A 72,089-nucleotide genomic window follows, 5' to 3' on the forward strand; every position below is an offset into this window, starting at 1 on the left:
AACTTTTCTGATCATGCGGCCAGAATTTCTTTTTCTCTTTTTTTTTGGGGCAGAAAGGAGGGGTTTGGGGTGAAGAATAATTAACACTGCTGATGAGTCATCTACCTGAAAAGAGATCTTATTAGGATAATCGAGCGAGAAAGAAAACTAGCAACTTACCCATAACCAAGAGTGGCCCTACTGATCAGCCCAAGAAGCAAAGAACCTTGAAAAAGCATACTAGGAACCTGCACCAAGTCACTTGCAACAGCTGGATTTGATGAAAGTAGAAGACCAACAACAAACATAGAAAAGGACAACACAGCACCAGCAAATGGGCCTGCCAGAGAAATGTCAACTTTTGCCTTCTGATCAGGGAGAATGGATTTGAACTGCATCAGCCAAAAAAAGAAAACGAATATTATAATAAAACAAAATGAATAATTTGCTGGCTGCAATGTCATCACAATTAGATAATCAACCAATCACTTTTCTTCAACATGAAGGGTACACTGATGATTAAGGTTTTACAGCCAGAAATAATTCACTATCATCTGCTTAGGATCAATTTAAACCAGTCCATTACTTAGGAGAGGACACCATCTTTTTCCAGTTGCAACAAGAAAAATAAACAAATATCTGTAGCAAATTGGTCATGAGCAATATAGATACTGATAAGTGAAATGAAAAACAGAGCCATTCAGAATAGCCAAAATAACATGTTGAAATTATACTCGACATCCAGGAAATAACTGCAGTCAATTTCTTATTCAAGAATCAAGTTTACACAAGAAACACATTAGAAGACAATTCTAATCAAGTTTATTCTTCTCTTGGAGGTAGACATTATGTTCTCTAGGACACAAGCCAAGTACAACAAAAGATTGAGTAAGTAAAGGGCCTCCTTTCTGTTCAATAGACTTGGTTCATAAAAGATTTTTAAGTTATTGTAGTACACAAATGGACATGTTTGCTAAGAAGGAAAACAGCTGTAAGGAATGGCCATCTAGTTTCCGATCCCCACGCTTTTAATTTGTTAAGTTAACTGATAATCATTTAATTCCTGTGGAAGGTCCAAAATCATTGCCCATGAATTCGGGGAGTTTGAAAACTCCTGAAAAAGAATAAAATACAAAAATTGACTGGGGATTTCGTCTTCCAGTACAGAGTGGAAAGTTATGGTATGATACTTTTGCAGTTTGGTCTTGATTGTATTTCAGAGTGATGGAGCTGCCACGATTGGTGGAGAGTTTTGCAATTGGTTCAACTTTTGTTGATTGTAATACAAAAGACGATAAGTGCAACAGTTAGAACATTTATAGTTAGCTTGTTGAAAGAGGTCTTCAGCCAGCAGCAGCCATAGGCAGGTCACGAATGATGGCAGCGGCAGCAACAACGGCAATTCTAAGGTTAGCTGGCTAAAACTAGAACTGAAGGAAGTAGAAGAAAAAGAAAAATTTTCAGCAGAACTATGAGATGAATCCTAAAATTTTTCACAGCCAGAAGCTGCCTTGTCTATCTATTTTGCAGCATTGCTCTTCATTTATTTATTTATTTTTTATTTTACAAACTCAGGACACTATCTGGTAGATCCAAAGCAAGTACATAGATAATAAATCCATAGAAGATAAAACTGTGGTTTGTTCAGAATCCTCGAACCTTGAAGCAGAAAAAATTATATGAAATCTCGGAGAGTTACATTAAAAAGTTCATCTTCACAACTAATTATGTTCCAAAGTGTAGAAATGGATGGCTAGATATGCTTGCCTGAGTGATTGCCCCAAAGCTCCCCAAAGTAATGTTTGGGATGAAGTACGGAATGCTTAGTTTCACTTTCTTAGGAAAGGCAGCAAGAAAATGTCCAACTTCCTGCAGGAATAAACTCCTTCAAGTTGAAATTAGTTCAAACAGAAAAGAATGAAAAAAGGGGCAGCAAAATAAGGAACCGGATGAAAATTTTAGCATATAAAGTATTTTCTACACCAGCACTTATATGAATTTCCCCAATAAGTGACAAACGCCATGTCCATTCAGTAAACATGTAAAAGCTGCATGTCAGTGGTCATGTATTGGAGGCAAGGGAGTTTGCAAGAGGAAACTAACTGGTCAGAGCAAAAACAAAAATGCTTACGTGAAACAGCTGAACTCCCAGTACACCATATGCTAGGGGCAAAGCAGAATCTACAAATGGCAATAAAAGCTGCATATCTGGTGGTTCAACGGCATTTGGATCCGTGAAATACTTGGCTATCTCTGGAGGAAGCCGATTTATCTGCTTTTAAAGATCAGCATTAGCTTGACTAGAACTATAAATGAATCTTTTGCCAGATGCAACTACCAGAAATGTGAATATTAATAAACAAAACAAATATCCATGAGGTAATGTTACTAAGCCAGGACAATGAGTTATTAACCATACCTGAGATGCAATTCCTAATTCCACAGAGGAACCGATGGTAAGGAGAAACAACAGAAGAGCAATTACATACTGCCAGAGAGTTGTTGGGCCTGGTTCTGAAACCTCTTTCCGCAGCATACTAAAGCTAACTCGGGGGCCACCACGTGGATCTGGTCCTTCTGAATTAGGTTCCTCCACCATAAACAGGTTGTACTTATCACCCATTACCTCAGATAGTTGATTTTGAAGTTTGGCAAAAACTTCTTCCCTTTTGCACCTTAGATTTCCAAGGAAGAGAATGCCCTCTCCAAGGTCACCAAATGGCTCTTCTTTTGTCACCCAGAAGGTTGAATAACCAAACAACTTTTCCTTAATTATCTTTACATCCATTGGATCAACTCTCTCTGGCCCTAGGAGTTCCATCAATTTAAAAGAGTCTACTTGGAAGTTATTATAACCTGATCCAACTGGAGAAATAGTTGGTTGCTGCAGAATAAAATTTGAAACTAAGATATTAGCATTGTAAATCACATTGCTTTGTTAGTTATGTAAGGTAAGATCTAGCAGATTTAATCTAATCAGGTTGTATACAAGAACATTACCATCTCCATTCTCTCTCTCTCTCCCACACATACAAATGCATGTGCAAGTGCAATAAGTCATGTCACTATAAATCAAATAATTTCTCTTCAATATTTTGTTTCCTGTACCAAAATATCCTGTGTTACTTATACAGAAGCAGCATAATATCATGCCCATAGTAGCAAATAGGTTAGAACCTGTCACTCTCATGTTTAATTTCTCCTGTACTTGCCATGTCAAACTCAGATTACCAAAATGAAGTACTGTTTCTTGTTAAGATTACTTAGTTGCAGAGTCACTTAATGTGTAAAGTCCAACTTGACTTCATCCTAGGTGGTAGCAAATTCATGCAAGTGAATTTCAACTGAAGTTCATGGTACCAAAATAGATTAGGTAAGTAAATGTGGAGTTTGGCTTTGTTAGAGGAATTAAGCTTCACTGATAAAGAGATTAGATCCAATAAACATTCCGACAAGGTTTCAATATTTTTGCATCATCGGTATTTGAACAGGATGCTGTTCATCAGGCTTGGAAACAAGTTCAAAAGGAGTCTTGAGCTTTGTTGTTTCCTGAAATTGATTTTATTATTTGTCAGATGCTTAATCAACTAATTGAGAAGTCAAATGTCTAAATCTTTCTCACACTACAAAACTGAAACTCCAATAGTCATCAAGTAATACATTTTCAGGAACAAGCTTAAGTGAAGCAAACTGTCAACTCCAAGTTTACAACAAGTTACTAATCTAGAATATTACAAGCTTAAGTGAAGTACATTGCATGTACTGTCAACTCTCTTCTGAGCTCATTATTTGAATACAAACCCACATTTTAAGCTCATATACTATTAAGCAAAGCCAACTGTTAACAGCTAGAAGCTAGCTGGAGTTTGGAATAAAGGCAAGCAGTAAAATGTAAAAAACAAAAGAAGGTAATAAATCTTTACCAAAAATTCAACTCCAGACAGACATTATTCAGCTTTCAGAGATTGAATGCACAGCCATTTCTAAGAAGTGATTTCTTATTTTAACCAGAATGCAAATCCTGAGTTCTGAATTACTTTATCTCCTTCCTTTTGGTTGTTAAAATTATTTTCATCCTGAGATTCAAGAAACTGTGTATCATTGAGATTTTTCCAACTAGAGGAGAATAGTACACGCCAAGAGGCTTCAAGGAAGAAAGAGTAACCTGAGAGATATTATAAAATCTATTTAAGCTGCAACGTGAGCATTTCTAGATTTACTGCAAATTAAAAAAAATTAAAGCTACAATATATGTTGCTTTGATTGTTGAAGTTCTTCTTTATTCTTTCTGGGCAGCAGTATTTTGCTAATTTGTTGAAAATCACTAAAAACTCCAGAATTATGTAAGCAGTTGCTAATTTGTTGAAAATCACTAAAAACTCCAGAATTATGTAAGCAGATTATTTCCCGAAGATCAAGGCTCTATTCTAGTAGTTTAGTGTTTATGTAAGTTACAATAGGTTTAGTAGGCAGTTTTGCACCTTTTTCTTCCCATTTCTCAAGGCTCTCTTCAACTTTATGAAAATGCTGCCTTCTGAACTTTACGTATTACATTCAACAGCTATTGGGGTCTTAAATCTACCAAAATCTAAGTTGGACACTCTTGACTTCCCCTCCTACTTCTCTTCTACTTCTGTCACTGGATAGCCTATAGGTAATGTTAACCCAAAAAAAAATTAATAAAAAAAAACTATTTCTCGGGAATTCTGCTGCTTATTTGGGGGAGAGTTTTCTTCATGCTTGTTTGTAGGGATATCCAATTGGCAGAGATGCAGGCTTAGTTTTTATTAAGCCTTTTAAAGCTCATACCACCGCACAAAGTCAAAAATATTAAGTTCAATACAGGTCATGCAGCATATTGTCCTCAATCAGAATATAGGACATACTGTTACACCTGTCAAACATTTTTCTTTTATTCTAGTCCACAATCCATTCCATGCTTTAGTTTCATTCGTAAAGGAAACTAAAGTTTCCACTTGAATGTTTTCTATTTCATCTGTTCAATTATTAAAGTGGTATCATTAGCTGGGAACCGTGACATTCCTCAAGTAATATAAACCAACAATGCTAAAGAGTTTCTGCTCTATAACAGGGGGCTTATCTAGAAAACTGATGGAAAATTTCCAAAGGGGTGCAGTTATACCCCTAATCCATAAAAGGCATAACTTTAGACTATTTATTATGGAGATTTCTGTTATGAACTGCAGTCGAGTGGACTGCATCTCACATCAAAGGTGCAAATGGGCACCACCTCTATTATGAGACGCGGTCCACTTAACCGCAATCCATAACGAAATGTCTCTTTATTACGAAGGATATTTGTAGAAGCTTCATTACAATATGTACACTATGTCGTGTATGCCTATCAGTACATTTTGTACATTTTGAGTGTACGCGTATCGGTGCATTTTGAGTCCATCTTAGTGCCGAATTCAGCATTTGCCCAATAGCATCCATCTAACTTCCACCCCACCATACCACCAGAGTTCCAAGAATGGGTACTATTCAGCATTGTGGTGAGTAAGGCACTTCAAGAATTTCTCTTATACACAAGTCCGTACAAATGCCTTCAAAAAATTGAGCCCTCTTTAATTAGAACCCCAAGCTAGCCTACCCTTTACATTAATTTTTCCAATAAGTAAATTCAATTCATATGGCAGCCTACCCTTTTCACTAACTTTCCCTTAAGCTAAATTCAATTCAAACTGCACAAAATGAGTCCGAACCATTTCTCCTTTTTTTTTTTTTCAAAAACAAAAGCACTTGCAATAAGACAAGAAAAGCTAGTAAGTTTACCCTGGAAGAAACAGAGCCCGGAAAATCTTCAGAATCAAGATCTTCACCACCACCACTTCTTCTCTCTTCAGTGTCCTCTTTTGCAGCCGTTGCCAAACTAGAACTATCCTTATCTTCTCCCTCTCCACTGCCGCTATTATCATCATTGTTACTATAAGATGCCCTAATCATCATCAACTTCCCAAAATACCTACTTGAAATTCGCCGCCTTTTTCTGATAATTTCTCGGCACAACACATCACAGCTTCCAGCACTACCGTTTACCAATGAAATTCGGTTCCTGTAGGCATACTCCATCGAGGGATTCTTCAAAGGGCACCTGAAAATGATGGTGCTGAAGCTAGAGCTATAGCCAGCTAGAGTTCCCATCTCTATTTTGCACAAATTCCGGGGCGTTTCTGTGTGAAATGGAGCGGTCTAAGAACAGGTCGAAAGAATGGAGCCAAGAGGCATAGTCTGGGCGGTTAATATCCGTTCTGTGCTTCGGCAGATTCATGGGAGACAACAAAAGATAGAGATATAAATAACTTTCGTATTTTCAATTTTAGAAAAATTTGCAAATTTAGTCCCTAAAGTGTTTTAGCATTCTCCAAAAATAGTCCCAAGTTTTTTCACAGTTGCATTCAACTCAATCCATACTAATTGAAACTTGAAAGTAGAAATAGAAAGGCGGTCTTCTGTCCCAAAGCAAAACCTATTTAGAGAGACTGAGAATCAAATTTTCGATAAATTTCCAAATCGCTAAATTCCTAAACCTCACACATAAATCCTCAAATTTCTAAATATAGTAATCTAAATCTCATTTTTCACCGCATCTTCATTGATAATCTAGTCCAGTTATCATTTCCATGGTAACTTAATGCCCTTATCTTCGAATACAACTCGAAGGCGTGGCACATCTTGGCTCTAGCACACATAAGTCTAACATCATCAATTTAAAATTCATTGATGGCCATGAGACTCTCTTGTTGCAATTGTAGATGTATTGTACACCAATTATAGTTATTGAAGTTTTACTTAAAAAAAATATTGTTTCAGCTAAAGTGTTCAATAAGTATAATTATAATTTAGTTTATTAAGAAGCAAGTTTGATTATAAAGTATCATAGTGGACTTCATTTAGTGCTCGTGACAATGCACAAATACTTTTATGATTTATAAGAAACTATTTTAACAAATGTCAATGTATCTATATATCGAGAAAATCACACCAACTGTTAAATTTTTGATACTGTCTTTATAGATCATCTTTGATTATTTTCATATAATTTTAAGTTACTTTAAAAAGATTATCTTCGTATACGTAGCAAATCTTCTTAAACCACTAAGCAAGGATGAATGTGTACAAAGTCCTTAATAATGCACTTGAAAATGTCTACTTATTCAGCCTCTATGATGATCCACACGAACTTCCTTATTTTTAAACCTCATCGGTAGATATTGCTCAAAGTAGAAAAATGCTAGCTTATTACTAGATCCTAACACACAAGTTGTCAAGGAAGAAGATGAAGAAATCCTAAGGTTGAGAAACCCAAGAATTGGCTAACATGCGAAACGGGAGAGGATTGTTTGTTTCTCTCTCTTAGATGCCAATTTTACTTTTCTCTCTCTCTCTCTCTCTTGATTTTCACAAATTATCACACAACTCATTTGTTATTGTGTTGTCTTACAAGATTAAACTATGAGTGTATTTATAACTAAATAAGTTACTTAAATCTATATGAAAATTGGTCAACTAGTTTTCAAATAGATTTAGCTTCCATCTTCTAGTACAACTCTTATCTTCCAAGACTTAATCTTATTTGCACTATAAGTCCCTCAAGGTTCATTTATCATAACTTATAATTTATATAAATTAAACTATAAGTTATTAAAACTTATCATTCAAGTCCCCAATTGAATTTGTTTTAATCTAACTAATGAAGTTTTTAATGCGTGTGGCCGTTTAGATTCTCATATTCGTTGGCATTAAGCATAAAATATAATACTTTTTTTTTTTTGGAGTTGCAATGTTTTTTTTTGGCAAACCTCGTTCACAGGTGAGGGGCGACACTACTTCATTTTATTGAAATAAAAAATAAAAAATAAAAGTACAAAGAACTTGAGGTGGCCAAACCTAATCTCAACAGCACGAAATAAAAAACCAACAATTCTAAGATTTCTCGAGAGCATGACGCCTAACAAAAGGTATCAAAAGCCTATCTAACTGCAATGCTAACCTAACTTTAAGAGGAAGAGAATTGACTGAATTAAAAACGCTATCGAATCCCAAGTTCAATGAAGCCAATGCATCAAACACAGAATTTGCTTCTCTAAAGATATGAGACAACAAAACTCACAAACCATGCAATAAAGACCTAATATTCCACAACACATTACACAAAGGCCATTTACCTAGCATCCTAGATTTAACTAAGTGTACAAGAACCTATGAATCACCTCCACTTCGAAATCTTCGACACCTTTTTCGTGACAAAATTGCAATCCCCATACTAAAGACAAGGCCTCAACCGTCAGCAGATCCACCTCCCCAAATTCCTTATAAAATGCAAAGACTAGCTTCTCTTCATGAGTCTGTAAGAGACCTCCCTCATATGCCCATATAGATACCACACTAGCATTAGTGTTCAACTTAAAAAAAGTTATGTGATGACTTATTCCACACAACCACATCAAGCTGAATCTCCTTGGTAGTATGATAAATCAACCAACTCTAAGGATGATCAAGGTAACCTTTAAAATGTATCAAACAAAAACATTTAGTTGCCCCCAACTGCATAATAAAATGATCCATTGAAAAATAACATGAGAGGCAAAAAAGGAATACCCTTAAATATGTGCCTGGTTACAACCCTTCCATATAAATCACAAATTACGCAAAGGAGTCACTATCCGAATATGATTCATTGATACAAAGTTGTGTAAGACGAACCATTCAAACAACATGGATGAAATCCCTCTAGCTCTCAACTCTAACAAACCAAATTGTCATCCAAAAAATTGCCATACTTCCAAAGCTAAAGGGCCAGTTATGAATGAATGCTCAATTGTCTCAGCTTGCGCATTACAACAGCAGCACCTTGATGCTAAAACTATCCCCTTTCTTTGTAGTAAATCATCAAAAGGAACCCAATGACGAATCAATCGGCAAACAAAGAAAGAAACCTTCAAGGGAACTAGTGAAGTCCACACAAGCTTATCAACCAATGAAACATTGTGTTTTTGCCAAACCATCTCCCAAGCTAACACCTTGAGAACTCACTTGTAGAAGAAGGGGACCAAATCATTTGATCTCGCTCCTCAGGGAAGAAAGGAACCTTCAATATACACTCAACATGGGAAGGTGACAACCATTGATGAAACTGCTGCTCATTCCAACCATTAGACACATAGAATTCTCCTACAAAAGCATGAGGTTTATCAAAAATATCTGTAATCCATGCTAAAGGTTTATCAAAACACCACGTATTATGCCAAAAATCAACCAAACATTCCCTTAGCAACCAACGAATTTGGCTTTCAGCAAAGTCACAAATCTCTTCCAACCTTCTCCATGATGTCGGAGGTCTATCAATCACAACCAAAGATGGATGGATCCTTTTGATATGTTTTTGATGCATGAAATTCGACCAAATAGATTCATTCCTCTGCCATCTCTACCACAATTTACATGAAAATGCTTTTAGGGTATCAATAAAAAATCGAAAACCTAACCTTCCTTCTTGAATGGGATTACACAATTTTTTTCGAGTAGGCCAATGCATTCGCTTAACTTTACTATTCTAATCCCATAGAAAAGCATTGCATATTCTTTCCAAAGCAACCAAAATAGCCTTTAGTAAATGCACCATTTGTAATAAATAAAAAGGTATAGAGCTCAGCACATGCCGAATGAGTATAATCTTACCACATATACTAAGTAATTTCGAACTCTAATGAAAAAGACATTTTCTCAACATAGTGAGGAGACCATAAAAACAATACATCCTAACCTCCCTCTTACCAAAGGAATCCCCAAGTAATTCATTGGAAAGGGTTGTTCCCTAAATCGAAGGTTGGACGAAACCAAAGAGAGCTGCCCTTCTGAATCTCTCGAAGAACATGCAAAGGAGCTCTTACTAGCATTAACTTTTGGCTTGAAAAGGATTGGTACAAAGAGAAAATCCCAAACAATCTTCTGAATATCAAGTAAAAATAACTGTATCATCTACAAAAGCCAAGTATGGAACTTGAGATACAGCAGATATAAATATCATTGGTCATTTTCCAAAAAAATTTAATGAAGACCCCAACTTAGGAACTTAGCAACAAAAAGAAAAATAGCCAGTGATAATGGATCACCTTGTCTAACACTTCAATAGATTTGAAAAAAACTGATGGCTTCCTATTAATCAACACAGAGAACCATGAATTCATAAATGTCCGAAAAAAATAAATCAACCTCCAATTTAGAAAAATCAAAACTCCGTAACATAAACAATAAAAAATGCCATTTGACACGATGATAAGCCTTCTTCATGTCAAGTTTAAGAATCAAATTTGGACCAGTCAAATGCCTATCCAAATCTAAAATCAATTCTTGAGCCAACAACATGTTAATAACAATTCGCCTACCTGGAACACAATCTGTCTACCACAAAGAAATTAGTGAATGAAATAATTTATTGATCCTATTTGCCAAAATTTTTGAAATAATTTTCGAACATATATTGCAAAGATTGATGGGTCTGAAATCCTTCGATTGATGAGCACCCTCCACCTTTGGGAGAAGGACCAAAAGAGAGCTAGATCAACATCTAGGCTGTTCTACACTTAGAAAAAACTCTTGAACTATTAACAACAAGTTATCTTTAATAATCTCTCAACAAGACTGATAAAAACCTACACCAAATCCATCAGAACCTAGAGCACTATCAACATCCATTGGGAATACCGCCAACCGAAACTCTTTCAAAGTCGAAAGCTCTTTTAACATATCATTATCCTCATCACACACAACGGGAACTTCAAAAGAAAGCTGCGGATTAACCACCTGATGTTTTGAAAAAAATAACTTAGAATAAAATTCAACTTAGAAGATTTAAAAAGATCCACAAATTTCAATCAAAAGTCAGAAATATCCTTAATGCATGAAATAAAATTATTATTTCGTATTTGTTTCAATAATCCATAGGAGTAGGCTATGTTGGCATTACTTTCTTTCAACCATTTAATTCCCACCTTTTGACATCAAAAAGCACACTCAACAGCAAGTTTACTAGAATGTAAAGCTTGAGTTTCATGAAGAAGAATCTTGGACTGCTCATCCTAATTCATATCAAATTCCACTTCTCTCTACTTAAATGTCTTCTCTGCAACTTTAACTCTCAAAAAATATTACTAAATAATTCTCGATTTCAAATTCTCATCCTCTTTTGAACCACCATAAGTTTTCTAAAAAAATCAAACATCTCAATCTCAGATACAGGTTTCTTCCATTCATTTGAAACCATCTCTAAAATTGAGAATGATTATGCTAGACATTGAGAAAATGAAAAGAAGAAAGATGCAGCCCTCTTGAACCACACTTGACAAAAAAAGAGAATGATCTGAATGATCTCTTGCCAAGTGTAGAACTTTAGTGATCAGATGATATTCCATCCATCATGCATTAATTAAAACTCTATCCAACCTTTATCAAACAGTGTCATTAATTCAAATAAAAGGTTGGCCTTCGAACTCTACTGCTGATAAACCACAATTAAACATCAAATTCCTCCATATTACGAGTATTTGCTGGAGAACCGACAACTGGTTCCTCTCCCAATGATATAACATTAAAATCTCCAACAACCATCTAGGATTGATTTATATTCAAACTTAGAGATTCCATTACCTCCTACAAAATTCTATGTTCAACCCTAGTACATTTTGCATATACTTCGAAAAATATAAATGATGCACCAGAATGAAAAGAAGTAGATGTGTGAATCAATTGCTCTGCGTATTCAGTAAAATTCAAAACCATATCATCAAACCATAAAAATCAAATTTTCCCTTGAGTAAAAGAAATAGCTCGATCAAAGTGAAGATGCTAACGAACTATCTCCAACTGAGTATATTAGACATAGATTCTATAACAACCAACAACCGAATAGAATTCTTCATACAAAATTTATGCAAATAAAGTAAAGATTCAACACAGGAAGCTCCGCAAATATTTCAAACAATAATGTTAATTGGATTTAACATGAGAACGCTATGAATACATAGTTTGAGAAAATGGAACCTGAGAATACACTCGTGATTTAGAAGAATGTCTAGAACATCTCTTAACTTTACTTGGCTCCTCCACAATGAGTTTATTTATCAGAGCACTATTTTTCGCATCCAAAAGAGCTAATCGAGGACAATCGTCATCCAAAAAATTAGAATATTTCAACTTTATTTTAAAATTTCATTGAAACTCCTTCATTTGTTGTAAACAATCTGTCTAACTATGCAAGTTATTTGCTGATTTTGTCCAAAAAACTTGATGACTTAACAAAGAAAACTAGTTCAAATCCCCCGAACTATCCAGCAAATTTTTCAACAAGGCAAATGTATTAGTAACATCCACTATTGAATCATCATATGTATCCAAATTTGTAAAAGAACCATCAATATCTTGATTTGAGATTACAACAAACCCTGCCTCCAGTGAAATTGTTGACGATACACTTGAAATTCCTAAAGTTTCAGAGTTAACTACATGTTTATGCAATTGCGTACCTTCCAAAGATCCTATATTCTCCTGATTTGAATGAGACGACTCTGCCAGATTAATTCCAACTGTCTTTGAATAACATGCTAGAAGTCTTTTTTCCAAGGACATATAATTCTCCTTAACTGAGCTTGGTAAATCAAGTTTATTTAAAATTAGAAAGTCTTTTTAGATCACAAATTACCAATGCTTCCAACGTATTGTCAATAGGTTGCTGAATATGATCATCATCCATCACCTTTTATTTCCACTTATCCGATTGTAATTTAGGAATATAAATTGGTTAATTTTTTACCACTGCTTGTTTGGACCATTTCACCATAACTAATTTCAAAGAAAGGTTCTTTTTAAACAATCCACTTCTTGATGGCCTACATATTCACAGAAAGGACAAAAAAGGAAGGCCTGATTTCAAACTCCACTTGCTGCCAAAATCTAAAGTCAACATCACCAATCGATACCCATTTGACAGGAGCAGTTGAGATATCAACCTCAACAAAACTCGAGCAATTGAAGGCCTATGCAAGTCTCTTATTGCCGCATCTATCTTTAATAAATGTCCCAACGTGAAAGCCAATTTTGTTAATTGCTTCTTACCCAAAAAGGAATAAGAAGTTTAGAAAAGGTAATCCATACACGAACGATGGAAAGCTCTTGATTAGCTTTAAAATCTATAAATCACTTTTAAACAATCATAGGAGAACTCTGGGTAAACCAAATTCTACACACAAAAATTCTCGTATAGTTTTCTTCAAGAAATGACCGAATCAAAATATAAGTTGCATCCAATAATCCCACCGAGCAATCGCCTTTAAAATCTAAAGACATAAAAAACTTGTGTATTGCATCCATAGGAGGATTGTTAAAGGCAAAACGACCAACCAAAGCATTGCAAAAAGGCTCACAAGCATCAACATCATTCACAAAATTGTTGATTCCCACCAATAAAAGGATCTGGAGGCTTAAGAGCCACCATGAAGAATGAAACCATATGAACGAAAAAATTCTTGAAAAACCCTAGGAGAGAGAAAGTGAGGACTCGAAACGAGTTGCAATGCTATTAATTCAAATCAAAACTAAAAGTATAATACTTAATAAAGGGTATCGGTATTGAGCTACCTTTTGAAGAAAAAGAAATGACGGAAAATGTAACAAATAGGCAAGATTTTAGAGATTTTGTTCTATCGGGGAGACAAGGATCATAAACAAACATAGCACGGCCAACGGTAAACACTAATAATTTTAAGATTAACCATCACTCATTCAAATGGTTCAACAATCTCAATTTGGAGGTAATGTCATAGAGGATCCAAATACACACTTAATCATATTTTTGGAGATATATGATACAATTAAAATAAATAAAATTAGTGAAGATGTTATAAAACTAAGGCTCTATTTGGATTGATCATTTTTTCAAAAATAAGTTTTTCAAATACAATGCTACAGTAATACATAATAACTCAAAAAATATCTCATCCATACAATATATCAAATATTTCAAAAAATTTTATGGTAAAATTTTTTTCATATACACTGTTACAGTTAAATTTTTCAAAAATAACTCAAAAATAGCTAATCCAAATGGAGCCAAGATTGTTCCCATTTTCTTTGAGAGATAAAATTAAAATTTGGCTGCATTCTTATACTCCTAATACTTTGACCACTTGAGATGATTTATCTAGAGTATTTTTGAATAAATACTTTTCACCGAGTAAAACGGCTAAGTTTAGAGTGGACATTACTAGTTTTAGCCAATAAGATGGTGAATTATTATTTGAAGTGTGAGAAAGGTTTAGGGATTTGCTATGGATATATCCATACTATGGATTTTTCGATTGGTTCATTGTACAAATTTTCTATAATGATTTATCTTTCTCTACTAAAACTACTATTGGTGTAGCCACAGGTGGAGGTTTTATGGGTAATTCACCTCAAAAAATGCAAAACTTGATAGAAGAGATGACGGCAAACAACTACCAATGGAGAAATGAGCGAAATAATTCTAGGTGCTAAGCAGGTATGATCGAATGGACACTCTAAACATGTTAAGTGCCTAAATGAATAACGTGGTAAAATTACTAACTAGACAAATCGGGGTTGGTCCGAGTTCTTCATCTAATGTATATGTTACATGTTCTACATGTGGGGGTGAACATGACACTAATGCATGTGTTGATTTTGAGCAAATTCAATTTGTTAATAATTACAATTGAAATGCTCAAAACAATCCCTACTCAAACACATACAATTTGGAATGGAGAAATCATCCAAATTTTGGATGGAAGGATCAAAGCAATCCTTAAAGACTGACTAATCCACTAGAATTCCAACCAAGATAACCACAGACGAACACTAAATCAGGTTGAAAAATTGCGGTGAAAAAACTGACTAAATTTCAGAGAGATTTGAATGAATAGAGGGGAAATTAGACTAATTAACTTGGATGTATAGAAATGTAGAGGCCCAAATAGGTCAAATTGCTAATTCGATTAACAATAAAAATCAAGGAGAATTACCGATTAAAATGGAGGTAAATCCGATGGAGCATGTTAAAGCCATTACTCTTCATAGTGATAAATAATTAGAAGATCTTCCGATGATTGAAAGTAAAAAGAAAAGTGAAAGTGAGGAAAAGGAAAATGAGAAGATGAACCAAATGCTAAGTGTGGGGAAGGATAGTAAAAAAGGCAAAGTGAAAATCAACCCTTATCTTCCACTACCATTCCAATACCTCCGGCGGTTCCATTCTCTCGAAAGTTCAAACTAAATAAATTTGATAAAGATTTTGAAAATTTTTAAACAATTGCATATTAATACCCTTTTGCCGACACTATTATGCAAATTCCTTCATATGTGAAATTTCTCAAAGAGATCATGACTAAAAAGAGGAAATTGGAAGACTGCGAAACAATAGTATTAACGAAAGAGTGCAGTGCATTATACAAAACAAACTACCGCCAAAATTGAAAGGTTCGGGGAGTTTTTTCTATACCATGCACTATCAGTAACATTGAATTTTTCAAAATATTATATGATTTTGGTGCGAATGTATCATTAATTCTCTTAATGGCGCCTAGACAATTAGGTTTACATAAGTTAAAACGCACTAATATTTCTTTGCAATTAGCTGATAGGTCGATTAGATATCTATTGGAAGTATTGGAGAATGTATTGATCAAAGTGCAACAATTTATCATTCCCGTGAATTTTGTGATATTTGATATGGAAGAAAATATGTCTATGCCAATCATTATTGGTAGATCATTTTTACCAACTGCAGGTATTATTATTGATGTTAAAAATGACAAATTTAAGTTTCAAGTAGGTCAAGAAGTGGTAAAATTTAATTTGAATAAAATGAAAAAAATTCTCATTGTTTACCGATCATATTTGTTCTATTGGCACCATTGATAAGCTAACTCAAGGGTTGAACTGAGTCAACTTTGATTTCGACCCTCTTGAATTTTGTTTAATGAGTTTAGAAATGTTAGAGAAAGATTGTGAAAAAATTGAAAAATTGACCAAGTATTTGGATTTTCAAACATCTTATAAAAGAAGTAATATTTATGAAAATTTTGGTCAAGGAAGAGGGCTCCCACCACTTTCGGAGATTGAATCTCCAAAATTAGATACCAATCCACTTCCAAATCATCTAAGATATGAGTTCTTGGAGAAAATAGCACTCTACGGGTAATTGTAAGTGCTCACCTAAATGAGAAACAATGTACGAAATTGTTAAGAGTTCTAAGAAAGCATAAGAAGGCAATTGCGCGGGCAATTTCAGACATCAAAGGCATAAGTTCTTCTATATGTATGCATCGCATTCTATTAGAAAATAATTGCAAATTGGTGGCGGAAATGCAAAGAAAACTCAATCAAAATATGAAATAGGTGGTAAGAAAAGAAATTCTCAAATGGCTCGATACAGGTATAATTTTTCCTATCTCTGATAGTATTTGAATTAGCCCTATTCATGTAGTCCCTAAAAAAGGTGAAATCATCATAATTATGGACAAAAATGATGAAATGATTCCATCGCGACTTGTGATCGGGTGGAGAGTCTATATTGATTATCGAAAATTAAATGCAATTACTAGACAAGACCACTTTTCCTTATTCTTTCTTGATCAATTATTGGAGTGAATAATCGGTTATGAATTTCACCGTTGTCTTGATTGCTGTTTAGACTATAACCAAATAGTTATAACTCCAGAGGATCAAGAAAAAATCACATTTCCTTGTCCTTATGGCACATTTACTTTTAGAAAGACGCCCCTACTACATTCCAATATTGCATGATGGCCATATTTTCTGATTATATTGAGAAAATTATGGAAATATTCATGAATAATTTTTCGGTATTTGATTCATCTTTTGATCATTGTCTTCATAATTTAGATTTAATTTTGCAGAGGTATGAGGAGACAAATCTTGTGTTAAATTTGGAGAAATGCCATTTTATGGTAGGGAAGGAATTATCTTAGGGTACAAAATTTTTGCTAAGGGAATTGAGGTGGACAAAACAAAAATAGAAGTTATTAAATGAATGCCACCTCCAAGTAATATCAAGGGGATAAGAAACTTTCTTGGACATACTGAATTTTTACTTTGTACTAAAAGTTTCGATTTACATTTTCACATGTAATTAATAATAAGATAACTTCTCTACCATAAAAATTAGTATAATTTTTATAGATTATTCACTATCATCTCATAGTTCATACTATACATATTCACTGTTGATTTGAGCCACTCATTTACAAAAAATAATTAAATAGCGTTAAAATATAGTAATTTACAGTCAAGATACTATGATAACTTTGAGTCTAACAATCACTTAGACTCTTGTCACTTAGAGAATAATCATTTTGTATTTAAAATAATTTTTTTATATGGATAAATCTATTGAATTTGATTATCTTATTAAGTACTCATATACTAGTTTAGATGTCAAATATCATATCAGATGAGAGCTAATATTTCTTATATAAAGACCCAACTTAGTATATATTAGTTTATCTGTATTAAAATAATATCCTATCTTGTTAGTACTATGACTAGAGATATTTAAAAATAAGCCCTAGCAATAATTAATTGAATCTGATCATCAAGATCTTTATGATTTAATAATTAGATTTATTCTAAGAACTTTATTATTCAAATGTAAAACATAAACAATTGGAATGATAAAGATGTCATTTAGTTGATTGACTTTAGGAGAGATATACTAACAGATAACCTTTTCTATATATAGGAGACTCTAGCAAAAAATTTGGAACAATTTAGATGCTTAACTTAGTTCATTTTACACTTGTAAAACCTACTTACTTAGTAGCTAATTTAGGAGCTTTCTTAATTTTGAAATACTATTGCAAATTTAGTTTGAAAAGAAGTTAGAGAAAGGCGGGCAAGGAGTTCTTTCTCTATTTTGGAACTCAAGTCTCTTTAATGCTTTTCTTTCCTTATTTTGTTTACTTGAACTATATGTTTCGTTTGAATGAAATTATGATATTTTCTTTCAAATATTTGACGTCTAATTAAGTTTTTCATTTCTAGGGCTAGGATGGACTCATTCGCATATATCTTGATTTATGTTATGATTTTTGTTGGTTGATGAAATTCTTTGTCAAATTCATTTCTTATTTTTAAAATTCATGTTTGCAATTAAGGGGCTACTAATTGTAAACCATCTAAAATATTGAATGATGCATCTAAAGTTGAAATTTAATATTAGTTAGTAAAAACATGAACCCTAGACAAACTCATGAAAGTAGAGGTATATCTTTATGGCAAAAACAAGTAATTTTACACATCATAACTAGGAAATGAAAAACTTGTTTATGTACTGTTTAAGGATTATTAAGCATCTACCAAAGAAAAATTATGTGCTATTAAATTAAAAAGGGTGAAAAAGATTGAAGAGTGATGATTGGATTTAGAGAAGAATAATTGCATTATATGTAGATTACATTTTAAGTTTTGTGGCATATAGTAATCTAATATAAATATAAGTAGTGCAGGAAGAGAGCGTAGGCTACATTTATTATGTCATCTATAACCATGTAGTATTACTTTTAAAGTAAAAGAGATTTCTTTTGCAAAAGTTGGCAAGGATAATTATGATTTTTTTAGAAAGGATTTCATTGACTATTATTTATGTCGTTTATGATTTATTAGTTAAATTATGGTACATGATAGTGAAAAAAATTTAGTGGATATACTTAATATCTTACTATTGTGCTATTTGGTATTTCTCATCAAAACTAATTTTGTATTTAGAATTTGTTATTACATTGAATACAATATGAAAAAATGCGAAAATAAAAACTTTTAGATAATAGGGAATGTATAATATAAATTATACTTGTTTGTAAGAATAGTAGTGATCCAATAAATTACTATTCTACATTGTGAGATTATAAATCAACAAGAAATTTTGAGAGACATTTGGGTTTTGCTATCAGACCTTTTCGCTATCATCACTCACATTGTAAGAGAAGTCAATAGCTCCGCAAATAGGTTGGCGACAATGCGATCGTCTTCGGATCTATTTTGCACTTCTCTTCAATAGCAACCGAGACCTATTAGAGCCGTGATTTGACTGGATTCTAGAGAGTTTTCTTTCTTGCGTATTCAAGTTGTCCGGAGATAGTTTTCCTGTTTCCGGGTCTCGATAAATTGGAGTAGGCTTTCATGAACTATGTATTTTGGTCTTGTTTAGCAATAAAAGCCCTTTTCTCAATAAAAAAAAATCACTATTCTACATTATTAGATTAAAAAATCATCACTTTAAAATCTATCATTTATCAAGTGGGTTGGAAATTGGATCTATATTTATAATACGTGAATTGTTTCATTTCAATAGTAAAACCTATAACGAAACAAAAAAAAGTAATGAAATAAGTATTTGGACAAGTTTAATTATATAACTTTATGAATTTGTTTTGTTTAGATTATAGCCCAAAAATATTTCCAAAAAGGTTTTTTGGAAGTTGATTTTTCATGTACTCGAAGTACTTGCTTTTTTGCTCTCTTTGCTACTTGAGTTTTATTTGTGAGTTAAACATAAGCAATTCTAAAAGATGAGAAAATAGCATATTATTGAGTTGAACATAAGCAATCTCTATACAAATGGGAAGAAAACTGATTTTTTGAGTAAAAAAATAATATTTAATAATAAATAAAGTTCTCTTTTCATTTTGGAGTACTAGGAATTTAGATTCAACCATTATTCTAAGAACAAAATTGTCATATTTCAACAAGAAAATTCACAAATCGGCAAGATAAGTCTCCAAATGACCAAGGAGAAATTTGAGAAAGAATAAAAGACATGAAATATACTTGCACAAAATTTAAGGCTCTAATAAGAAAAAGTATAGAACAATATAAGACCATGCAAAAGCAAAGAATTATGTATAAGAACCTTTCAATGAACTTATCATTCAGTCCTTCTTAGATCTAACAAAACACAGAAATGATTCATATAGATAATACTTAATGGAACTCCATAATTTAATGAAATGAAAAGTAACACCTCATTAAAAAAAAAAGGACAAAGGATGCCACTTTTTTCTCAAGCTACATATATACATAAAGTCTCACCTATCCTGTAGCAGCGATATTTTAAAAGTCAAATAGAACTATTTGGTACACATCTTAAAATACCACACCTAATTTCATAGAGATATAAGCAATACACCTCCAAAAAAAAAATAATGGAAAGCACCATTGTGTATCTTACTAGGTGACAAAAATTTTTGAGTATTTTTTAAATATAACTAAAGTAAGCAAATGTAACTTTATCCTATGGCAGTTCACAATTTGATCTCTTGGATTGAGAATTTGATCTAGAATATCCAGATTTTTCTGAAGACATATATTCATCTGATTTACTGACTACTTTCCGATCATTGCAATTCTGATTCTAATAGCATACTTGTGGAGGTTTTATAATTCTGGTTAATAAAAACATTTGTGATAGATTTATTGTCTATCTCCGGTCCTGATTAATTAATCTTTCAATACCAAGATAGCCATCTCTGTAAGAATTAAACAACATGTTATTGCTATCATTCACAGTGTTTTAAAAGGCGAGTCTACCCAGACGGGGCAAAAGCCCTAAGGCACGAGGCGTAAGCCCCACGAATTTTATTTTTTAAATATATATATGATATATATATCATAAAAGATCATTTAAAGATATAAATAACTATAATAAAATTAGATAAAATTAAGAAAATTTACACAAATAAAGAATTATTGTTGTAGTAGAATAACTAACATTACAAAAAGTTCAATTTTAAAAACAAACTAGTCACAACTCAGCAGTCACCTCATTATCAAGTACTAAAATTACAAACATATAAATTCAAGTAAACACACAATTCAAATGTTAATTGTTTCAATAAACACACTTAACTTGTATCAAAAATAAATACCAAGTTAACAATCATATTGCTTATAATACATAACAAGGAACAACACCAATAATTAGAAACAAACTGACAAATAAAATGATACTATTCATCAAAGTCAATATCATCCATGTCTTCATCTTCATCTAACACTAGGTGATTTTCTTCCAATTGTTGACAGAGGTTCCGAAATTTCTATCATATCTTCATTTTCTTCAACAGGATCCAATCTACAGGTAATGGTCTCTTTTCCTTTACCTTTGCTTTTGCCTAACCATATATTATATTTCAAATAAATTCATATTAAATTAACTCACTGTCTCAATATAATAGATAGTAAATTAGTAATAAATCTGAATATTAAAAAGTTAAAAAATTACTTGATGAAGTTGGACTTTCATCACGGTTTATTTTGTCTATTCTATGGCATCAACTGAGATAAAGCATTGTTAGAATTGTCAACTGGGGATGTTTTCTCATAAATCTCATTAATTGGCACAGTTCTGACAGCATCAACTCTAAATAAATCACCATCGTCATTACCATGTTTATGTCTACCTCATCCTAAAGCATTCATGATTGTTGAAACAGATGCATCAGAATTAGGATATGGAGGAATATTAAAACAAAGAATAGATGATTCAAAAGAAGAATTAGTCAGATTTCATTCAGGAACATGGTCTGATCCTCAGAAAAATTATTCAACAATTAAAAAAGAAATTTTATCCATAGTTTTATGCATATCAAAATTTCAAGATGATTTATACAATAAGAAATTTTTAATTAGAATAGACTGTAAATCTGCAAAAGAGATTTTGCAAAAAGATGTTCAAAATATAGTTTCAAAACAAATATTTGCGAGATGGCAAGCTATTTTATCTGTGTTCGATTTCGAAATTGAATTTATTAAAGGAGAAAATAATTCTTTACCAGATTTTCTTACTCGAGAATTTTTACAAGGACATGGATCGTGAATATACAAATTACCTGAGAACTCAAAGAGATTCTCCTAAATTACAAAACAATAATGGATCGTGAATATCTTCATTTTCTTCAACAGGATCCAATCTACAGGTAATGGTCTCTTTTCCTTTACCTTTGCTTTTGCCTAACCATATATTATATTTTAAATAAATTCATATTAAATTAACTCACTGTCTCAATATAATAGATAGTAAATTAGTAATAAATCTGAATATTAAAAAGTTAAAAAATTACTTGATGAAGTTGGACTTTCATCACGGTTTATTTTGTCTATTCTATGGCATCAACTGAGATAAAGCATTGTTAGAATTGTCAACTGGGGATGTTTTCTCATAAATCTCATTAATTGGCACAGTTCTGACAGCATCAACTCTAAATAAATCACCATCATCAAGCCAATCAACTTCTTCTGGAAAAATAGGATCTTCTTTTTCAGTTATCCATTCATCATCAGAATCAACTTCATCAACCAAAATGGGATCAAAATTCTACTTTCTTCTTTATCACTTCTCACATGATACCTTTGAAATATGCTCATGAATTTTTGCGTCAATTTAACTCACTTATCTACAACAAAACTCATGGAATCCTTTAATAATGGAAGCCTATATTGTTTTCCACGCAAAAGGATGTTAAATAAAGCATCCTAAAAGCAGTTACTCCATAGTTTAAATTCAAGTTCATATTCTTTTTGAACTGTTCCGTAACTCTTTTAAGTATGATGATTCTAACAATTCTTATTAATAAATTAAGGACAAGAATTCCATTGTTTAACACGATCAGAACCTAACATCAGAGTGAAAGTGATATAGATAGAGTGATATGAGAGAAGCATCTACCAGTGGCATTCCATAAATCTTCAAGTTTGACCAGCTACAAGTTTGCAGATCAAACACCTTCACTGCAAATAACAATACACATATCACATAGAAGTAGTTTTCCATAAAATTATTTCATTTTACAAATAGGGAAGAGAAGTCAATAGTTCCCCACAAAGTTCGTTCATTTAGCAATCAGGAAAGGAATGCCCTAGTTTCCCACATTGGTCCTTTGTTTAATAACTAGGGAAGGAATGTTAAAATGACCAAACACTGAAATATCAAAAATTTATATTTTAAATATCATTGCATCTACGAAATGTACAGTCCCTCACAAACTATTTGAACTTAGGCTCTCGTGAGTTTTCGTTCAGAAAGCATTAAAAGATTCATTTGCGCAAAACTCAAATAGACATCAAGCATAAATCTATATCACCTTTAAGTTGATGACTTTGAATTAACATTAGGAGAAAAAAGTAGCCACCAAAAAAAGGGGAGCAGAGAGGAAGGTGGTTAATTTTCACTCGAACACATATGAAATATAATCTTCATTTATAATTTGTGATCAAATCCGCAGCTTTCTTACCTCTTCATGTCTCCAGTTTTATATGTGTATTGTAAGGAAACCAGAAACTAAGCTTAAATCTAACACCTCACACCAATTCACTGTTTTATGACCCAAACAAAAGCCCCCAGAATAGCACTTCAGATAATGCACAAAATGGAAAAAGTGATGATAATAAAATAAAGGCTACCTATATCCAGACACAATCAATGTGCCCATTAAACCATAATCTTCATCATCATGTAGAGATAATTTGCATCTCTATTTTCCATAATTTAGAAAAACAGAATCCAGAAGATATGCAAGTTTCTTTTTCCCCCCACCCCTCCTCAACCCAATGATCATAATTTGCAAGAGAACTTTTTTCCATAAAACATTCACACAATTCTCCAGAATCAAAGAACTAAAGTTGGAAAATTTTGGTAAAATGCATCAATACCAAATTTTGAATACACAGAAAAATCGACACCGACAATCATAGAGAAAGATGTAATTCCTAGAAGCAAACCTTGCATGATTCCCAAGGGATCTTTCACATGGCGACCTACTGCCAAAAGCTTATTTCCTTCCCATGCTATCTGAAAAGACAGCACAACTTGGTGGCATAAGCTATGAGACACGCGTGTTAATAAGCCATCACATAATAATATGAGTTAACGACAAGGAAGCATGAGCTAAGCTCTATGTGTGTGATAATTGCTCGAACACATAAACAATTGAAGACAAACTTTGCCTGCATCTTATGAAAGCCAAAGTAAACAAATCTGAATACTAACTTCAGCGACTACTTTAACTTCAAACCTTGTCCAAGTCCAACTTTTTAAATCCAAGACCTGAATTATCTGACACAGTGAGGTGACTGGTGAATGTAACTGAGAGAGTGGCTGAACCCGAGATTTTCATTCAGTATGGGCACACATTAAAGGATTTTGTTTTGATTTATCAGATATAGATGGGAGAATAATAGCTTTTTTTAAAAATTTATGATGAATAGATGGGGAGAATAATAACATTCATGAACCATGTAATAACTAGAAACTAGTTACAAAAATATTTAAGAAGTACAACAATGGTACGCAATAAACCGTTTATTGTCCGACAACAACTGATTAAGATGCAAAATTTTGGTATTCAAAAAACTCACTAGCTAATTGAACTTCATAAAATACTGGGCTTAAAATCTAGCAATCATTTTGTCATTTACTTTTTGACAAGAATTGTTTCCAATTACTTATAGGTACAAATGACAATTAACGTGTAGCAAATTATTTTGAGTAAAAACATTTTCCTTTACTCAGCATGGGTATGTTTATCATTTAGCAGGACAAAAATAAATATTTTTGAAAATACAGTGCCTAAATTTGTAATTTTAGTTTCTCCAGTCGGGGCATGTGCCCATTTGGACAATACTTAGATCTACCCTTGATCTGAGATCTCATAACCATTTAGAAGATCACTCTAAAGAACTCATTACCATTTAGAGCTCACGACAATAAACAAAACACCGTAAAAAAGAGCTCCTCAAGATTAATTTCCATTTCCAGTGAGAACCATATAAATAATGCATATTTCTCATATCTGGAGACCATCTAGATGACGTCCATTATGAACTCCACCATTTATGTACATTTTCTCATCAATAACAGCAGCCCCATGCTGTAAATGCAACATAACTTCCTTCAGCATATAGAAGCAACGTACCATGTAAACTGTAATGAACAATGACCAATAATTAATAACACCTTATATCAGCCTCTCGGACTAGGACCAGATACTGGAGGTGCAAACCATTGGTCAGACAAAGAAGCTGTAGCAAAGCCTTCTAGCAATCCTAAATTCATAGTACTTGATGAATTTCTATTTTCAATAGGAATAGTCTTTTTATCAGGACCTCCGCTATCAGTGCCTGACTTCAATTTCCCGCTTTGCTGAATCAAATTAAGAGCAGATTAATTAAAAACAAAAGAAGCGTAATAGAGAAGGACAGAAGTGAAAGAAGGAAAACCATATCATAGTGTACTAATAATTCCAAGACTCTCCCATCCAAGAATCCTCTTTCATTCATCATGAGCGAGGCTAGAAGAAGAGAGTAATGCACATTCTTGAGATAGGATATGTGATTTTCAAACAACTTGTCCCATAACCAGTGGTATAATATAAGAAGCGCCAAAAAATCAAATTCAAAAATTTTAAAAAAAGGTAAGGTTGACCATTATTGTCTACCATTTACTGGAAAAGTATAGACTAGAACCTCATTTATTGGCATTGTTAAAAATAAAACGAGATAAGAAGCATTAGAAAAGAGAATTGACTCAAATAAGAAAACATACAGAAGACATTTATCATACCAGACAAAGATGAGGGGCAAATCATTCTGACACACTTAAATTCTGAGCATCTAACCCAACTTTTGCAATTTGTTAAACCAAATAAGTAAGGAACTCATTAAAAAACAAGAAACCTAACAAAGGATTAAAAAAGATGCAAGGAAACATCTAAACTTGACTAACAAAAACCAAAAAAAGAAAAATTGTAAGCCTGAAAATTAAATACGGTCAAGTGATTTACTAGTAACAAAAAATATGAGAATCTTATTTACAGGCATAGAAGAAAGAATAAGCTAAAAAACAAGAAAGGCGCATCAAAGAAGAGAATGAACCAAACTGTGGGATACTAACTAAACCAAGGCCTTCAGATAAAAGTTCATTTTTGGAAGATGTTCACTGCATCCCAGGCAAAGATCTTCCATGCTCAGGTGCCGATCCAACTATAGCATTTTTTCGAAACCAACAACTCTGGGTCAACGAAAGTAGACAACAAAAGACAAAAAGTGTAAGTGATCTCTGCAAAAGAAAAAAAGGAATAAAATTAATTACAACTATTTGTTCCCTCTCATGCCTGTGCTTATGAGCCCAATCTGGATCTTTTTCCTGTCCGTAAAATGATATTCTGTGAATAAATTTGCTGCAGGTGAACTCATAATGAAAAGTAGTATTAGCATCGACAAACCTCCAATGTCATGAAAAAGTGATCCAGTGCCTGATGCGGAGGCATGCTCAATAGCCAACTCCAACTTCATCATAAAAAGCATGTTAGAAACCAAAAACAAATCTTAGGGAAGTAAAAACATATCAATTTCCAACAGTTTTACTTCACTTATCTCAATAAATTCACTAAATAATTGCCTAATTAACTTCAAAAAATTAATTAATCCAACCTGATTCTTATCCCATTTATACTTTTTGATTAACAAACAAAACAAATTAACATTATACATAGAAATATACCAACGTTGATTACCTAGAACACTTACCGGCGCCACACTTTGTAATTGGTTGTACTCGTAGGCTCTGGCAAGTTACATGATCCCATTATCGCCTGTAAAAGATGTAAAAATTAATGGAATAAATAACAAAAAATAGCAAAATAAACAAGTTAAAGTGAATAATTGTAATGATTAAGTATCCTTCCTGTTTATTGTAGGCACAGAGTGTTACCGAAAATTCTTCTGAATATTTCCCCATATTTCTCTTAATGTGGTCAACAGCCATTTCAAGCAGCTGATATACCGAAATTTGATATTTCTGGAGCACATCATCGCCTGGATAATGTGTCACCAGGTAATTGTGTTTGCGGCCAGGGTCAGCCATTATTCTCCTTTGTCACACTAATCAAATGTCAATGATACATTTAACATGGCCCAAAATTCCAACAGAAGTGCAAATGCAAATTACAAAAATCAAACAAAGGAAATGCAAACATAGGAAACAAGTGATATAGAAGCATAAAATCTGCAAATGCAATCTCAGAGGTGGCTGTCGTCAAATCATCAAACAGTGCAAATTTCTAATTTTCTACGTTCCCCAAAACTTAAAAAAAAAAAACTATAACCTGGGCTTCTTAACCTACCACAAAAGCAACTAAATTAGTTATAGGCGTGAACAAATAGTAAACCAAATATTGCTTGTATTACGAGGAAATAACTATAAGGAGTCGAGGTTCCAAGTTTTCCAGTGTAATTTCATATCAGAAATGCTATAAAAATGATAATAATCTAGTACAACTAAATCATAAAGTGGCAAAGTATAAGGAAAGAAATAAATCTAGAAATTGTTCTCAAAGCACTTTAACAATATGCTGATCCAGGACTCAGAATAGCTAAAGTTATCTACGAGATAAAAACTATCAATCACCTAACAAGTAAACAGATTTTCAACAACTAAATTTGTTGCTAACTTCAACATTTAAGAATATTAAATGTATTTTCTACATTATGACAGACAGTCGAGCAAGGAATTTTCATCTTAAATGTTCGAAATACATTTGAAACTTGGGCAAATAAAGCTGCTCAAAAGTAATTGAAAATTTGAACTTATAGCCCAATCTAATTGACTAGTACGAAACGAAAAAAATTGACTTATATATCATTCCTTGGGACCAGGACCTCCTAACAACTAAAGCATGAAAAGAATCTAAGAATTCAAGTTGTAAAGAATGGATTTGATCAAAGATGGCAGTGATATTTAAAATAAACAAATCACATAAAACAAACTATTAATCACATCTCAACATGAAAATGAAGAGCAAGTATAACATTCCCTCCAGTGGCCACCCAAAAGCAAAGCAATCATTGTTGCAGTCAATTTTATGCTAATGCACCGAAAACCATGTAGTAGATTTTTTTTCCCATCCTTGGCAGCTTACACATCTCAAAGAGTTATGCTTGCGAACATTTTTTTTTTGTTGCATTTACGCCATTAACAAATGAAAAAAAATATCTGTATGATTTTTTGTTACCAATACTGAATAGAACTGGGATATGATTATTTAAAAACAAAGTACTGAAATGTGCTAATCAAAACCATTATGGACAACCAAATATTCAGGAAATGTGATAGAAAGGAAAATGAACAGTAACGATATCTAAATAGACCAACAAGAGAGTCAGAGAACTAAAACCCAACCTAGTTGAAAGCCTATTCAAGCACAAATTTGAAGTAAATAAGCACAAATCCAATCAATTATCATGTACAAAGGGAAAAACTAACAAAATCACCCAATATCGCCATGCCAAAGGTGAAGCGATTTTGGAGAGTTGTACAAGCTATAAACCAAAATGTCCAACCAATTACCTTCAGCTCTACGCTCACCTTCTTATGACATGCAAAAATCTGTCCACAGCTCCGCCCTACCAACCTCACCAAGGGCATGTTTTTGTTAGCTAAATTACTAAGCTACTTCTAAGCAGTAAGCTCGTAGATGCATGGAGAGTGGGAACTAGCTACCCTGCCATTATTTTTCTTCATATATGTTTTTCCTAAAATACACACAACTCCATCCCACAATCTAAGACATCACTTTGCACAATGACCACACCAGCACAGTTTAACCAAAGAAAGAGACCGCTTGCCATAGCCCTCAACCAAGAAATGGCAAACAACAATGTATATTGAACCATCATCATACACTTAAATGGAAAACAGCCAAATCAAAAAATCAAAACCCACATACTTGTGAAGTGTTTCACCCAAAACCCATCTCTCATTAGTGATCATAAGCAGTGAAAAGAATAAGGCAGTGGATTTTACGTGGAAATTACAAGCAATAGACTAACTTCACCAGGAAAGAGGACTTCCACACGTGCTTTACAGTCAGAAAAAGCAGAAGAACCCTTGAGATACTTCAGGACAGTTGAAAGCGAAAAATGGCAGCGTCAAGGATTACCGGTTCAACCTATTTGGGCAATCACAACCAGAGAGCATGAATTACTATTAACGGAAGAAACTATTCAGCCAACTAGAATGCTACTAACAACAATACAACTGCAACAAAACCCTAGTAAGATAACCAACCAGGAGAGCAATTAGAAGTCAAATTTTAAACGATAATATCACATTAACATCCATCAAGACTTTGATTAGTAACTCGGAAGGAGGTAAAAAGATCCTGGAACTTGATCAAGATCTCATATCGTCATCATCAATTGATCGATAGTTGTCATAAAACAGAAAATTGGGAGTGGGGTTATTTTTAATTTTGGGGATTAGGCGCTTTACCGCCTAGCATGGTACTATCATCTTATACTCTAAGATAAATAAGATAAACAAAAGGCCATAATTCTTGTAGCAATCCCTGACACGTGGAACTTTGTGTGAATTTTGAGCTTTTTTTTTTATGGATTTGGTATTGCTTTAAATGTGTTCAATGACCCAAATTAGATTACATTTACCATTTCTTTATAAGGTTGAATTATTTTTAGTGTATGTTTGGTTCCCCGTGGAATTGGAGTTTAGAATTCCATGGTTCCAATTCTTTAGCTATAGAATCGAATTGCAATTTCATATTGATCGAATTCCATGGTTCCAATTCTTTAGCTAGACCAAAGAATTTCAATTCCAATTTCGCGGCTAGATTCTCATTAGGGTCAACACACGGACTTTAAATGGGTAAAAACTCAAAAACGGGTCTACAATAAAGCTGGATTAAAAAAAATTAAGGCTGGCTTCTTTCTCTCTCTTCATAAGGAAATTGCCATCTGCTCTAATGTTCTCTGCTGCCGCCGCCTCCTTCTTGTCCCAACACCTTTGCCGTAACCCTTCGAAGCCTTTCCTCCCTCTTTTCCTCCCTCTGCTGCAACATCAAATGGGTGAAATTTACAGATTGATTTATATTTTGGTCTCCTTTCTTTCGTTTCCTGTCTATATTGAATTGTGCCTCCCGCTTTTACCTTTGCTGCTGCTTCCATTGCCATCACCACCGTCGCCGTTGCATCCTTTCGGATATACATGAATTAATAATTTAAAAAATATATAGTTATCAATATAATCTGATTAGGGTGATATATTTGAGTAAGGTCAATTTGATTTCTTTTCTTATTTGGTTTTTTTTGTATTAGTTAGAAATTAGTTTACAAATATATTTTTTTCTCATTTTTGTTAGAAATTGTAAGTTTTGATAGATTTTTTGGGGTAAACCCAACTCAGATTCGGATCCGGAACATGGATAGAAGACCCGGATCGGATCTGGATCCGATATAGTATGCTGGGTCCGGAATAATGAATTTCGACCCGGACCCGACTTGTTGACAGGCCTACTTATGCTGAGCATTCAAATTTAGCCATCTCCAATATTTTCATTCCCTCTTCTTTTTTCACATCCAACCTTGTCTAGAAAATCAGAAATAAAAGGAAAAAGAAAAGCTTTAATTGATATATCAATTAAAAATTTTTAGAGTTAAAAAACACATGCTAACAGAGGTATAGTCACTTACTCTCTTAATTGAGAGTATTATATAACTATATATCATAGCTCTTGAATTGGCAAAAGAAATCTGCAATTTCTAACTTAATCTTTTCTGTTATTAGAGCAATTTTAAAAAAGTAGTGAGAGAATTTTCCTAACCATATAAAGTTCATAGTATGTTACATCCATATAAAGTTATTCACTAAAGAAGCAAAACTCGATAGCAATGACCATTGTTAATCCTACTATAATCTAGCCATTCACAAGTATTTGACAGCAATGACCCTTGTTACTGGATATTCAAAGAATGTTGAAATTTCAGTGGCTGCATTTTCCATATGGTGAGTAAAAGATACAGAACATGTTATCATTGAAAGCAAAAACAAAAAAGAAAGGGAAAACTTAAGTTCATTTGAGTACCTATAAATTTAGCTCTTACAGCCAACAAATATGGCTAGGAAACACCAAAGAATCTCTCTTTCTCACTCACAAAAATCTAATAAAATGTGCTAAAAAACAAATATGATAAAATGGACTTTCACACAGCAACAACAAAGGCATCAAGAAGCAAATAACCCTTTTGCTTTTATAGCACTTTCAACTTGTACAAAAAAAGGGAGAAAATTACCTCAATAGTATGTTGATGATCTTTGGATTTAGAATTTGTGAGGAATTTGGTGAATTGTAAACTTGTGATCTTGTTGAAGGCACAAAAATGAAGGTATGAAATTATTGATGGTGTTGAATGGAGAAATTGGAGATTTTTAGAGAGGAGGAATAGGGTTTTAGAATTGGGAAATTTTGTTTCGTTGTAAAGAGGAAGGAACCAGAGGAATTAAATTTTTTTATGATATCTAGTAATAGCAAATAATAGTTAATTCATTTTTTCTTTTTTTTTTTTAAGAAAATTTGTGAGGTGTATGCTTTTAACGCCTCACTTCAGAGGCGTGCCCAAATGTTCGGGCGTACACCCTGATATCTTGGGTGTATGCCCCATAACACTTTCGCCTTATGTGACTACCCAGGGGTAGTATTGGAATGCCCCACCTCGGAGCTCACCCCGAGAACACCTTTCAAAACACAAATCATTTGTACTAAAAATCTAGTGAACTTTATAAAATTAATATGCCATATTATAAAATAAGTACAGCATCAAAATGAGAAGTACATTTGAGTTAAATAATTAGGTAAATATTCGTAAAGATCAACAATTTAAAAGTCAGCAATTTGGTTGAAAAAAGAAAGGGGCCATTAAATCGTTTCTTTAACATATATTGAGTAAAAAGCAAACTTACTTTGAAAATTCCTAAAATTCAAATTACTAAATTAGAATGATAAATAGGATTTAACAAAGCTTACAAGAAATAATATCTATAAAACAACAGCCACCACATTAAAAATGACTTATTAGCATAGTAATTAAAACCAACTCGAACATCAACCCGGCAAAAGGACCGGGTTGACGGGTCAGTGGTTGAACCGTCGGGTCACAATATATAATAAAATATATATAATATAATTAAATAAACATGTAAATTATAATATATGTGCAGAAATTCTTAAATCTTAACAATTATAACCTGTTCGTAGTTCATACTTTATAGTTCATTTCACACACATAATCCATAACCATATGTGATCCACAATTCATGAATTCAAACTAAAATCAGTAAATTACACACAAATATAAATGATAAATCTAAGTATCAAACCATAAAACATAAGTCATAAACTACCAATTCAATACAACCAAGCACAAAGTCATAAACATAAACAACACCACAATTATCACTTGAGTAGTTCACTCCATCTATTATTTATGCCCATGGTTCCCAACTTCTGCCAAATTCAGTACCACCAAGTTCGTTTACATCACAGCCGGTGTTAAGATCATTTATTTCAACATTCTCTTCATTATTGGTCTCATCTTCATCTCCAGTGTCCAAATCATCCAAATTTAGAGTTTCATCTACATAAGTACAAAAATCAATGAATCATTCACTAAATTTAGATAATATTTAGCCAAAAACGAAAAACAAAGAATAAGCAAGCATATGACTCAAATAGAATAACTCACCACTTTGTCGGCTGATAGCAAATGTAGCTATTTCATTCCTAAAACTTTCTAATTCAGCTGAAGTTAACTGTGAAGGTTCATCATCCAAAATCCAAGTTTCATTGGCGCTGAAGTCCTCAAAATCAATAGGATCATAATTTCTACCCCTTGCATTTCTAATAATACAAAACATTAAAACTAGTTAAATAACAAATGTCATCATATTAAAACAAAAATCAGATTGCAAAATGTAATCTACCTTTGATTTAATCTTAAATTGTAGTGTACATAAACCAAATCATTTAGTCTTTGATGTTCCAATCTATTTCTCTTCTTTGAGTGGATATGCTCAAATAAATTCCAATTCCTTTCACAGCCAGAAGCACTGCAAGTTTGGCTTAGAACACGTATAGCTAGTTTTTGCAAATTAGGTGCAGTGCTACCATAACATGTCCACCATTCATCTATTGCAATAAATAAAGAAAAAAAAGTCTGATTATAGTATTTTACAATTAAAATCAAATCATCAATAAAAATGAAGTTAATTTTTGGGTACCTGGAAGCATGACATCATGATCTTGTATAGCAGAAACTCTACCAAAATCACCTTCAGCTTTACAAAATAATCTCATCTCTCCGATCAAATTACTCATCAAATCAGGATTTGCATAAGAATATCTCTCAATCACATCCAAAAGTCCTGATGTTGCGTGCCTATGCTTTTCCAAATCAGAGAATTATATTGATAAGCAGGATTAAGCCAATAACCGACAGCATGAAGATTTTTGTGAAGCTGACTATCCCATCTTAAATCAATTATTCTTAAGAAAGGATCAATAGTTTTCTTTTTTCTTGAGAATCTTCTCAATAGCTCTTCTCTGGCTCTATGCATGGCAACATACAAGTATCCCATAGCAGCCTTTCATCACTACCAACAATTCTTAGAACTCAAATAAGAGGCTCAGTTAATTGAACTATTGCAGCACATTCTTTCCAAAACATAGAATCTAGCATAAGATCCACAAATTTTTTTGCTTTACTCTCCTTAGCATATGCTGAAAGAGTCCATTCTTTTGAAGTCACCATATCTATTAAAGCATCTTTTTGCACTAAAATACTTTGCAATGCAATAAAATTAGTAGCAAAACATGTAGGAGCAGGCCGAATAATTTCTTTTCCACCAGTGTGCTTTCTCATCAAATACAATGGATAACAATGATTATAAATGTATTTTGTTATTTTTGAAGCATGTTCAACCACTTTACTAACCTCATCTAATTTGCCCACATCATGCAACATCAAATTTAGGCAATGAGCAGCACATGAAGACCAATAAAGTGTTGGAAATTCCCTTTCTAATAATCTTCCAGCAGCAACATAATTGGCAGCATTGTCAGTGACGAAGTGTACCACATTTTTCACCCCAACAAATAAAACCACTTCTCTAAACAGCTTATACAACATCTCTGCAGTCTTAGAAGCATCCGAGGCATCAACTGATTTCAAAAAAATAGTTCCTCTAGGGCAATAAGCTAGAAAGTTGATGAGAGTTCTCCTCTGTTGGTCAGTCTATCCATCAGCCATAATAGTACATCCAGTTTCTTTCCAAGTTGTATGAAAGCTATTAACAAAATTCTTAACTTGCTTAACATTTTTGTCAATAAATAGCCACGCAAGTCATAGAAATTAGGCGCTTTGTAATCAGCTCCAAAAGAACAAGCAGCATCAAACATTGTTTGATAATATGCAGAGGTTGATGCATTAAAGGGGATGGAAGCATCAATCATCCACTTCGCAACTGCCAAGTCAACCTTCTCTTTAGCTTCTTTGCTTTGCATCACACTTTTGATGGATGGTTGACCTCCTGGAGTAACTCTTGGCATAAAAAAAGACCCTATTGTTTTTCCTTTTTTGTGATGTTGAAGAACTTTTTTTCCTTTTGAAACTTCAGTAGTGGGAGGTGGTTGAATCTCTTGAATATCTTCTGTATCTTGCATGTATACCTCCTCTTCATGTTGTCTTAGATCTTGACCATATAAATCACTTCCCCTTGAGCGTTCTTTCAAGCTTCTTTTCTTACTTTCCACTTTCAAGTTTTCTAGCATTTCAAATCTAATCTGTTCATCAACCTTCGGACAAGGTGTTGTCTCCCCTTTTACGCCTACAAGGTGCTGCTTGAATCGATTGATACCATCTCCTCGAATTCTTTTTCCACAATGAATGCATACTAAGCACTTAACTTTTTTGTTGGACACAGAATCTTCTCTACAATGAGACCATGCAGGGTCCGTCTTTCCCCTTGTTAGAGGTTGATTTTGAAAATTTGATGTACTAGGTGTGGGTTTTGTATTTGGTGTTTGAGACGGTGTTGCTCAAATAGAGTCCATTACAAATATCTGAAAAGTAATAAAACATATCTTTTATTTTAAAAAAAATTAGCTGCAGGCAAAAACTGTAAGAGCTAGAGTTAACTAATGCAAAAAAAAAAAATTAGCCACAGAGCTAGAGCAAAAATTAGCCACAGTTAACTAATGGTTTTGGGGTAGGCAGGAGGAATACTACCACTCCTTTTGAGTTTTGTGGCTGAGTATAGACTATTGTATATTGAACTTAAGAAAACTCCTAGTATCATGCTTCATGGCTTCATTTTGTTTCTTTATGGTTTCATGCATTTTTGGCACCATTTGTTTTCTTATTCATCTGCATTTAACCATGTAGATAGGAATTTATAGCATATAATAAATGGTTTTTGGGGTAGGCAGGAGGCATTGGTGGAAACCATAATTGAGGTATGGCATAACCTTTGCTTACGCTCTCCAACGTATGTCTTGCTTGCTCATGATTGAGGTCTGACATATTTTAGCCACTAAATCCAATAAAGTAAGCCTGCTCCTGAATATGCCACTAAATTTTGTTGGACACAAGGATCGGTGGTTTAAGAGTTCTTGATTATGAATTAAGAGCACAGTAGATTCCCACATATTCGTTTTATTTTTGCTTTCTGCTGTCTAGCATCTAAACTGGTGCTTCCTATAACCATTCCTTGTTCTTAAATCTTAATGCGCTTCATGTACAGAAGCCCGCACTATGAACAGAAACAAAGCTTTTTAAACTACAACCATTCTCAGACATCCATAACAACAGAAAGAGACAAGCAATTAGGGACATCCATAACAACAGAAAGATTCATTCATAACTAAATTTATTAAGCTTTTAGCCATTCTAAATGAAAAACGAAGAAACCAAGTGATGCTGGACTGCTGGAGTATTACTTACTTGCTTCATTGGTGCCGTGGTGTGTGCCCAGCTGCAAGGCTTCACTGGCTTACCGACAACAAAGCTTCAAGGCTTCAATGGCAACTTCGGTGGCAGCGGTAGCTTCAAGCGGAATTCTGGAGTTCCACTTGGAACTTCGAACTTCCAATTGCTTGCCTCAGATTCTCACAGCAACTAGCAAAGCAAAGGAAAGAAAAATTGATCAAAGCTGCTGACAAAACAATGGAAAATGATCGGAGCAGCAACTAATCTTTGCGTTAAACCTTCGTTGTCACTTCTCAGAGAAACAAAGAAGGTACGAATCCCTAAATCCCTAAATCCTCAATAATGGCCGAATGCCCGAATCCCTCTTCAATTTTCCTGATTTTTCTCTTCTAATTGGCTAAAAGCCTAAAAATGTAGCGAAAAAAGGATAATGCCCAGTTGTGAATGGTCAAAATAAAAAATTTGGGTAAAACGGTAACTTCAAAAAAATTGCCAAAACTCACTGGGTTTATCAATAACTGCCGGTTCTAGCGATTCCTTGGTTAAACCGTTTAGGTCAAATAGGTCCAAGCGGGTTCCTTGCAACTCTGATCTAATTAGAAAATTGGCCCGGTTTCATGGACGGGTCACCGGTTCGACCGCCGGGCCGGGTCGGGTTCAATAATTGTGCTTATTAGTCAATATGCTGAACTAAATAAATCATATATGAAATCAAATTTGTGAGAGTTCTAAGATTATTTGCACTTAAAATTTTTCATCTCTTGTCCAAATCAAGCATTGTTCATAAATAATTCGAACATATAGAGGCCATCCATATTTGTCTATAAAAATTGTTTAGCAACTATAGTTAGAAAGATCCAATTTCTCAAACGAACCACTTTTTGTTCATTATTCAAGCAACAAGAAAAAATAAATTTATAGGTGACTAGCAAACATAAGATTATAAACAAATTGTATCTTAGAAGTAACTTCCAAGGATTTGTGTCATAGTTCATTGCTTGGATCCTTTACGATGAGAACCAAGAACACCAAATCAAAAAACTTACACTTGGGTCTATACATTGTCCTGATGTATAAGAGCATTTTTTTAATCAAATTCGATTGCTACAAGTTTCATCAAAAAACTCATCTATCAACTGAAACCTTTCATTTGTCTTTTTTTTTCCTTTCATACTAATAAAACCACAATATACACTTCAAACTAGTAAGTAACAAAGAAAATCACAAGTTAAAAGTCCACGTACACAGTCCAATCCATCCCAAATCAAACATCTAATGAACAAATACAATAACAAAAATTGACAAATACACTTAGCCAAAAATCTTATATTTTCTAATACATATCACTACATATTTAGCAAAGAGTAGAAACTAACTTGTAGATGAAACCAATTCTTGTTTGAAACTCTTTCTTCTTTACTAAAAATGTCAATTAAAAAAGCAATAAAATTATTAATAACAGTATACCTTCTTTACTTATTCATTCTTATTATTATGTATAAAAAATCAAATTTAAAAAAAATAGAAAAGAAATTTTCTTACCAAACAAAGCATGTATAGGCGAAAAAAGGCACTCCTCTTTGTCTACTACATTTTTCTGCCCAAACAAAAGATTTTCAAACAAAACAATAAACCTCATATTGATACGTCCTTTATTTGTTTTCCTACTAAATCTAACAACCTAAATGACTACCAACTCCCCTCCCATCATATCAAATTCCTCAATATAAATTTTGGAATGGCAGTTTTTATGCAAAAATTGGATGGCTACAAAATCAAATCCAGTATAAATCAAGCAAATCAAATAGCGGGTCATTTTTTTGGGCAGAAACCCCTGAATTTTGAGCCAAAATAAAGCATCTAATATTTGTGACAATTAGTAAGTGAGAAAAGCATTCTATAGTAGGAACTAAAAAGAATTTTGTGGAATTGTCAATTAAAGAGGAAGAGGGTTTCGCTGCTCGTGTCTTCTACTTTTTTGGCTATTGTGAAGAAGAGTACTGATTCATTAACTCTTTTTTCTACCAATCTATGACAAAATTCAAATGTAATTATTACAGCATCACCCTTCAATAGTTATGCACTGTTTGTAATCCATGTTAACACTTTTAAGGGCAAAGTTGGATTTTTAACCCAAAGACGAAAATAACCTCAAATAGTAGGCAACTATTTTGAAAAAGAATGAAATTTTGAAGGATTTAATTGGCAAAAGGAACATTTGCTTAGCATTATTAGTTAGATTATTATATTATTATTATCTCTCTATCAGATCTTAGCTTGTTCATTCATTCACACACACGCAAACCACAAGGGATAGGAGGACAAAGAAAACCTTCGGTAACCGTCCAAGCCTTTTTGTCTATGTCAAAAATTTCTCTCAAAAATTGCTTCTAAAATTTGGTTTTCTGCTTAATGAACAAATTGTGGTATCTTTCACTATTGATGAATGATCTAGAATAGTAATTTTTATTGCTAACTACAAGATTAGAGTCTTAATTTTTCTGTCCTCAGAATGAGAAAATGTTGGGTATGATTAGAGGTTTGAAATCCAAAATGAACATAAATCAATAGGTTCCTTTTTTGGAGCCAATTTTAGTTTATGAAGTAGATTATAATTTTAGTAACTTTGTTCATTGAATTAATTATAGCCATTCACTATGGTAATTGGGTTAAGATGATCCTATTACACTTTTATGTTGTTGGAGATGTATTAAAATTTTATTTTATGGTCAAAATATCAGTACAGTAATAATAAATCCTACTATGTTAATGATGAAAAAATCAAAGAAAAGTTGAAATTAAAAGAATGGTGAAATTATGTAAGTGCCAAAATTTTCTTTATTATTTGTTATTTGTTGCTTAGAACAAATATAATGTTAGATCAAGGTCAAAGAAAGTTTTGGTTTTATTTTAATTATTCAATACAACACTATTTTTTTATTTCAAAAAGCAATTTCATAGGTACATAGTGTTAATTAAATGAATCAACCAACTACCATTAGAGAGAAGATTTAAATAAACCATTGTGTGGATAAATACTCTTTTATAAATTTGATGAAACCTAATTGCTGGAAGAGATTATAGCGTGTTTTTTTTTAAAACTTTAAGAATTACTTGACAACATTTTGAACATGTACAATATGCTTATAATATATGTTCAACAGGGAGAAATGCAATTTTGGTCCCAAGTGTTTGGCTTGTGTGCCAAATTAGTCCCCAATGTTTCCATCACCAAAAATCTAATCCTTAAAATTTGTTAATTTAGGATTTTTTTTAGGACAACTAAATAACCAATGAAAAATAATCATAACTAATGATCAGCTAATTGGCGTTAGTCAAAAGTTTTGAATTTGTATTTCTAGTCGCTAATGTTTGAAGTTTTGATCATTATAGTCCCTTGAAATTTAAGTAGTTATGTGTAGGGCTTTTAAGATGAAATAATATGTGAATTAATATAGGAAAAATACGATCCTTAAGTTCTATAAAATTTCATAAAATATTTTATACTGGCATATCATGATTGTAGTGCAAATAGCATGTGACGCCCCCCACTTCTCCCAAGGGCGAACCTAAGGGTATCCGCGGGACGCCTGCCTAACTCTCGCCAGGACTCAAGACAAATCAAATCGAACTTAACGATACATACCAAATACTACGAGTCAAAATAAAGAAAAGTCGCTTCCTTAACTAAATATTTAAATCTTACATCATGTTCACAAAAGATACATCAAGTTCCAAAATGCAACCATTAAAAGTCGACTACACATTTACAGCCCCGATTCCAATCAAAAGTATAATCTAGTCGGCTTTACCAAAATCTTCCAATCCAACCTGTTAAGGAAAACAAACTAATAGAATGAGCCAATACTCAGTGAGGCCAAGAAAACACACATGCAAACACATAATCCAAGTAGCGACAACAATTACATTGTAGGTAAGGCTATCAAATTCGAATAATTCACATTTCGAATAGGAAAAATAAACAGAAACAATTCAAGGATACTGTAGCTCTCAGGAGCTAAATTCCACATAGTCGAGTCGAAGTCTTGATCACATCTCACGTTGACACTCCGTCAACCACATAAGTATCAAATCCGTAGATACACCACTTTTCTTCGAATCCCGTCACCGTTACACCCCCTTACCGGGCCCGCTCATCAAAATTTTTGATAATACTCGAGTATATCATGGCAATACTGCACGAGTAATGCCGAGCAAGATCTCTCCAATAGATCATGCTCTACGAATATCTCATGGTTTGCTAAGCTTATCGACCAAGCCCATGCTGGCTCGATTCGCAAAGTTAGCCAACGAGTTTTGGGCGTCCCCCGAATATGAATACGAATACGAATACGAATATAAGTCGATGAGCAACGCTCAAATCGACGATTCCAAATAGGAATCACAAATACGGATCACATATACGAATCACAAGTACAAATCACATCCACATTACCATGTACAAGTTGGATACGAATTCACATAGCAAAATTCGAATATAATTTCATTTGAAAGAGAACGAGTGCGATAAAGTACACCCTCGTCTCAAAATTTCAAATTTACATAACGGATAAGAAACAGATAACCACTTAACAACAAGTTCATGCACTTGACACTCACAGTGATTCAAGTAGCGAGTTCAAATGATGGTTTAGGCGTCTCCCGTGAGATCCTCTGGAAGGTCCTCTTGAGCGCCTGAGCATTTAATAGTGAATTATCATTCACACATCCTAATTATCAAGGAAGATTGTGCACTAGTACAATCTGGGGAAATTTCATGAAAATGAATCTCAATTACTAGTAAATCGAGGTTCAAGTGGAGTTTCTTAATGTACAAGAGCAATCGAGTTTTGTTATCTTGGAAATCAAGCATAAACGTTCAAGTATTATCGAAGGAATAAGGAATACTTGAAAAACTCCATTTCCTTGAAATTCAGAAAATTTCAGTTTTGATACGATATTTTGAAAAAAAAGTATCTCAGATTCCACATGTCGAAAATTAGAAAACTTGGTACCGTTGGAAACCTCTTCCAAAGTACTAAAAGTTCTTAGAAGACACTTTTCCATGAATCTAAGTGGAAGGTGTTCAAAAATGAGCTTAAAGTTGCTGTTCCAAATCACCCAGGATTGAGCCGGGGTTGGTTTTTCGTTAACTTTGAAAATTCAGCAGAATTCACTCGTTGCAAACCAGCCCTTGAAATTTGTAGCTCAATTAGAGGTACAAGTAAGGTTTAGGGCAGAACAAGCGGATTGAGAATTGGAGTTTCGAGCACCAAGATATGGTAGCTCAAAGTTGGGTATATTTCAAGACTGTTAACAAATTTCCAGATTTGGTTCCGACTTTGGACCTTTAGTTAAGTGTCGAAACGGACTTGGATTGATACCAAATTTTGCAGTATAATACTCCTATATGAAGGGTATCTCTTTATCAAATTTCGTGGAAAAATACCTTCGGAAAGGTGGTTAACCAATCAACCAAAGTTTGGAAAAATCCTTAAGGCAATCTGTCCAAATCTAAGGTTTCAAAAACGAGGCAGTCGCCGTATTTTAATCATAACTCCCTCAATTTTACTCGGAATTGGGAATGGTTGATAGTGTTAGAAAATACATTCACAGGGTTAAAATTGCACAGAAGAAATCGTTACAAGTTTCAGCATGCAACTGGTTCGAAATTAAGCCTAAAGTTGCAGCATCATCAAATCATTTCGGCAGAACGGAGAAACAGGACAGCCGACTTCAGATGAATGGTATGGCTCACACACATGAAACCAGAATGTGCACTATACACCGTTGGAAACATGGGAACGTCTAGTTTCAAATGCCGCTAACGGCACTTGATTTCGATGTCAGAGTACGGAGTTATGGACAAAACACGAACACTGGTCTGGTTACGACGGCAACCGTTTTCCCAGATTACTAGCTTTGGAAATAAATTCGTTTGACCCACCAAAACTCAGTATTTTTCAATGAAAATTTGTACACAACTGCTACAACATGTAAACAACATAATTAGGCCATTAAATCCTCAGTTTCTGCATTAAAATGACCGAACAGAGCAGGGGTAAAATGGGAACTTTTTGTTTCAAGAGTTCAATAACGTTTCTGGTAACAAAGCACCTTTAATCTACTTCCTTAAGCTCTAATTCAGCAACAAAACCATCATCAAACATCATCACAGCCATCAACCCAAAGTGGGAGTTCATAGAGCCCACGTTTAACAATTTTCCCAACAATACAAGCTACTAAAGTGACGATTCTAGCTCAAATGCATAAATCAAACTCCAAAAGACAAGTTTAAGGTGATTGATTACTACCTACTTTGATGGCTAGTTAGGACAGAAGTTTCGGCCCCTTTGAAGCTTGAAGAACCGTGAAAGCTCCTCCATTTTCCAGCTAAATATGTTGTCCAAGACTTAGGCTAAGTGGTGCTAAATTTTTAGAAGATTTGGTGGTGATTTGCATGAGTTTTGGAAGAAGAAATGTTGAAGGTTTCGGTTGTCCCTTTTGCTGCTGCTATCCGGCCATGAAGCTTTGCAGAAATGAAATGAGATTGCTGGTTCCTTTGTGTACATAAGACGCTTGACGTCTAATATATTAAATACGTCAAATCAATTACAACTAGTGCCCTACACGCGCGTTTTGTGTTCGATTTCTCTTACGTTTGTTGCACTAGTGCACTAAACCTCTAGGGCACTTACATTCATATAAATATTATTCATTCTTAATTGTCCCAAAATAATGTCCAAAGTCCCTCAATTAAGCGCGCACGTGCAAACACGTATTTCTAATTTAGGCGTAATAAAATTGAAACCTTTGAGAAATTCTTATAACGATCGTACCACTAACTATCACTTCAATATTTAAACCTAAAATTGCCTATTTTAGGACCATTGTATATGTCTTAAATTTTTGAGCTTATTGTACTCCTAATTGGCTAAAGTTTTCAGACACGTTTTCACTTTTTCACTAAACAAGCTTCTAAGAAAATAATTTTTTGAAACGAGACACTTAAAAAATATAACGAAACTATAAAACCATATATTTAGGTCTAATAAGGATAGAAAATAATATTCGGGCAAAAATCCAAATAGATAATTAATTGAGCCAAAATTAGGGGTTTAAAAATAATAATTTTACGAGTCCTCACGTGAATTGAGTATTAATTCCTCAATTATCCTTTCTTAATCTATTATTGATCGTTCTTAATTCTCCAATATTAATACACTCTCGATTCAAATATAGTTTCGAAAAACGTGCACTCGTTGTTCCGAACTAAACGAGTTTTCGAAGAGTGAATTTTTTCCAACAAAACGCTTTTAAAAATATAAAAGAGGCGTCGTTCCATATAAATGGATTTTAAATGATCGAAATAAATAATTTGGAGAAAAATGAGTAAATAAATATTTAAACAAACTACTAATATTCGATAAAATAAAATAAAAAATTTCGGGTCCTCACATAGCATATCTTTGTTAATAAATTATAATTGGATGATGATATACCGATAATAAATAAAATTACTACTACAAAAATTATTACATATCTTTTGCATATAGGCTTCAATTTTAGCCGTTGTACTTAGAAAAATTAGTAAAAGTAAGTATCAATTTGAAGTGATTTTAGGAATTAAAAAAAAAACTATCTTTTTTTGTCGTCTTTCCTACCAATTAAAAGCTAACATTCCAATATTGTAATTATAATGCATTTACTTAATATCTATGTATGTTGATAATCATTTAATGAATTATATAATATGTATAAAATGTCAATTTCAATTCAAACTCAATTGATAACCTATTAAAATGCCAAAATTAAAAAAATTAATATAATTTTAAAAAGTATATATTTCATTTATTTAAAGGGGTTTTAATTAAGTATTTTAATTATCATTAAAATTAAAAATAATAAAACTTATTATAAATTCATTATTAATAATGAGAAACAATAACATATACACACACATAAAATGCCAAATCTGAGACTATGTAAAAGGAAAAAAAAAATATGATATATTATTAGCATGAATGTATGAAATAAAAATAAACAAAAAAGAAGAAAAAGGTTTAGTTAGTATTCTTATTACCCATTGAATACTATTCCATTCTAATTTGTATCTCAATCCATGTTAAACTCTTAATATCACTATTTAAAATTTAGAAAATTATAATGATTTCAAAATCAAAATATTGGGGACTAAAAGTGTAGAGTCAAAATTGTTGACTAATGGCAATTTGATGTTGACTGTTAGTTATTGTTTCGTTTCTGTTAATTGTCCTAAACCTGCCTAAGATCATAAATTTTGGGGACTAAATTTATTTTAATCGAAACATTCAGGACCAATTTATACACAATCCAAATATTAGGGATCAAAATTGTAATTCTCCCTATTCAATATTTTACATCAGTAATATTATCTGTCCTTTCTATTCACGAGCATAATCTATGGCCATATGCACAACAAAATTTACTATTCCTTTTCAAAATTCGAGAAAAGTACCCAAGGAACTATTGTTGATGGTTCATTCAACTACTTCTATGGAATATTTGCTATTGATTTTATTAAAATATGATCAATGTCCTTTTTCCCTCATTGATTTTATTGTTTTCTTTCAATAGAATCTAATTTAGATTGAAATTTATAAAAAATCTAGTAATTAGAATGATAAAAATATGAGAGCAAAACAATTGAAAGTGGACAATTCCCCTTCACTCTTACTCAAGTTTTTAAAAATTGTATAAATTTATAAAATTTGAGTAAATCTTATATGCGTTGATAGTGTATACACTATGATGTTAGATCTATGACAGATGTGCAAAAATTAAATTTTAAATTCAAAATTTGCACTACTATCATTCATCCAAGATTAATAGTATATATAATGTCAATGTATGCAGTATTAATCCTTATAATTTTGTAATATTCTTATGGGTAAATTATCTTTTATCGCCCTATGGTTTGGTGTTTTACCATATAACCCCTCTATGATTTAAAAACCTATATATAGCATTCTCATGATTTGGATTAAAATGTCATCATTAATTTTTCCATTAAAATTAACAATTAATAGTAAAAAATCAAAATCAAACTAATAAATTGACAAATTTACCCTTTCATTGCTTATTTTTCTTCTAAAATTAAAAAAGAATAAATTGAAATAAAAATAGATAAATAAGAACTAGAAAATATTATTAAAGATTTGGTTTAAAAACCTAAAATGATATTTGTAATAAAAAATATTTGGTAACTTTTGTTTCTTATTTATTTGTTTTATATTTCCCTTCCTTTTTTTGTTTCTTATTTATTTTTTTTATTTCCCTTCCAACTCTTTTGTATTGGAGAAAATTGAGATTTTGTAGCCTAGTATAGGTTTTCAAAATCATCTTTTCTCTTCCAAAAGAAAGAGAGAAAGAAAAAGGAAAAAAGAAAAATAGAAAAAAGTAGTGAAAGGTTTAATTTATCAATTTATTAATTTAACTTTGACTTTTTACAGTTAATCGTTAGTTTTAACAGAAAAATTAACGGTAACACTTTAACTCAAATCATGAGGAGCTTATGGGGTAAAACACCAAATAACAGGAGGGTAAAAGGTAATTTGCCCTATTCTTAATTTTTCCACCCACTTACTTTTAATTTTTGTGAAATTCTTTGAGTATCAATACTGTTTTCTTTTAACTTTACAAAACTCATTCTTTTATCATCATGTCTCCCTTAAATTTTATGAAATTTCTCCTTTATCCATATTGAGCACACTAAATGAGAAAAATTTTTATGATAATTAACCTTATTAAATGTATTGATTTATTCTGAATTAAACACAGATGTCACTATAATGAAAATCCAAAAAGTTTTGGTTTTTTTAAACTAACTATATAGTATGATTCTTGATAAATCCAAGGTTAAATTTTAAAATACAAAGGTAATATAACAAATTGTAAGAAACTTATCACTCTCAGTTGCACCTACTATCACCATTGTAAAATTACGATATCCCTTAGCGGTCAAAAAGATAAAACTCAATTAATCAAGATTTTTCACTAATAAAGGTAGGAAGTCAAGGATCATAGGAATTTTTTGTTGTTATTTTACTTAGTTTTGTTACATGTTTTCTAGTATAAGTTTATCTACTTGCACTTGGTCCGTCTAATAATAGAAAAATTTGACAAACATTAGTAATTGATTAATCTTTCCTATGAGATCGACCTTGAAACTCTCTATACTTGCATATGACCTATCCATTTGCAGAAGGAGAATTTAAGTATTAAAATTTAATTTTACACTAGCAGTTAAGAATGCTTATTCATAAAACTTCTTGAAAATTAAATATGAAAAATTATTTCAACAATAGAATAACAAGCACAACAAAATCCCAAGGCTAACCTTTAGATTTGAAGGCATCATCTACATAAGTAATAAAAAAGTCAAGAGTTTGGTAGTTTTGCACGTGTTTTCGTTGTCCTCCCGTGACCCTCCTTCTTATCTGTTTGGTGATTGCGGGATACTTTTCTAAGTCTAACCCTAGGTCAAACTCAAAAGACGCCGCCTCTCGTCTTATCTTCCTTTTCTTCTCTTTTTTTCCTTATCTATTTCCTCTGTCCATTCCGCTAATGCTCTCTGTCTCTTTCTCCTCAAACTTTCTCTCCATTCCTTTCTCTTCCTCTCTCTCTCTCCCCCTCTCATCTACTTTCGACCACTAAATTTTCCTAATAAGTGCTGGCCGGAATATCTGAGAATAGGGTTAGAATAATGTTGACCTAATGCATTGTAATTCCTTCATCTTCTCTTTTTGTAATAAAAAAACAATGTAAAATTTACATTTTATTTGTTTGCTCCTTTTTTCTATTTTTTGTAGGTGGAATATCAATATAACGCACTATTTGGGTGGTTTTGGCTTTTCGGTTCTTTTACTATTTCTCTATCTACATGCAAAGATGCCTTAGTTTTTTTTTTTTTTGATTTTTTGCTTTGGTGTTCTGAAATATCTTGAAATTCTAGAGCTTGAAGAGCTAGTCATTTAGTGATTTTTTTGTATCTTGGCTAGTTGTTTTTTTTATTTTTTAGGGGATTTTTCTTTTTTCTCCTCTTCCTGTTTCTCTACATCCGAAGATGCCTTTGTTTTTTTTTTTTTTTTTTGTGATGTTTTGCTTTGGTGTTTCAAAATATCTTGAAATTTTAGGGCTTGAAAAGCTGATGATTTAGTGATTTTTCTCCCTTTGGCTTGCCTTTCTTTTTAGTGCTTTGGTGGTTCTAGGACTTGAAGAATCAGTCATTTGCAATTAATTAGTAGATTCCATGAAAAATAGGTTCTGATTGATAAGGATGCAATCTTCATTGCAGTTTTTTATTTTGTTTTGCTTTGTTGAAGGAATAGAATTTGGACTGTGAAAAATGATATGAATTATACTGGTTGCTATGGTCTTGTGTATAGTTTGCATTGTGGGTTTGATCTTTTTTTATTTGTTTTCAATAGTTAAGTCCCTGGCTTTTGTTATGAGTTAGATCCACATTTCCTCTTTAATTTTCGCTTTAAACTGAACTCCATTTTACATCTTTAAGAATAGGATGGACATACCTAAATTTTTATTTATTTGAAATTTCGATCTTTGAGAAGTTGTCTCATTCTCTTAAGAGTATTAACATTTGCAACATCCCTACTATTCTAAATTTTACTGTTGCCAAAACATTTTTGCATATGATGTTTGAAACAATGTAAGATTAGTATTCTAAGTTGTATGAATCTGATCGTTGTGGATGCTTCATTTGTAATAGTTGGCTATATCGGATTAAGCCATCTGTGACACATGAGCCATTTAAACCGAGAGTTTTGATTCATGGAAAGCTTGTAAGTGAATTTAACCAGTCAAACTACACCAATTCAATTATGATGGAAACCAATGGAGATTCCTGAAGCACCAACAGATTTCATTAATGATCTGTTCACTATATGTGGGGCTGGTAGTTCATATCTCCGACATGGTTATACTATTCACATGTAATTGATTCTCCTAACCTGATATGCTATGTTAAGTGGTCCAATTGGGTTCCAATAATTAGTATATCTCTTTGGATTGGTGTGGCACATAAAATTGGAACTATTGAATCCTGTCAAATTACTTATTTTAGGTAGATGATGTTATGTACAATTTGTTCTCTAATAGTTTCTTTGGTATTCCTGTATTATAGGTATATTGCTAATAAATCTATGGATAATTGTGTATTCTACAGTATTGATGGTGACTTCCTAATTGTTCCTCAGAAGGAAGGAAGTGACAATTTAACTCTCTCTCATGTATATAATTCGATATTCAATAGGTGTGCTATCTTTTAAGAAATTGCTTATATAATTGTCGGTGATTTATGATCATCTCATTTGCAATACATGAGTGTTAGTTTAACATGAATGCCTGTTAAAGGGTATTGCAGAATGCATCCTTTGGCATTAACTTAGTTATAAACCTGCCTGTTCACTAGAATAACAAGTAAGAGTAATTATATTTCTTTACCAATTGTCTAATAGATGATAATGTTTCCAAGTACATCATGCCCGTCTACATTTTGCATCAGTGAAGCTCTTCTTTTCATCAGGGGAGCATCTGTTTTTGCCTAATAATATTCTGGTTAGATATAATTGCTGCTTGATGGATTTATTCTTAACATTTTTTTCATTCATACTGCAGGTTTTTATAAAAATTAATTTTCATGCATGCTAAAGGTTGGGATAACTTCCTGAAAAGCAATGTATAGCTAAAAAAAGTTATATTCCATGTTAAAAAGTTACAAGAAAATCACCTGAATTAAGCCTCCAAATTTCTCCTACAATCTATAGATAGTTCTGATAAATATGCATAAATGCCAAAGTAGTTTCATTGCCTGAGCAATTACCCAACCCACTCCAACTTAACTTTTATTTGTGTGTAGTAATCTTTTGGGAAGGTGGTCCAAATAGACAAATCGTAATGGTTTCAGCAGTTTTGTCAAGTTGCATAGTTGAATCATGAAACCTCAATCATCCCCTTTAATTCTGCCTCTTAAATGCCTTTTAATTAGATTATAATAATTTTCACTTTCATATTTCCTGCTGATAAACTTTTTTGTTGTAAATGTTGTTCATTCATTTATATTATACATGTTGTCTATGTAAAGCTATGGATTACAATTGAATGTGGTAGATTGCAAGTAATTCCCAGTGAGATAGTCATTATACCTCAAGGGTTTCGCAAAACAACAAGCTGGTATTATTTTGCGTTTTCTCACTTTATTAACTCTCTTTCTTTTTGTGTGTGCATTTACTTATCACCTTTTTTTATTGTGCATTTATAGGATCTACTAGAATTTGTAGATCTAAGGCTAAATGAAGATAGGGTATCAACTATAACTCTTACAAATGGTTATAAATACTATTACATTGGTATGACCGGCAAACATTTTGATCAAAACTGGAACCATTTTGTTATTGATCATGATCTTCGATATGGTCAAATACTGCTCTTTATTCCACAATCCAAGACTTCTTTTGCTGCACTGTGTTCGACTGAAAAAGGGATAGAAAAGTTGTATCCATGGCACTTTGCGTTTTCCATTTGATCAGGCATCCAATTTACGTTGATTCTATTTTAATAGAATAAACTTTGTTTGTTATACTTTTGTTCTTAATACAACACGAGTTATGGTTGGAACAATGTTACCAAAGTAGTAGAAGTTTGATGTTTAGCAAGTTGTTGCTTTGTTTAGCGAATCAAGCTTTCATAATGGATATCTTACCACAAAATTGATGTTAAGCTACTGACTGTACTTATCCAACTTTGATAGTCAATGTTTGAAGTGTTTCTTTGGTAACTTTGATGTCCTCTTGTTCTTTTTTAACTAATAATTAATCATTGCGATTTCTATTGCAAATGGTTTTCATATGCAAAACAAATTACTGAGATTAAAGATCCATCCCTTTTGAATTTTACTAATAATTGACATATTTTTTCTGCATAAATTACTATTTTTACGACTTCATATATTTTGCTTTTTGCTCTATATAAAATTGGGTATGGCATTTTACATTTCTATTGCATGAAACACGTTTATACCTCCTAGTTCAAGGAAAAAAGCCATTAACAACTCTTCAACCATTAAAAAAGTTTAACAGCAATAGAGGGTTACGCACTATTTTTCTTAACCATGAAAATTTTCTTTTCTTATAAAATGAATCTCAAGCAAATAATGTTGAAAAATTCTCAAAAGACAATAATAATCAAAATAATACATCCTTCTAATTTAAATCAAAGAAAAAAAATCAACCATTTTACTCTATAGATATTCAAAAGGTTGGCTTGCATCTGGAATTTGCTTTCGATGGTTAAAACAAATTTTCATTGTTTTAGAGTTAGTTTGATTTTTTTTAGACAATTATATCCTTTTAATTTAAACACTTCAATGTGTCCCACAACCTAAATTTAAGGTAAAAAAATATGTAAATGTCACATATTAGTTTGTTATTGGAAATTGCTTTGGACAGCCAAAACGGAGCTTCATCATCCCACAATTCGTTAGAATGCATTAGGCCATCCTCTTGTCTTCATTTGTGTCCTAAAATGTTCCTATAACCTAAATTTTGTGGTATAAATCTATTATCATTCTAGAGTTTTAATTATTGTCTACAAGCAACTAAATTTGAGAGGGATATTATAAAATGTTTTTGAAAGTTAAAATTTGAAAAACGAAGCACAATGAGAAATGGCAATATGAACTTATATATGTTGGTGTTAAAAATATATCATATATTATTTTTTGTTCAATCACAACAAAATAGGTAAAATGCTATGTGCACTTGGGATTTATTTGGTTAATGGGATGACACATGATTAGATTACTCATTTCATATCATCCTATGTTTGGTTGATGCTACACATAGGATTATACATCTCAACTAACTGAATTAATCCCCTATTCATAGGATAAAATAATCCCATAGGAAAAGGTGGTATTAGTGATCGTGGGATGACTAAGAGATGAAATGATAAAAATTTAGACTAATTTATACTTATAAATAATACAAATTTATATTTTTATAATTATACAGTCCTACTCTTACATGATAATATAACAAAAATGGACTTATTTGCCCCTAATACCAACATAATAATATTTGGACTAATTTGCCCTTACAAATAATGCAAATGTATACCCATAATTATATAACCATACTCTCACATAATAATATGATAGAAGTGGACTAAATTGCCCCTACTAGTTATATTAAAATTTTTAAACTATTTTGCCTCTATTCATTAGTTAAATTTTTAATAATTATCCTTATTGATTATTTTAAAATTTTTTACTAATTTCCCTACTAGCATTATAATAAAAGTTTGGACTAATTTACCCTTACTACCCTTATTTTTTCAGTCAAATTCGGCATGAATATAAAACTGTACCAATTAGGCTTTGTGAATGAGGTTTCAACAAACTCAAACCTGCCCTAGAGAAAATATTACCTTGAATTTGGCTTATTTAAATTTCTCAAATAGGTTGAATTTTATTTGGTTTGACCCTAACTTAGCCAAAACTTGGCTTTTTATTTAATCAGATTTTAAATTAGACTCACAAACTTGATCAAACCTATTTTAAGGGTCCAAATAGTCTAAGTTTGAGTGACTACAAATATTTTACATATCAGAAACTTTTATATACTTTATAATTCTAATGTTTCAAATTGCTCTACTTTCATAAAAGTTATAAAATATTGAATTAGTTTATTAAAATGATGCTACAAATTAAGAGGTACTTTAGCCATCAAAATAGTATTCTCACCACATCTAATCTCCAACCAAATACAAGATAGGATTCTCAACATATCCTTTCCAAGTTAGAAGTAACCAAATATTAGACAACTTGGATTATTAATCTGAAGATGACTTAATCTAGAATTAGTAATCCGAGAATGAGTCATCCTATCTCATCCAACCAGTGAATCAAACGAACCCTTATGGAAAATTATAGTTTTAGGTGAACGAATAGAATAGATTCTATGCACATTTTATTGAATTAGAACTATAAATTTTATTATATTAAGATAAATAAGTGACAACACATATCTTTTCACTAAAACAATACAACAATCAAAATATTTTTATTTGTTGAACTTTAAATTGTATTAAGGTTATGTAGATCTATACATTAAACAACCAAATGAATTATTGTCATTTGTATATAACTACCAATTATGGTAAGATATATAAAATGAGTATTAATGCATAGCCTATACCATGACACTTAAAATAAGTATATTAATGCGTGTGTTTGGATTGTAAATTATTTGAAATAATTTTGTGAAAAAGTACTGTAGCACTTTTTTTATATGATGTATGTGAGATAAAAAAGTGATTGAAAAATGTGTTGATGATACAAGCAAGTCAGTGTGTGTAAATAAGGTGTAAATAAAGTGTAATAACTTACAATCCAAACACACATATTTGCAAATATATTGTGAGAACATGTTTCTTATTTTAAATTTACTGCATGTAGAGTTTTTCTTAATATAACATTATAACAATTTTCATAGCTTTGACTCTAAATTTAAGTTAGATAATTTATAAAAATGTTAATGATGAAGAACATAATTAATTTGAGATTTAGTTGTAAAATAAATGTTCGTTTAGAGCAACTTAAGAGAGAAGTTGAATTACGTTGATCATGCTTTCATCAAATTCAACCAAATGAAATAAGTATTAAGCAATTAACATAAAATAACTTTCAATCGAGTTCAATCAGCAACTAAACGAGAAGATGGAAAATAGTTATAATTAATAAACAAATTGAAGTAAAGTAGTCAGACGCAAATTAGTTTATAACAATGTGGCTACCCTCTTTGGTCCCTAGTTCCACTTCTAAGTTTGCATTTTCTTCATTAAATGCCACTACCAATAAATTGGTATAACAATGATTTTTTTTGGTATAACAGTGATTAATAGTACTAAATAGTCTCCATTTTCTTGTATTATACTTCTTACCTAATTAAGTCAAAGACTTTACAATCCTTAGAAGAAAATCTTACTGTCATAGAATATTATTCGCACTACGTTTTAAAGAAAACACTGTAATCAAACCTACAAGTATCACAAATTAAAGTTTTTCTAAATTAAATTTAATGTTCTTGATTACTTGTAATAGGTAAACATTCACTTTATGTAGAGTTGCCAATTCTTTTATAGATGCCAAAATGTTATAAGAGAGAAAGTTGCTAATGACTAGAAAAATGATTTTACAAAAGTATGGATGATCAAAAGGTTTCTCATTTTTGAAATTTGCTTTAGATCGCTGATATAGAAATTTATCATTTAGGAGTTCCTTTGCACCTTTTCAGCAATGTTATCCTTTTGATTTGCATCATACAATGTGTTCTACAACCTATATATTTTATATAAAATTAATTTTTATTCCTATACCAATTAATATATTTTTATTTTAATATTATTTTCATTCTCATAAAATCCTAATTCATACCACAAGCAACCAGAAAGTTGGTTTGTATGTGAAATTTTCTTAGAACGGTTGAAATAAATCTTTATCATTCTAGAATTCATCCAAACCATTTAGGTTGTCTTATCTCGTTCCAAACATCCTAAACTTATTATATAAAGCTATCCTAATTAGCATAAAAATATTCATGCTCTATATGAGTATCATAAAATATATTTATCCTATGTGAATCTTACATGTATAAAAGAGTCATAGAAAAATAGTGAGGAATGGTATTTGTGACCACTAGCAAATGCCAAGCATAGAGGTGCCGCACATTGCTAATTTTAATTTATGAAAGGTCTTTTGATCCTCTGCATCTCAGTAAAATCCATCCTTTTTCAGCAACATGGTGTGGATCCATAACCTTTAACAAATTTCTATAGTAGCCTATCAAACCAAGAAATTATTTCAATTGCTTCATATTTACTGGTTTCGGCTATTTCATCATGCCTTCTACCTTTTTTAGATTTGCCATCACTCCTTCTACAGAAATAATATGGCTTAAACACTCCACCTCTGGGTAAGCAAAAGAACATTTGCTCTTCTTGGTATATAGTTGATTTTGCCTTAAAATATCCAGAACTTCGGTGATATGCTTTATGTGACTTTTCAGTGTAAGGCTATACACTAAGATGTCATCAAAAAAGCATAAGTACATACTTCTTTAATTGCTCCTTGAAGACTTGATTCATTAAGTTCTAAAAATTTACCGGTGCATTAATTAAGCCAAATGGCATAACCTTGAACTCATAAAGTCCTTAATGAGTTATGAATTCTATCGTATGAATATCTTCCACCTTGACCTTGATCTGGTGATATTCTGCCTTTAGATCATTCTTGGTAAAGTATCTTGACCCATGCAACTCATCAATCAGCTCATCTATTAAGAGCATTGGAAATTTGTCCTTCAATGTGAGGTTATTGAGTTGTCCATGGTCAACACAGAAAAGTAGGTTCCATCTTTCTTCTTTACTAACAAAACTGCCAATGCAAAAGAGATATTACTTGGTTACATAATTCTCATTTACAGCATTTTCTTCACTAATTTCTCTATCTCAGATTTTTGTACATATGGATATTTGTAAGGTCTTATCTGAAAAAGTTTTGCCCCTTCCTTCAGAAAGATTTTGTGGTCACCTCTACAACGTAGAGGTAGTCCTCGTGGCTTAGCAAACACCTCAAGAAACTGTCTTAGCATATTTTCAATTTCAGTTAGTACCATCTCAGGAACTCTACTGCCCTTATTTACAACATAGAATTGTGCAATGATGCCAAAGGTTTGCTTCCTTTTCCACTTTGCTAGCCTACTGTCCTCAACAACTTTTATTTTCAACTCTCCAACCTCTCCTTTCAATTCAACTAGCTCCTTCCCTTTGTAGAATCTCATAGCCAGTTTCATAAAATCAAACTCAATGGGACTACATCTAGCTAGCCAATCAACTCTCAATACTAGGTTATAACTTCCCAACCTCATAGTATTGAACTGGTTCTGAAATTTATACCCTTGTATCTTCTACTTCAAGTGATTCCATAAGCTTCTAGGCTCTAGTTTTTTCCATTGTCTATATTGATAGTCAAAGGTTCTCCACAAATCTGCATATGTAAGTTCTCAGCTAGCCTGTTAGCTATAAAATAGTGAGTGCCCTCATCATCAATTAGCACCATAACCTCTCTCCCTTTTAGTATTCCTTTCATCTTAATAATCTTATGCTAGTTCCTTCTACCAAAGCATAGATAGAGAATTCTATATTTTCATTGCTTAGTTCACCCTCTCGATAGTCATAGAATTTTTTAAGGTCTTTTATTGGTGCTTATACTTGTAGTTGTTCATTTAACAGAGTCATACACCAAAATAAAGTGTACATGGACTTGTTTACAGATATGTCCAAGGGTATAAAGTTCAGCACATTTGTCGCAAAATCTCTTTTCTCTCCTATAATTAAACTCCGTTGGGGTTATCTTCTTGAATTGATCTAATAAGTGGACAGAACATGTGTTGAGCTTGTTGGTAGAGGCTTCTAATTTTCTTTTATAGTGTTCATCCATTTGAATTTGGTTTGTGGGGTAGTATTTGGTTTGGGGCCAAAGGAGGGGGAATAAGGGGTATATTTCTAGGTTGTGGCTTTCTGAATTCTTTTGATTGCTTCAAGGTTCTTTTCTTGCAATTTAGTAGCCTCAATGGTGTCTACTAATGTATTGGGTTTAGCCATTTTAACCATGCTCATAATCTTATTCTTCAATCCACTCAGGTTTAAATAGGAAGAGAGGGCATTACTAGTGTTTCAATAGCTCAAACTTCTCCAAATACTTAGTCATACTTCTTGCTTGCACTAGCTTATTGAACTTCTCAATGGCTTCTCTTGGTGAGCCTTCCCCAAACCTCTCACACATGGCTGCTGACAGCTCATTCCAAGGAATTATCCCTCTTCCATGGTACATACCATGAAAGCTGGCATCTGCCTTGTCCATGAAATGGAGCTGTGCAATTTTTTACTTCGAATGTTCCTCAACCCCATGGATTTGGAAGTACTTATTGGTCTTTCTAACCCATTGCCTAGGATTCTCCTCTTCAATCATAGGGAGGTCAATTTTTGGTATTTTTACATGGTTCTCTCCTTCATCTTTCTAGAACTCCCTTTCTACAATTCTAGTTTTTGGTCTTCTCAGAGTTACAGCCTTCCATCTCCTTTCCTTTATCACTGATTTTGGCCATCATCTGCACCATTATTGCCATCTTACTCATATACTTTGAATCTAAGGTTTTCAAGGTTTTTTCAGTGATCTCCTGTCTAATTTATATAGTTTTGAGAGCCTGGTCCAACCTTTCATTTCTAGAGGCCACTTTTCTCACCGTACTCCCTAATTAATTCAAATCTCTTTTCATGATATCTTCCTGATCCTTGGTTATCCCCATGACTCATAACTTAGCTCTGATACCATTGTTATCTGGTGATCACTCCCAGATTTAACTCACAAAATTAAACAAAATGGAAATCAATTATAAGCAAAATTAAGCACAAAATTGGCTTTCGATTAATTAGTTGCTAAATTACATAAGAAATAGAACATGGTAGAAGAGAAAAGAAGAAGAAAAAAATGTAGGAAAACTTGGGAAAGAAATATATAGAGAGAGAGAGAGAGATCGAGAGAAAATCTCTTTTGATGATTCACTACAAAAATGAGTTCAAATCTGCTCTTCCTTATAAAGAATTGCTACTTTCATCAGCTACAAAATAACTAATTTTCACTCCTCCTATCACTATGTTACACGTGACCTCTACTTGGAAAATGACAATTGAGTCTCAAGTCACATATGTTGAACTGCTCCCCCAAGAAAGCATGATCCTTTCATTTGTGCCTTTGCTCCCTTCTTTTGCAACTATTCCATACCTTCTATACTTAATCATAACTTAGCATAAAATCTCACCATTCCATAGCTGCGCTCCATGATAGGTTCTGAAATTTTGGAAAAATGATTTAGAATTGGAAGACTTTAAACCATGTTGTTCTTGCGTATTCCTTGGGAGATTTCTTTATTATGCCACAACTATATCATCTATGTCATAGAAACCCAAGACTGTTGTAAACTTTTGGTACACCTTGAGTGCACTATCGAATTGCACTGCATTAAAAAGTATCACCAAACTTGAGTGCAATCATTATAATTTGGTGATACTTTACTGCTCTTAGTTCATTCACGCGATCATAATTTGTTGATATTTAGTTAAATTGAATAGGCTAAACCTATCTCCTTTTTCCTCAACTAGATCCAAATGTATATATAATCACACATATACATATATGTGTCCTTGTGTGAAATGTTTAAATGTTGAAATTCATATAAAGTTTGTGATTGTTGCTTGCTTTAACTACTTTTGGGATCTATGGTTTAGAATATGAGGATGAATAGTCAAGTGTAAAGGCAACAGTTTATTCAATTTGGTTGGTTCTCATGTATTTTAAATTAAAAATAGTATGTCTTCAGTTTTGTGAGTAATGGTGAAGAATATTTAAATAAATGTTTTCCTTAATGAGGTTGGATTTTAATTTTATGCTATGGGAATATGGTGGTGGTTTTTCGAGTTTAATAATTTTTTATTTTGGTATTTCAATCGAGTTGTTTTAATTTTTCTTTCTTGGTTTTAATTGTCCAAGTACATAATGGTACCCTTCAAAATTGTGTACATAAGCCTGTTGATTTTTTTCAATAACACTTAACCCAAAAACTAGTGTTACTTCATACTCTAGGAGTAAACCCAATATGCAATGTTAGTTCACAATCTAGAGAGTAAATGAGCTAACTAATCCATATATAAAACCATTAAAAATTATTGTGACAACCCAACCGCCCCCTAGGGCATACTTTAAAATTTAGCGGACCACCTGTTTAACTCTCACCAGGATTCACTCAAAAATTTTCAATCAATAGCATTAATTTCAAAGTAAGCATTAAAACCCCACAATTAAGCATTACAAACCATCTAACATTCCAGACCATCCATGCTTATATGTACAACCAAACAGATCTAAATATAAGTTGTTCAATCAATTCATTAAATACAAATAGGATGGTAATTGCTTAAAACAAGGATTTCAACTCTCAAATTCACTATTCTCCGATTCTACACTTTCAACCCCTATTAAAGAAACAAACTAAATGGGTGATCTTACACCCAGTGAGGTTCTAAGGTAATCAAGTAATCCTAAACATACAATTTCGCACTTACAATAATATAACAATGTGAGAATCCGAGAAAATTTCAAGTAAGCTTTGTACGTATTATTTTTATTTTGCTATTAGAACTAATAATTGGTCAATTAAATGTCTAAATTTAAACTTTACAAAAGAAAATCAAGAATTTATAAATATTTTGGAGTGGTGTAAATATATATAACAAAAGTTGGGAGTTCATGCATGAGATCATAAGATTTCAGGCCTTGGAAAGCAATTAAACTACAACCAAATGACTGAATTGACCATAGGACTTCAGCCAAAATACCATGCGGCCAGCTAGTAGTCTGAGCAATGGAAATAAAGCCAAGTGAAGAAAGCTGTGGAATGTCTGATAATAGCAACAAAACTAAGTGGAGAGCTTAAAGTTGTTACCCACCGACTGATGAAGAGTAGTGTTATCTGTTGCTTAGTTATTATCGACCGAGAGAGAGAGTGATAGGAAGTTGCAAACCGTGAGAGAGTTTTACGTTTCTGTTCTGGACAGTAGCAATCGAGAGAAAATGAGAGTTTTACCCTTTCTTTCTCCTTCCATCATTCTAAACCGAGATCTAGGCCAGTGTTAGGAGGAGGAAGCTCTGCTAGTTCATCTCTGATTAGTTATCACCGAGAGAAAGAGAGCAAGTAGTTATAGTCGAGGAAACAGAAGCTAAGTAGGAACAGTCTGCAATTTGCTGGGTCTTAAGGGAAAACAGGTAAAGAAATTCTGTAACCACCCTTTATTTACTAAATATCATTGAATATATTGAATGCATGCTAGTTTTAGCAAGGGAATAACAAGTTTTAACCGAAGGAAAAATCTGTTAAAGAAGGAAAATAGAAGCTGGACTGAAGTCGAAACCGACAGCTTGCAGGCTGAGTTGCAGCCTGCTGTTATTGAAAAAAAAAATGGAAACTAATGGTAGATTTTGCATGTAATACGTGGGTCTCTGATATTTGGGAGGTTTAGTTGAAGAAAACTTGGGGAAAGGTTGGATTTTGGATTGAAACCGAGGGAAGTTTTCTACTGCAAAATTTTCCAGGCTATCCGAGAGAGAAAATGGACAGATTCCTAGCTATTTTCATGATTTTTGGTCTTGATTATCTATGTTAAACTGTAATATATGATGTATAAGAGCTTGGTCTGAACATGCATGAAAGATTTGAGCATGAACTGAAGAGATTATTAGAGAGAAAAATTGTGTTAAGATTGCTGCTATAATTCTGGAAAAAAAATGCCGAGGGAGGAAAATTGAGAGATGAACCAGTGTTGTACTGATTTACCTTGGCTGCCATTTTGTGTGTTTGCTGAGGGTACTCTGTAGTTTAATCAGTATATTAACTCAATGAATTGGGTTTAAACTGAATGAATTAGGGAGGAAAAGCTATGAAATGCGTAGTTCTTTACTTCACAGCCACGAGAGAAGAAAAAAAATGGACTGATCAGTTTTTCTTTTCTTCTAAGTGAGCTACACAATTCTGTGTGTTATGTACGAGGCTCATTGGTAGTATAATAAACGTGGTTAACATGTCTAATTAGGAAATAAAAACTTGGAAGGAGGAACTGGAGTGAAACGGTGAACATTGGACCGATATATACATAGCTAGGGGATTGCTTAAAAGCTGTGATAGTTAAGACTGATTTGTGTGCATAGTTTGAACAAACCATTGGTTACAATTAAATGTTTCTTATCCTAATACATGTTAGATTAAATGTAAGTTAAGTAGTTGGTGATTTAATCAAGTGAAAAATGAAGTTATTGGATGAAAACTTGAAGTTTTGTTGCTGAATTTATGTAGATAGGTTGTATGGCAATGAGTTAAAACTTATTTGATATTTTAGAAACTCTAAGTAATTTGTTATGGCTGTATTCATGAAATGACTTCTAATCGCTTAAAATTGGCTTTCTTAGTAATTCAAAGACTATAAATTGTGAGAGGTGAAGGTTGTGGACTAAGTTAATTTACAAATAACTTAAAGTTTAGTTAGTTTAAAAAGGGAGTGGAGTATCTATAAGCCATAATTAATATTGGATTGAGAAAGTATATTGGATTGAATGAGTGTACAAGTTAAACTTGAAGATAGGTATGTTTCATGGTTTGAAAATGATAAAGTTAATAAGTTTTGAAAATAAAAGGATAATGAATATTAAGAATGTTAAATTTATAAATTAAGGTCAAACTTGATTTTAATAGTTTAAATAATAAAGTAAGAATGATAAGTGATCACTTACGAATTATAAATTTACCATTGAAATTATTAATTTGCTTAGGAAATAGCTGTGAGCCAGGAAACAAACTCGAGGCTCGAGAGTAATTTACTTGGATAATTGGTGAGTGTTTTCCGAATTTATGTGTTAAACTTAGGGGTGGCAATTCGGGTCCAAATCAGGTTGACGGGTTGGGTCAGGTATATTGACCCGAACCCGAAAATTTCAGGTTCACGGGTTGGCGGGTCGACCCGAAATGACCAGAAATTTAATTTTAATTTATTAATTTATCACTGTAATTTCTAATAAAATTAATTTCTCACAAAACTAATTACATAATCAAGTAATAAAAATTTAAATAAATAATTTCAAACTAAATCTAAAATAAATTAAACACCGTAAAAGTGTTTTATCCCAAACAAAATATAAAATAAATTAAAACAGTATAAAAGTAAAAAATAATATAATATATTATTTGTCCAAATATAATAATTTCAACTTCACACAAATTAAATAAATTCATTTAGGATTAAGTAATTAATGCCTTTGAAAAAAAGAATAACTTAGTTTAGTTAGATAAAATTATTTTTATGTTTATTAAATTATTTTTAATTCGTAAACGGGTCATATCGGATTATATCAGGTCACCACGGGTTGACCCGAAATCGACATGTTTTCTTTTCGGGTTCATCGGGTTCAACCCGATTCTGACCCGAATTCCCGAAACCTCAACCCAAACCCATTAATTTCGTGTTAGGTTCGTGTCGTGTTTTCAGGTCGTGTCGAAAATTGCCACCCCTAGTTAAACTGCTTATGTGTACCTAAGTGAAATTATGTGACAAATGTATTTATTGTGAATTATTACTAAATGATTCAGTGTAAAGTGTATCTTAATTGTCTTTCGCCTTCTAAGTCGAGAGTGTACTTTATCGCACTCGACTTAGTTGAGCTTGAAGGTCAATAATTGACTGAATGTTACTGTAAGTGTGCATGAATGTAAGTCGTATATGTGCCTCGCCGCATCGGCTAAACTGGGTCCCAAAACCCTCTGTTCAACGGACTATTCGAGCCAGCAAAGGACTTGGTCGGGTAGGACGGTAGCTTTGAGTAAATGTTTCGGTATACTCGAATATTACCATGAGGCTGGGAGATCATTGCACTGATTACTGAATGTAGGGGATTGTTTATTGTTTTGAAGGACATAAAGAGATGAATTGGGAGAAAGTACAGTGATATTAAAATGAATGTACAATGACAGTGAAATGAGTGTCTCTTAACACTGAAATGAATGCTCAATGACATTGAAGTGGCTCTAATGCGAACACCGTATCCTTTTAAAAGTGATTGTAGAGTGAAGTGTTTCCTCAATTATTTAATGAAAGTGATTGTACAGTAAAATGTGCACTACTTGCTTAATTGTATTGATTTAAGTGTCTATTAAATGCTACTTGTTCGGCAAACCTCACTGAGCTTGATGTGAGGACTCGCAAAATTTTCTTATTTAAATTCTTATTTCGAGCTCATTTAATTATTTATTTGGCCAATTGCTTCGAATATTATTTTCTAACCTTATTAGACTTAAATACATGGAATTATGGCTTCATTATGTTTTTAAAGTGACTCATTTCAAAAAACTAATTTTTGGAAGCTCGATTAATAAAAATAGTGAAAACGTGTTTGAGAAATTTTAGCCAATTAAGAGTACATTAAACTCGGAAAATTGGAGACATATACAATGTTCTTAAAATAGGTAAATTTAGGTTTAAATACTCAAGTGATAGTTAGTGGTACGATAGTTATAAGAATTTCTCAAAGGTTTCACTTTATCGCGCCTAAATTGGAAATACGCGTTTTCACGTGCGCGTTTAATTGAGGGACTTTAGGTCATTATTTTGGGACAATTAAGAGTGAATAATATTTATATGAATATAAGTGCATTAGAGGTTTAGTGCACTAGTGAAATAAACTCGAGAGGAATCGAGCACAAAACGCGCGCGTACGCATACTATTCCTAGTTGACTTTTGAAACAAACTTTGGCCAAATCTTAAAGCTTCTCACGGAAGCTTATCATCAGCAATTGCTCTTCTTTTTCTGCTCTCATCAGCCGGCCATCAAGCTGCAAAAACAACCCAAGACTTGTCAATTTCTTCATCTCCAAATTCTTGTACCAAACCTTCATAGATTCACACCAAACTTCACATACACTTAGCTCTACACTTGGGCACCACTTTGAGCTTCAAAAGGGAGGAGCTTTCACGGTTTCTTGGAGCTTCAAGGAGGGCCGAAATTTTGGTCTTAAGCACACCAAGGAGGTATATAGTGATCTAACACTCTAAACTTGGTTTATAAGAGTTGATTTACACTTGTAGGCTTCGATATTCATGTGGATGACTTGGTTATGGTGTAAAATGAAATGGGTGGGCTCTATGAACTCCCACCTTTGTCTTGGAAGCTGATCTTATGCTTGATGATGTTTATAATGTTGTATTAGTGTTTAAACTAGTGGATTATTGGTGGAAAATTGATGGAAGCTCATGATGGGTGCAAAGGCCAAATCTGACCATTTTGCCTCTGCTTTGTTCCGCCACTTTAATGCAAAAATTTGAGGATTTAATGGCTTGATTGTGTTGTTTACATGTTGTAATAGTTGTATAAAAATTTTCATTGAAAAATACTGAGTTTTGGCTGGTCAAATGAATTTATTTCCCAAAGCTAGTAATCTGGAAACTGATTCCGTAATGCTCAGACCAGTGTTCATATTTCGTCCATAACTCCGTGCTCCGATGTCGAAATCAAGTGCCGTCAGCGGCATTTGAAACTAGACATTCCCACATTTCCAACGATATAAAATGTACGTTCTGGTTCCATGTGTGTGAGCCGCACCACTCTTCTGAATTCAGCTGTTCTGTTTCTCTGTTCTGCTGGAATGAAATACAGAAGCTGTGAATTGAAGCTCGATTTCGAGCTAGTTGTATGCTGAATTTCAAAATGATTTCTTCTGTGAACTTATAGCTCTATGAATGTGTTTTCCAACGCTATAAACCATGCCCAATTCTGAGTTAATGTGAGTGACTTGTGATCAAAATACAGAGCCTGCCCTGCTCTTGAAAACCCTGACTTTTGGACAGATTTGAAGCAAGGCTTGGTATAGACTTGCTAACTGAATATTTTGGTGCTAAACACCTACCAAATGTACCATGAATGTTCATTAGGCTTTGCCTACACTACTGAACCATATTTGGAGGATTTTCCTTAACCAAATGTTTGGAATGGAAAATGAAAGGGTTCAAGGCAGTTTTGTCTTGGGATTTTCGAAACTTTGGTTGTTTGATTGACTACCTTCCCGAAGGTATTTTTCCATGAAAATTGGTATAGGGATACTCTTTATATAGTAGTATTATACTACCAAATTTTGTACCAATCCAAGTCTGTTTCGATTCCTAACTAAAGTCCTAAAGTTGGAATCTCAAATCTGGAAATTTTCACCAGTTTTGAATTTTCCCTAACTTTGAGTCACCGTATCTCGGTGTTCGAAACTCCGATCCTTGATCTGATTTTTCTCTTATAAACCTTAGTTGCAACTCTAATTGATTTACAAATTTTAGAGGCTAGCTCGCAACGTGTGAATTTTTCCGAATTTCCAAAATTAGCGAAAAATCAACCCCGGCTCAATTCTGAGTGTTCTGGAACAGCAACTTCATGCCCATTTTTGAATACCTTCCACTTAGATTCATGGAAAAGTGTCTTCTAAGAACTTTTAGTACTTTCTAAGAGATTTCCAACGGTACCAAGTTTTCTAATTTTGAACCTATTGAGTGCAAGATCTGATTTTTCTAAATTTGACGCGCAAAGCTGAAATTTGCCGATTTCTTAGAAAATGAAATTTTGAAAACTCGTTACTCCTTCTTGATGATAATTGGTCGCTTTAAACTTGATTTCATGAAGGAAATCAGTTTTTCTTGTGTTAATAAAACCTCACTTTTGAACCTTTATTTTGAGTGGCTAAGGTTCTTGGTTTGAGGTATTAACTAGTCCAAATGAGCGTAACTCCTTTCTTGATTAATACGTGATTGTGAGTGAAAATTACTTGTTAATTGCTTCAGGTGCTCAAGTGAGTCTTGAAGAGAATCCCGGAGGGGACAACTAAAGATTTTCTCGCTCAATTACTTTTGAATTGGTGAGTGTCAAGTGCATGACTTGTCGTGTTTACTTGATTTTCTTGCTTATATACGTGAATATCACTTGATGAGACGAGTGTGTACTTTATCGCACTCGCTCTCCTTTATTCAAACTTTACTTGCATTAACTTGGTTTTCAAAGTCGATTTGAGTGAATCTCGTCGACTAAAATATACCCGTTTTTGTGTGCATGTCGTGTTGCTGTGCGTGTCGTGTTGTCGGGTGGAGTGAATCTCCTCGACTTATGGGGACGCCCAATTCTCTTAGCCAATTTTGCAACTCGAGTCAGTATGGGTTTGGTCGAGAAGCTTGATAAACCAAGAGAATAACAAAACACAACTTGATCTTTTGAGATCTTGTTCGGCATACTCGTGGAATATCACCCTTTTCGTGCGTGTTCAAAAATCAAAACTTGATCTCTTGAGATCTCGTGAGGCATACTCGAAGAGTATTGCCTTTTTCGTGCTTGTTTGGTTACGGATCCGAGAGGGTGGAATGTTAGTTGGAGGAAGTAATAAGTGAAGTTTCTACGGATATAATACCCACCCGGATGACGGAGTGTCATCACGAGGGGGTATCGGATCGAGCCATGGCGAAGCAAGTGGAAAATAGCTCCTGAGATCTCCTATATCCTTGAATTGTTTTTGTTTAATTTTTGCGCTCGAATTGTTATATATTGAAATTGCATTGCTCTACTTGTTAAATTAGGATTGGTACTTGAACAACGTGCTCGCATGTGTCTTCTTGGCCTCACGAGCTATTGGCTCACCCCGTAGATTTGTTTTCCTTAACAAGAATGGATGGAGTGAAACTCGATGGAACCCTTTGGATGTACTTTTGTATTAGGATTTCAATTGTAATTGACTAGACATTTTGGCTATTGTATATATTTGGGAATTGATGTATCTTTTGGATCCTGATGTAAGAATTGGATAATGGATGTATTTTGAACTCGTGGTACAAGACTTGGATATTCGATTATAGAAGCGATTTTTTTTCTTATTAGACTGGTATAAATTGTTATATATTGTTAAGTTTGAATTGATTTGTCTCGAGTCCTGGGGAAAGTTAGGCAGGCGTTCCGCGGATACCCTTAGGAGAAGTGGGGGCGTCACACTTTAGCTCAACCCTTTAGTTTTGTTTTCCTTACAGGAGTTGGAGATTGAAAAGTGATTGGATGGAATTGGAAAGTTATTTTGGGAAGATCTATCACTGTGTGAATATGTTGTAGTTATGTTTTCTTTTGTAATTAGAGACGGTTGAATCTTTTGTTTTGAGTTGGTGTAATATTAAGAATGGATGTTTAGAACATATATTGTGTTTCTCTTATGGGACGAATTTATGTTTCAAACTGGTTGGAGTTGTACTTAAGAGTGAACGAGGGATCTTAGAAAGTTAACGTGAAGACTTTTGTGATTGTAAATCCTTTAGTTTCATATTATAGTTGAAACTTTTGTATTGAACTTAGTGTTGTAAAAGATTTGAGTGTTTGGTTTTGGTTTATCAAAAGGGATAATTGCATAAACCTCCCCTGAGATTTCTGACATTTGCACTGACCTCCCCTATCAATTTTGAAATTGCATTAACCTCCCCTAGAAAAAGTTGGAACTAATTTAAAAGGTAAAAGTGTGTGAAATTACTAGAGTACCCCTATTGGATTTGACTTTACTAGATGAAAGGTTTGAGTACTTTCATCAAAACCAACGTTTAATTTGTTAAACAAATTAAACAAATCAAACTATTTCTGCATAGTTAAATTAATTAACTAATTATCTAATTAACTAATCAAACTATTTCTTCATAGTTAAACTAATAACTAATTATCTAATTGTTAATAGTTATTAACTAATCAAACTATTTCTGCATAGTTAAACTAATTAACTAATTATCTAATTAACTAATTTCTATTTATCTAATTAACTAATTAAATAATTATTTAATTAACTAAATCTGTTGTCTGTCCGAAACTAACAAACTATTTGCATGTTAAACTAATTAACTAACTAATTATCTAATTAATTAATTAACTAATTTTTGTTTATTTAATTAACTAATTGTGTAATTATCTAATTAACTAAAGCTGTTGTCTATCTGAAACTAATAAACTATTTGCATGTTAAACTAATTAACTAATTAACTGCTTAACTAATTAACTAACTAATTATCTAATTAATTAATTAACTAATTTACTAATTATCTAATTAACTAATTAACTAAAACTGTTGTTTGTCTGAAACTAACAAACTATTTGCATGTTAAACTAATTAACTAATTAACTAACTAACTGATTAACTGACTATTTGCATGCTAAACTATATGCAGTACGCATTACCTATTTAAAGTATCAGCTCTTTATGGGTATTTTACTTTCAAACATTTAATTTATGATAAAAATATCAATATTTGTAAGTAAAATTCAAAAAGTGTTACAAAAAATATCAATATTCTTATTTTCAAATATTTAATTTATGGCCATATGCCCCTCCCTTTTTGTAAGAATATTACTAAAAATATCAATATTCTTACTTTCAAATATTTAATTTATGGCCATATGCCCCTCCCTTTTGTAAGAATATTACTGTAACACTTTTTGAATTTTACTTACAAACATTGATATTTTTATCATAAATTAAATGTTTGAAAGTAAAATACCCATAAAGAGGCGATACTTTAAATAGGTAATGCGTACTGCATATAGTTTAATATACAAATAGTTTGTTAATCAGTTAGTTAGTTAATTAGTTAATTAGTTAAGCAGTTAATTAGTTTAACATGCAAATAGTTTGTTAGTTTCAAACAGACAACAGCTTTAGTTAATTAGATAATTAGTAAATTAGACAAATAGATATTAGTTAATTAGTTAATTAATTAATTAGTTAATAGTTAATTAGATAATTAGTTAATAGTTAATTAGCTTATCTATTAACTAATTAGATAATTAGTTAAGCAATTGTCAAGCAAATAATAATTGTCAAGCAAGATGAGGGCAAAATTGGAAGAAATGTTTTATCTCACTTCTACAAATAATTTTTTAATGGGACATCAAGCTGTCAAGGAGGTTTCTGCAACGAATTGTTACTGTTCAGGGGAGGTGAATGCAATTTCTAAACCTAGAGGGGAGGTTAGTGCAAATGTCAGAAATCTCAGGGGAGGTTTCTGCAATTATCCCTTATCAAAATGTTATCTTTGAAATTAATGTAAGTGAATGAGTCCTGGTGAGAATCAGGCAAGCGATCTGCTAACTTTTAGGGTACGCCCTAGGAGAAGGTGGGGTCGTCATAACAAAAATAGTAATCCAAATAATAACAAGAAATTTCGTGAAATAATTCTTAACAGATAGTTGTAGACATCAAAAATTTGTCAAAATTTTAATGTTTTCTTGAATTTTTTTTATTATTATTGAATTATTTATTTTCTTACATTTTTTTTATACAGATTCGTAAAAAACAAAGAAAGAGAAAAGAGGAAGTGGCGTTGGCCATCATGATGGCCACCAAATTTTGCTTTGACCAAGCTTTGGCGGACAAGATTCCAGAAAGGAATGGAAAAAGTGTGACGCTGTGAGGACTCGAAAATTCTATTATTTTTAAAATCCCTAATTTTGGCTAAATTAATTATTTATTTGGATTTTTGCCACGAATAATATTTTCTAGCCTTATTAGACCTAAGTACATGATTTTATAGTTTCGTTATATTTTTAAAGTGTCTCATTTCAAAAAAATTATTTTCTTAAAAGCTTGATTAGAAAAAAAAAAGTGAGAACGTGTCTAAACACTTTAGCCAATTGGGAGTGTAATAAGCTCAAAAATTTGAGATATATACAATGGTCCTAAAATAGGCAATTTTAGGTTTAAAAACTCAAGTAATAGTTGGTAGTACGATTGTTATAAGAATTTCTCGAAGGTTTCATTTTATTGTGCCTAAATTGAAAATACGTGTTTTCACGTGCGCGCTTAATTGAGGGACTTTGGACAATTATTTTGGGATAATTAAGAATGAATAATATTTATATGAATGTAAGTGCCCTAGAGGTTTAGTGCACTAGTGCAACAAACTTAAGAGAAATCGAACACAAAACGCGCGCGTAGGCGTACTAGTTGCAATTGATTTTTACGTACTTAAAATATTACACGAGTAGCGTTCCTTATACGCCAAAGGATCAGCAAACCATTTCCTTTCTTCAAGCTCCTTGGACGGCTAGCAGCTGCAAAGAAACAACAAAAAACTTTCAACATTCCCTCTACAAATCTTACTCAATCTACCAAACTCTCAAAAAAATTCAACTACATCTACCTCAACACTTGGGAAGTCCATTTAGCTGCAAAAGGAAGGAGCTATCCACGATTTTCTTCAAGCTTCAAAAGGGCCGAAATTTCTGTCTTGACCAACCATCAAAGTAGGTAATGATCTAATACCTTAAACTTGTCCTATGGAAGTTAAATTACACTTATAAGATTGAATTTGCATATGGGTTGCGGTTGATGTTGGAGAAATTGGAAAAGTGGGCTCTATGAATTCCCACTCTTGGGTTGTTGCTGATTTTGTGCTTAATGATGTTTATAATGTCGGATTAGTGTTTAAGTTAGTGGTTTGTTGAAGGAAAATTGCTGGAAACTCACGTTGGGTGCAAAGGCCAAATCTGACCATTTTACCCCTGCTTTGTTCAGCCACTTTAATGCAGAAATTTGAGAATTTAATGGCTTGATTGTGTTGTTTACATGTTGTAGAAGTTGTGTACAAATTTTCATTGAAAAATGTTGAGTTTTGGTTAATCAAAAGAATTTATTTCCCAAAGCTGGTAATCTGGAAACGGTTGCCGTCGTAACCAGACCAGTGTTCGTATTTCGTCCATAACTCCGTACTCCGACGTCGAAATCAAGTGTCGTTAGCGGCATTTGAAACTATACATACCCATCTTTCCAACGGTATATAATGCACATTCTGGTTCCATGTGTGTGAACCGCACCACTCTTCTGAATTCAGCTACCCTGTTTCTCCGTTCTGCTGAAATGATTTGATGATGCTGCAACTCTAGGCTTAATTTCGAGCCAGTTGCATGCTGAAACTTAGAACGATTTCTTCTGTGAAATTTTAGCCCTATGAATGTATTTTCTAACAGTATCAACCATGCCCAAATCCAAGTTAAATTGAGTGAGTTATGATCAAAATACGGTGACTGCCTTGTTCTTGAAAACCTTAGATTTGGACAGATTAGATATGAGACTTGTTGTGGCCTCACCAAATGAATTTCTTGGTGCTAAACACCTACCAAATGTACCATGTATACTCCTTAGACTTTTCTTGCACAAATGAACCATGCTTGGAGGTTTTCCTTAGCCGAATGTTTGGAAACGGAGAGAAAGAGAGCTAAAGGCAGTTTGGCCTTAGTAATTTCAAACTTTGGTTGATTGGTTAACCACCTTCCCGAAGGTATTTTTCCACGAAATTTGATAGAGAGATACCCTTCATATAAGAGTATTATACTGAAAAATTTGGTATCAATTCAAGTCCGTTTCGACACTTAACTAAAGGTCCAAAGTCGGAACCAAATCTGGAAATTTGTTAACAGTCTTGAAATTTACCCAACTTTGAGCTACCATATCTTAGTACTCGAAACTCCGATTCTCGATCCGCTTGTTCTTTCCTAAACCTTACTTGCACCTCTAATTGAGATATAAATTTTAAGGGTTGGTTTGCAACGAGTGAATTCTGCCGAATTTTCAAAGTTAGCGAAAAACCAACCTCGGCTCAATCCTGGGTGATTTGGAACAGCAACTTTAGGCTCATTTTTGAGCACTTTCCACTTCGATTCATGGAAAAGTGTCTTCTAAGAACTTGTAGTACTTTCTAAGAGGTTTCTAACGGTATAAAGTTTTCCAATTCTTGACTTATGCCGAGTGAGTTACGAGTTTTCAAAAATTCATAACAAAACTGAAATTTTCCAACTTTCAAGGAAATAGAGTTTTTCACGAACTCTTTATTCTTTTGATATTATTTAAACGTTTTATCCCCGATTTCCTAGATAAAGACTTAAATACTTTTGAATGTTATCAAACCCCTCTCGAATCTCGATTTACGAGTAATTGAGATTCATTTTCACGGAATCCCCTAAATTAATACTAGTGAACGAATTATTCCTCGATATTTGGGATTCGGATGATAATTCACTATTATTTGCTCAAGCGCACACGAGAACCTTCAAGAGGATCCCACGGTGGACGATTGAACTTTCCTTGACCTTACTTACACCTAATACTTGGTGAGTGTCAGGTGTATGTAAACTTGTTACATGTTTAATTGTTATTAAAGATTGGAAATCTTGAAAGTGGAGTCGAGTGTGTACTTTACCACACTCGTTCTCATTAGAAATGAAATATTAATGGTTGAAATGTATTGAATGAATGATTGAAATGCATTGAATGAATGATTGAAATGCATTGAATGAATGAATGAAATGTAATGGTATGCTATAGTTGCCTACGTCGTTGGAGTGAATCTCCTTGACACACAAGTGCACATGGGGACGCCCAAATCTCATTGACCGACCTTGGACTCGAACCGGCATGGGATTGATCGGAAACCTTGGCGAGCCATGAGATATATAAGTTTGACCTAGTGAGAGGTCTTGCTTTGCATACTCGAGTAGTATCGCCACAAACAAATGACAGGCGTGCTCGATACAGGGGTATGTAAGGTGAAAGGGGACAAGTTAAGTGGAGTTCTACGGACTAAACCTACCCGATTGACGGAGTGTCATTTCGTGGAGGTTATTGAGTGTGCAAGTGGAATATAGCTCCTGAGAGCTCCAGTATCCTTGAATTGTTTCTGGTTATATTTCCAATAAATTGTTAATTACTAAAATATGATTGCTTGACTTGTAAATTGAGATTGTTATTTGAGCAATGTGCTTGTATGTGTGTTCTTAGCCTCACGAGCGTTTTTGCTCACCCTGTAGATTTGTTTTCCTTAACAGTATTGAACTTGGCGAGGTATCGAAGAAACCTTCCTGCTACGCTTTTGTTTAGGGTTTCTATTACTTTTGACTTTGTCTTGGCTTTTGGGTTGTATTTTGGAATCCGAATGTAACTTTTGGAGTATGATAGTTGTTGAACACCCGATGTGCGGGTTGGATATCGGATGACTTTTATTAAACTTGAACGCTTCCGCATTTATTATATCTAAGTTATTGACTCGTATGGTGTGATCCGACAATAAGTTTAAATGGAATTGCTTGAGTCCTGGCGAGAGCTAGGCAGGCGTCCCACGGATACCCTTTGGGGGCGAACCAAAGGGTATCCGTGGGACGCCTGTCTAGCTCTCGCCAGGACTCAAGCAATTCCATTCAGACTTATTATCGGACCACACCATACGAGTCAATAACTTAGATATAATAAATGCGGAAGCGTTCAAGTTTAATAAAAGTCATCCGATATCCAACCCGCACATCGGGTGTTCAACAACCATCATAAATCCCAAATATACATCATGCTCCAAAAGTTACATTCGGATTTCAAAAATACAACCCAAAAGCCAAGAAATAGCCAAAAGTAATAGAAACCCTAAACAAAAGCGTATCAGGAAGGTTTCTTCGATACCTTGCCAAGTTTAATCCTGTTAAGGA

The 72,089-nt window shown here is 32.9% G+C and overlaps 3 protein-coding genes, 1 long non-coding RNA gene and 1 other non-coding gene across 21 annotated transcripts in view; all 5 read right to left on the bottom strand.

Annotated features, from left to right (window-relative positions):
* LOC113693963 (probable zinc metalloprotease EGY1, chloroplastic) overlaps positions 1-6,283 on the bottom strand; it is a 9,967-nt gene extending 3,684 nt beyond the window's left edge. For all 4 annotated transcript variants that reach the window (XR_011816198.1, XR_011816199.1, XM_027212771.2 and 1 more), the window contains exons 1-5: positions 5,776-6,283; positions 2,399-2,863; positions 2,111-2,251; positions 1,747-1,848; positions 160-371 (exon numbers count right to left, since the gene is read on the bottom strand). Coding sequence is in view for 2 of the 4 variants with exons in the window: in XM_027212771.2 (XP_027068572.2) it covers positions 160-371; positions 1,747-1,848; positions 2,111-2,251; positions 2,399-2,863; positions 5,776-6,144 (1,289 nt within the window). In the remaining 2 variants the exon portion in view is untranslated. The remainder of the gene's footprint in view (positions 1-159; positions 372-1,746; positions 1,849-2,110; positions 2,252-2,398; positions 2,864-5,775) is intronic.
* A 7,958-nt stretch (positions 6,284-14,241) lies between these two features.
* LOC113694366 (small nucleolar RNA R71) lies at positions 14,242-14,348 on the bottom strand. Its single transcript, XR_003449323.1, has one exon. It is a non-coding gene; the product is annotated as a small nucleolar RNA R71 (small nucleolar RNA).
* Positions 14,349-20,915: 6,567 nt separating this feature from the next.
* LOC113691347 (uncharacterized) lies at positions 20,916-31,504 on the bottom strand. 11 transcript variants are annotated; one of them, XR_011816201.1, is made up of 9 exons: positions 31,171-31,504; positions 29,153-30,072; positions 26,798-29,033; positions 26,614-26,678; positions 26,310-26,373; positions 25,043-26,095; positions 23,809-23,878; positions 22,757-22,818; positions 21,972-22,041 (listed from the first exon to the last, which is right to left on the bottom strand). XR_011816201.1 is itself a non-coding variant. In XM_072053880.1 (7 exons), exons 4-7 carry the CDS (start codon positions 26,948-26,950, stop codon positions 26,021-26,023), a joined length of 357 nt encoding a protein of 118 aa, XP_071909981.1. In that variant the 5' UTR covers positions 26,951-26,957; positions 28,915-29,033; positions 29,153-30,072; positions 31,171-31,504; the 3' UTR covers positions 24,815-26,020. The 11 variants fall into 11 exon arrangements, 7 of the variants coding, with proteins under 7 accessions (XP_071909981.1, XP_071909979.1, XP_071909977.1 ...); XR_011816200.1 differs by lacking the exon at positions 21,972-22,041 and adding an exon at positions 20,916-21,203 and having other exon boundaries at positions 23,809-26,095; XR_011816203.1 differs by adding an exon at positions 26,199-26,230 and having other exon boundaries at positions 23,809-26,095; positions 26,614-29,033.
* A 604-nt stretch (positions 31,505-32,108) lies between these two features.
* LOC113692046 (uncharacterized) lies at positions 32,109-36,286 on the bottom strand. Of its 3 annotated transcripts, XM_027210382.2 has the most exons (6): positions 35,875-36,282; positions 33,868-34,994; positions 33,155-33,312; positions 32,858-33,062; positions 32,620-32,774; positions 32,109-32,511 (listed from the first exon to the last, which is right to left on the bottom strand). In XM_027210382.2, the coding sequence occupies exons 2-6, from the start codon at positions 33,870-33,872 to the stop codon at positions 32,360-32,362; spliced, it is 675 nt and encodes a 224-aa protein (XP_027066183.1). In that variant the 5' UTR covers positions 33,873-34,994; positions 35,875-36,282; the 3' UTR covers positions 32,109-32,359. The 3 variants fall into 3 exon arrangements, 2 of the variants coding, with proteins under 2 accessions (XP_027066183.1, XP_071909984.1); XM_072053883.1 differs by lacking the exon at positions 33,868-34,994 and having other exon boundaries at positions 35,875-36,281; XR_003448844.2 differs by lacking the exon at positions 32,858-33,062 and having other exon boundaries at positions 33,155-34,994; positions 35,875-36,286.
* A 3,238-nt stretch (positions 36,287-39,524) lies between these two features.
* On the bottom strand, positions 39,525-42,412 carry LOC140008909 (uncharacterized). Of its 2 annotated transcripts, XR_011816204.1 has the most exons (3): positions 42,174-42,412; positions 40,480-40,554; positions 39,525-39,690 (listed from the first exon to the last, which is right to left on the bottom strand). It is a non-coding gene; the product is annotated as an uncharacterized lncRNA (long non-coding RNA). The 2 variants fall into 2 exon arrangements; XR_011816205.1 differs by lacking the exon at positions 40,480-40,554.
* Positions 42,413-72,089: the final 29,677 nt, after the last annotated feature.

Source organism: Coffea arabica, chromosome 6c (genome assembly GCF_036785885.1).
Source record: "Coffea arabica cultivar ET-39 chromosome 6c, Coffea Arabica ET-39 HiFi, whole genome shotgun sequence".
Lineage (NCBI taxonomy): Eukaryota > Viridiplantae > Streptophyta > Magnoliopsida > Gentianales > Rubiaceae > Coffea > Coffea arabica.

Coding starts and splice junctions, on each gene's coding strand:
- LOC113691347 (XM_072053877.1), bottom strand. CDS start 26,950: ATGGCTGACCCTGGCCGCAAACACAATTACCTGGTGACACATTATCCA. Junction 26,374..26,613: donor AATTACAAAGTGTGGCGCCG/GTAAGTGTTCTA, acceptor TTTATGATGAAG/TTGGAGTTGGCTATTGAGCA. Junction 26,096..26,309: donor ACTTTTTCATGACATTGGAG/GTTTGTCGATGC, acceptor TCGTTGACCCAG/AGTTGTTGGTTTCGAAAAAA.
- LOC113692046 (XM_027210382.2), bottom strand. Junction 32,775..32,857: donor AATTTAAGATTAAATCAAAG/GTAGATTACATT, acceptor TTGTATTATTAG/AAATGCAAGGGGTAGAAATT. Junction 32,512..32,619: donor TGCTATCAGCCGACAAAGTG/GTGAGTTATTCT, acceptor GTACTTATGTAG/ATGAAACTCTAAATTTGGAT.